The sequence below is a fragment of the Amblyomma mixtum genome, chromosome 5, assembly GCF_055824585.1.
Source record: "Amblyomma mixtum isolate Tamu chromosome 5, ASM5582458v1, whole genome shotgun sequence".
In the NCBI taxonomy this organism is placed as follows: Eukaryota; Metazoa; Arthropoda; class Arachnida; order Ixodida; family Ixodidae; genus Amblyomma; species Amblyomma mixtum.
In genome coordinates, this window is record NC_143016.1 from 100,489,659 (window position 1) to 100,561,747 (window position 72,089).

General features: G+C 45.9%; 2 protein-coding genes across 3 annotated transcripts; one reads left to right on the forward strand and one right to left on the reverse strand.

The window, feature by feature from the left end:
• The first annotated feature begins 12,393 nt into the window (after positions 1–12,393).
• On the forward strand, positions 12,394–26,133 carry LOC149343205 (endochitinase-like). Its single transcript, XM_089542326.1, has 10 exons — positions 12,394–12,540; positions 17,120–17,203; positions 17,383–17,571; positions 20,714–20,837; positions 21,722–21,860; positions 22,472–22,575; positions 23,189–23,312; positions 23,605–23,796; positions 23,915–24,037; positions 25,692–26,133. Exons 2-10 carry the CDS (start codon positions 17,137–17,139, stop codon positions 25,845–25,847), a joined length of 1,218 nt encoding a protein of 405 aa, XP_089398452.1. The 5' UTR covers positions 12,394–12,540; positions 17,120–17,136; the 3' UTR covers positions 25,848–26,133.
• Positions 26,134–32,468: 6,335 nt separating this feature from the next.
• LOC149343206 (excitatory amino acid transporter 2-like) lies at positions 32,469–59,151 on the reverse strand. 2 transcript variants are annotated; one of them, XM_089545747.1, is made up of 11 exons: positions 58,687–59,151; positions 58,426–58,516; positions 50,549–50,819; positions 49,615–49,825; positions 47,992–48,034; positions 44,997–45,099; positions 42,316–42,442; positions 38,902–39,135; positions 37,479–37,673; positions 37,018–37,152; positions 32,469–32,913 (listed from the first exon to the last, which is right to left on the reverse strand). In XM_089545747.1, exons 2-11 carry the CDS (start codon positions 58,486–58,488, stop codon positions 32,760–32,762), a joined length of 1,536 nt encoding a protein of 511 aa, XP_089401873.1. In that variant the 5' UTR covers positions 58,489–58,516; positions 58,687–59,151; the 3' UTR covers positions 32,469–32,759. The 2 variants fall into 2 exon arrangements, with proteins under 2 accessions (XP_089401873.1, XP_089401872.1); XM_089545746.1 differs by having other exon boundaries at positions 58,426–59,150.
• Between the last annotated feature and the right edge of the window lie 12,938 nt (positions 59,152–72,089).

The following is a 72,089-nucleotide window of genomic DNA, read 5'->3' on the forward strand; positions in this document are numbered from 1 at the left end:
CATGTTTTCTTTCTTTGCCGCTGTTAAACTCATCTTAGCAATTGTTCAAGAACAATGTATCCACTCCTGCTTTGACTGCCAAGAGGCAGTTGGCAGTATTTGATAAATAAATAATAAATAAATAAATGCGTAGTTATTCGGCTGCATAATAAATCAAAACTTGCCGAAACTTCTTGCCGCTCTGAGCCAGAAGGCTTCTCGGGTTGAAAGGCGGGTCGAAAGACGCCGCCTTTGGATTCAATGCTGCGTAGCTGATTTTAGAGCGACAGCTGTCCTTCACGACCAATGCTGCAAAATCCCGGCCATCACTGGAGCCTTGACTTTGACTTTGAATGAACGAATGAATGAGTGAATGAGTGAGTGAGTGAATGAATGAATGAGTGAATGAATGAATGAATGAATGAATGAATGAATGAATGAATGAATGAATGAATGAATGAATGAATGAATGAATGAATGAATGAATGATGTTGCGACTGGGATTCGAAATCCCGGCGGCGCGAACAGCAGAGCATCGCTGACCACTGTACAAGAGCACTATGCTACCGTCGCAGCCAATCACGCCTCGCGTTAAACTGCAACGCACTCTCGCGCTGGGCATTGGACATCGTCGTCTTCATCAGCTTTTTTCTGTGGCGAGAACAGATCAGATCAGCTTAACCTCGATCAGAGCTTAACCTGAGTCTAATATCGTCGCCAGACGTGCCGACGACCCAGCAAAGCAAAACCTTGAGCCAATCATGCTAAGCACATGCTTTCGGACGTCTACGCGTTTTAACTATGTTAATATACTACCATTTTTATTATTTCATGCTAGAGCGCGTCAATCGACTCGCTCAAAATCATAAATTAATGGACGTTATGATACAAACTTCTTTGCTCGCCATGTTTGCAATATTGAGCCGTAGTAAGATCCTCGCAGAAGAAGATCGTAAGAAGATCGTAGTAAGAGAGTACGAACATTTTTCACCACCCAGTAACCAAGAATTTTGTACGATATGACTGCTGTCTATTCTATTTTCTTGAACCACCCTTAGCTAAGTCAAACTGCGCGCGGACTCATGAAGAAAATTAATTGACAAGGCTGACCATATGAAAGCAAAATAGCAACAGGAAGAAATTTTAAAGTAAAGCCCCAAGTCCGCGGGGCCTGTCGTGGAAGAAGCTTGAGAGTCTGACCTGTCCCTGACTGTGGCACGTGTGATGAGCTATGATCCATACTGTACATTCAATTGAGCCGCACCGTATTACACATGACTGTATAGAGATAAAAGAAAATGCACTCAAATTACATGATAGGGCGCAATTGACAGCGCAGTGTCATACTCGCTACAGAGAGTCATTTTCGTTCAACGCCCCCAGATGTAGCCAGAATCTTGTAAATACTGAGCTAGCCATATAAAACTTATCTCCTCCTTTCTCCTCTTTAGCCGCGCCTCTCTCGCCTTGTGTGCACTTGTACCAGACAAGCACGAACTAATTCCCTTCCATGTGATCTCACAACCCCCCCGTACTCATCCGCCTGGCCACCCCCGCTGCCAACGCACACTCTGACAACACACATATCTTCTGGTCCTGAGCCCGCGTTAATCATGAAATCATTGAAATACTTTCCACGTAAACTCCTTCTCTCCTTCCCCCATTCCCCTCCCTCCTTCCACCCACGTCCTCTAATTCCGGGGAGAGCTCGGCTATCTAGGCCGTTCCACCTGCTGTACAAGACTAAATGCGCCACATCACCTATGTGCGTACACTGTGGTGTTGTGGGCGATGTGAACCATTTCGTTTTAGCGTGCCCGCGTTTTTGTGCCGAGCGTGAGGCACTCCGGGAAAAGCTGAGGAGGCGGAATGTTCCCATGGGCGGCGTCTCACACATCGTGTACCCTGAGGGCTCCCGAACTGGCGGCGATCAGTGTCGCAATCACCCTTGAAGTTTTTGGAGGGCACACTGGCCTTATGGAACAGTGGTAGCGACGCAATCACTTAAATCAGTGATTCAGGCGGAGAAATCGCGGGCAGGCCGCTGTAACGCTAATCCCGCCTGTACATTTACACCACCACAACCACCGCCACAGCACACAGCCGAACAATACGGTGGCTTCTGGTGACCCACTTCACCCACTTGGGTAAAAATCACTCGCACACTGCCGAACCCCACTCTCAACGTCACACGCCTGCACCAGAAGTTCGGCTCTCTCTTTGTCTCGTACACTTGCACTTGGTTGCCCCATGTTCGCCATGGTCGTTTGGTTGCGTCATGTAGTGCGGATCTAATCAGTCTGAAGGCCACTGTTACTACATCTAATTCTGGCGCTTGACCTTAAGGGAGCTTTTGACAATGTCTCACGCGAATCTATCCTCCGCGAATAAGACATTCTGGGATGTGGACAGAAGACCTTTGACGACATTAAAGCTTTTCTCACGAACCGCACCGCGATGATCGGAATCCGAAACATTAGATTCAACGCCATTCAAATGCCAAACAAGGGCACTCCGCGGGGCTCTATCGTCTCTCCCTTATTCAATATTGCAATGGTGGGACTGGCTTGTCGGCTGCAGGAATTACCCTATATAGGATTTACCCTGCATGCTGACGATATTATTATCTGGACAACTAAAGGACCCCTTGCATAAAAGGAAGAAGCCCTAGAGAAAGTGGCATTGACTGTTGAATCATTCGCCGCCAGTAGTGGCCTTCGCTGTGCTGCGGATAAGTCGGAAGTAATCAGGGTGCACGGTCCGAAGTACAGAAACCCCTGATCAATAGACCTGTTTGTAGAGGGCAAAGCAATTCGCAAGGTCTCTGCCAATCGAAAGCTTTTGATGGGGATTCGAAGCAGCCTCCACGCTGGACATACCTTGAGAACATTCCAAACTAATCACCAAACCACACTTATGATCCGTCGTATATCACGCCATATGAAAGGCTTGCGAGAGGAAGACACTCTCCGTCTTGTACAGAACCGAACGGCTAATGAAACTTGGAGTCCACAACACCTTCGAGGAGATCAGAGACGCGGTCTTAGAATCGCAGAAGGCCGAACTCTAACAGATTACCGACGGAAGTGTCATTCTTCAACGTATCATCCTACCGGGAGATATACGAGAGCTCCGAAGAAACACTTCCCTTCCTGCAGACATAACAGGACAGATCAGGGTGGTTCCGTTCCCCATTCATATGTATCCAAAATCCACAAAGGCAGAGGCGCGGCTAGGGTTGCCCATCTACGCCGGCGCCTAGCGTCAGATTACGAAGCAGTCTATATAAATGTGGCGGCATACACTGAACCCAGCAATTTCATCACGGTCGCGCTCGACCGCAGCTGCCAACAACTGACGAATGCTTCCTTCCTGGCTGAGGATCCTGCCGCGGTGAATGACTCGCCATCGCCCTCGCCGTAAGGCATTGCGATCTGATGGATTAATCAGCCCATATAATAATTGATTCGAAGCAAGCCTGTAAGTATTATACTACAAGACGAGTTACAAAAACAACGGCTGTCCTACTGATACCATCGGGTCTTTCGCCCACTCTACACCGCTCCAATGGCATTACGTGGACCCCGGGTCCCGGAGGGCTTGAAGGCAATGAAGCGGCGAACGACCTAGCTCGCCAGTTGACAAACCGAGCGGATTCTTACCCGTCCCTCAACCCTCCACCACGAAACTATGGTGAACGGCCAGGTTTCCTTTGACTGAACCGCAGGAAATCCCCCCACCCCCCATTTCATATTAAATTCACCACAGAAGAAGCTACAATCTGGAGGCGAATTAGGACTAACACTTTCCATAACCTATACTTGTGCAGCCTTATCCAGCATTCAGGTACCCCCAGGTGTGGGTACTTGAAGGCTGGATGGTGCAGCGGTAAGCCCACGTTATTCCACCTTTCGCGAAGTTGCGTGAGAAAACCATCCCACCTGAGACCATCACAGACATCGTATACGAGCAGTGGGAGGCAGCCCTGACCAGCAATGGACTTCAGGACCAACGTCAGTCCATCCGACGGGTCCAGACATAAGCGCAAGCCACAGGAGTCTTGAACTAAGGAGTTAGCCTATTTGACTTGCCCAAAATTTAGAATACCAACCAAGTTTGATCTCTCCTCTGTTTTTTTTTTTCGGGTTTTCTGTAAAAGTGTGCTTTGAGATGGAAACCGAAAAGGCTCGAAACTGAAATGATCGAAGCAAAAGAGAGAAGCATCGCGGGTTGTGGCGAGCTCGTATCCGGGCTCGTTGTTTCTTGAACTCTTTGCCGATCTCTTCGTTCAGGGAAATTCCGTGCCTGTAGCTAAACGTCTGGCTCGATTGGGTCTTCCCGTGCTTCCCGCGTCCGGCCTCGTATTATAGCAGCGATAGGAGCAACAGCCCACGTGCGTTCTGCTGCCGCATGCGAAATTCTTTTTTTTGCGGGCATGGGGAAAATGGACTCCAGCCAAGGCGGCAGCGGCATCCGCACGCGCAGCGTGTGCGCGCGGAAACGAGAGCCGCTTTCGGCGGGAATCACGTGATTCGAATCGATCACGTCCTCTCGCTATTCGCCGCTCCTCACACGTCGGTCGTGTGTCGCTCGCCTTCGTGATAATTGTGGGGGAGCGTGCGCGAAGCTGACGGCCGGACGGTGGAAGACGTCACCGACGGGTCAGGCAGTGCGTGTAGGAAATTCATATCGCATTCACGAGAAAGGGAAAATGACATCGCTGTTGAAGCATAAAAGTATTAAAGCACTAAACTGCTTTCCGTTAACCATTATCCAAGAAAAATGCTCATCGAAATTAATGAGTAGGAAGAGGAGTTGAGCAGGAAGCGTGGTTGGGAGAGTTGGTGCATTTTGATTTGAACGAGAATGTTAGCGCTATTCAGACACTCACAGGCCAGAGACGGCGGGAGTTGCGCAACTTCAGACGTTCTCGTTCAAAGAGGAAGATGAGCTGCGAAAAAAGAAGAGGCGCGGTAACTGTCTCACTTTTGGCGGACGCCTGAGCTACGCTGTGGTGGATAGGGTGAACGCGGTGAAGAAAATGAAAGAAAGAAAGAAAGTAGTACAGGTACACACGACGCATCGTCCACGGAGTGGATGAGCCTCATAGGTAGGAGGCACACGGGTCTTGTGCATCTGCTGTTTTCTCTTGTGTATCATTCTCCTTCTTGAAGCTACTACCGCTTGGGGTAAAGTATTGGCTTCCTGTACAACCAAGTAGAGGGCAAAGACAGTGAAGTGAAATCAAAGAATTATCGTGGTTACAGATGCAAAAATTCAAGAAAAAAGTTATTAAAAATTTCAAACATGTTTTGAAGCACATTGCTTGGCTGGAAACAGTGCGAAACAATAGGACAGAAAGAAGGCGCAGGCAGCTCTTTTGGCCGTTCTATCTGTATTGCTTATTTTGCGTACTTTCGCTCTTCCTACAAATGATTGGTTGGTTGGTTTATGGGGTTTAACGTCCCAAAGCGACTAAGGCTATGAGGGACGCCGTAGTGAAGGGCTCCGGAAATTTCGACCACTTGGGGTTCTTTAACGTGCACTGACATCGCACAGTACACAGGCCTCTAGAATTTCTCCTCCAAAGAAATTCAACCGCCGCGGCCGGGATCGAACCCGCCTGATCGCACGCAATAGCCCAGTAAATATGTTTGCCACGCTTTCTACAAACAGCGTTGAAGGCGGCAGGGGAATGCTCATGAGATGTGAGCAATGAACGCAGTGAGTGCCTGACCCTCAGCGCAGTTAATACAATGCATGATACACTGCCGAACGTCTCCACGGCTGCGATAATACCTGAGGTAAAGTTCCCCTTTTCTATTTATTGCTACTCTTGAACATAAACACCAGACCGTTCCCAGAAATGTCTGAAAAACTTTGACCTGCAATATGTCATAACCCTTCGCCGAAAAAAGAAAATCATCCTGGTTCTAGCAACAGCTCCAAAAGTGATTAAAGTTCGGGCTCGATATGTTGTTGAAAACCTTCCGTCTTCATCAAATTAATTCACGTTTAAACTTCCTCTGCTCTTATGGCGGCGCAGACTCGAGTCTGAAGCTTACTGGACGCGCGACAGTGGACACGAATTTAAACCCGCGTGCAGTGCACCCGAGGCAGAAGGATAGCGAAGCGTAGAGCGAGATAATGGGCTAACTCGAACGCCCAGTTTCGCGGGCAATCTATCCCTCGGGGGCTGGAGCACGCCCGCTCAGCTCAGCGATGGCTCGCAGACCCCGGGAATGACTCGACCGCACTTCACTCCGCTTAACTAGCACTGGGTCATAAAAACGGAGGAGGCTGGAAGTGTAGTCTCGGAGGAGGGTTTGGGCGCGGTGTCTAGCGAACCACGGCTGTGGGAGCCGCTGCTGCCGAATGTGATGAGACGGCACGGTTGGGACCGTCTACAAATTTCTCGCGTTAGCTTCTTCTTGATGAGACTGAAGTAGCTTGGACTGTAGCGACGCTCGTCGCTCTCAGGTACTAGTATTTGAGATTGCTTGCTGGGTTGGCGTCTAGTTCAGGTTTGTATCACGTGACGAACACCTCTCATGGTACTTATATTGTTTCGAGCATATAGTAACTCTATTTCGATAAATTTTATATAACTATTCGAACCGCGACAGAAGTTGCTGAATGATTTCTCCAGAACTCCTCAGGCGACTGCTTTGGCAGGCGCTGTGTATAAAACATATGGTGGTAAAAGAAAAAAAAAGGAACAATAGGAAGGTAGGCTTCCTTTGGCGTGCACGAAACAAAGCCAAACACAATGTCCCCCCCCCCCCCCCCCCCCTCCCCCCGCACAAATCAGAAATGTAAACAAAGGCAAAAACGTGCGCTTTACAGAAATCACAGAGAGCAAACAAAGAGGCCAAAACGACGTGGATAGAATTCGGAAAAAAATATAAGATAGAATTCTACTGGAAGCCTCTACGACTGGCAACCGTTGTGAACGAATGACATTGGCCTGAAGGCAAGCATGTACACGTGCCGCCAGAAGTAAATGGAAGGCAATATTAACGAAAAAATTTAACCATTGCCCCCCAATTCATGCATCCTTGAATACATATGTGCAGCCCAATTGTGATTGTGCGAATTGCACTGCACCAACAAACATGGACCATTACGCTTTAGATTTAAAGAAATTAAATTCTTTTGATAAAGTCACCATTCATTTACTTTTGACGATGAGCGTACGTGAGAGGATTTCGACAAACTCAGGCCCTACCCTCGGATAATTTTTATTTGGCGTTGGGTTGGCCACTTACTGTGAACCCAGGTCCTGTCCTCGGATAGCTTTTACTCTGCGTTAAGCTGGCCACTTACAGCTGTTATCCAACCTTTTAAAGACCTGCTGGCAGGGAACGATACTCACGAAAATAAACCAAGCCAGCGAAGCGGCGGCATGCGGGCGATATTGCACTCGTATTGAACCTCGTGGCTCGTGACGCATGGGAAACCCCGCTCGAGATCAAAATAAAGCGAGAGAAACTCTCACGCAGGAGAGTCAGTGACTGAACCGACGGAGGACACGATCGAACGCATTGTGCGTGGCCAGGAACCGGAAAATGTTAATGCGGGCCTTTACGCTTCTAGTCAGGCCGACGATACCGTGACAACGCATAGTGTGGCACTGTTCCTGATCAAGGTCTGGGTCACTGGGTGCTATGTGATTCATGTGAATGTGTTGACGGATGATCGCGTTTGAATTGCGCCCCGGAATAGAAACAAGACCGAAGCTTTCTATATAGTCGAATACAAATCAATAGCGAAGCGGCAAACGACTCTCAAGGAGGGCTCTCCTGCCAATGACGTCGTGATATCGCTATGACGTAGCGATCAACCGCCTTGCAGATGCTACCGTGCGCATGTGGCCGTACCACGTGCAAGGCGGTTGACCGCTACGTCAGGGTGATAGCGCTGGTAGGAGGGACCGTTCTTAAGGGAATCTTGCGCTTGGTTCTTAAGTTGTATGCGACTACCGCTTCGCCTGGAAAGTTTGTACAGCCGGCCAAATCTTTAGCTGGCGTGCGTGACAGCCGCTTTTTCTGTGCTCCTGCGCTTTGCTAAGAAGCAAACTTGCGGAAAGCTCAATATTAAGCACGAGTTTAGTGAGCCTGCGCTTAAATTTGATATTTTCGCAAGTTTGCTCCGTCATAAGCTACAGGAGCACGGAAAACGCGGCCGTCGCACACGCCAGCTTAAGATTTGGGCGGCTGTACACAATGTCCCAGAAGCAGACATCTAAGCATTGCGTTGGATGAAGAAAGTCTGTCCGGCAGCCAGGCGCCAGTGGTGGAGGAGGGTGGAGACGGTAACGCGAATTAATTGCTCAAAATAAAGTCAATACTTTTCTCTTTCTTAACTTTGTGCGTTAACTTTTTGCGTCCAGTGAGGTCCGTGCCATATTGCCGTGGATTCTCGCACGCATACCACGGTCCTGCAGAGCTCTGACAGGCTACACAAAGCCGCCGCAGCCCCATCACGCAAACGCATGACTAACTTGGTTTAGGTGCACGAGCTTGCAAAACAGAACAAAAGCCGCCGGAGCCGTCGTCCACAAAGGGCGTTAAGAATCATTATCGCCCCGTTCCTTTCTGGCCTACGCCGCCGTGACGGCACGCGGTCGAAATGAAGTGCCCTTTAGGAACATCATTTCCAGTTAGCGTCGCTACTCGACAAAGATCGGCCGACGGTGCCCTCTCGAGGGACACCTTATGCTGGCGCTGGGTAGCGGCTGGCGATGAAGCAAAATTCGAAAACGGAGAGAGCTGGCTTCTTGTGAGGGGCCGTTGTCTTCTTATCGCCCGTTACTTCTGTGGAAAGGGAGAGTCCCACCGTTGCCGCCTAATAAGTAACCCTAAAGCCAGGACAGCTATTTGCGTGTCGTGCGTGCGTGCCTTTTTATAGCGCGTTTTTTTTATGCTCCTTTGTTCTTTTGTATCCGGAGAGACTTTCACCCCTCTCCGCTCGAGCGGACCGCGACGCTGCCGCTGCTACTTTTTTTTTGTGTGTATGCATTACTATCTAGGTGGGGCGTAATTATACGGGACTGCGGCCGAGGGATCCTCATGTGGTGGCACGCACGATAACAGCGAGTCGTTCACCGGAGCTTTGTCTCTTCGGGCACTTCGAATCCCTTGATCTTGCTCTTTTAGCGTTCGTTTTGCTCTCCACCAGTTTTTATTTTTTCGCGGCCCTTTGGCAATATCAGCGTACGCTAAGCGGGTTGGAGAGACGCCAGTCCGTGCGAGCCTTAGCCGTTCACAGACGCACGTGTGTTGAAGTCTCGCCGGTCAAGCTACATACACACCAGTAGGAAGGCTGGATCGAAGGAACGGGCCGCGGCGGTCTCGACCCAAGGTCGTCGCCAGCAAATTGCGGCGGTCACTGGCAAAGCTGTGACAGTATCCGGCGGCGTTGTATTCATCTATTGTGAACAGTGGTTTAGTGACCTGCGCGAAAAAATAAAAAATAAAAAAAGACAACGAAAAAAAAATAATGAAGAAAAGCTGGCTTAGATTTTGATACTAAGGTGTGTCCGATCTTTCTACGCAGTGTAGTGACGTCGTAGAGATTTCTAAGCATTGTCTACGTCAAAGACTCACTGATTAGGCCAAACTGGCGGCACCACAGGGATGCAGCAGAAACTGGAAAATGGAACAAAATATTGGCTGCGCCGTAGGGCATTGACGTAGTTTTCAGGTGGTCGAAATTTCCGAAGCACTTCACTACGGCGTCCCTCATAGCCGGAGTCGCTTTGGGACGTTAAACCCCAATAAACCAACCAACCACATCATGTGCGGTGCGATGCCAGTGCACGTTAAAGATCCTCAGGTGGTCCAAATTTTCTCGTAGAACTCCACTATGACCCCTCTTTCTTCCTTTCTTCTTTCACTCCCTCCTTCCTCCCTTCCCTTACGGCGCGGTTCAGGTGTTCACTGAGATATGTGAGACAGATACTGCGCATTTCCTTTCCTCAAAAACCAATTTTCATTTCTTACACTTTGCTTTCCAAAGCCTGAAGCTCCAAATTGACGCTATGCAATATACATAGTGCTTTACAAGCAGCCGTTGTGCTTCGCAAAACGCGAATGCTAAAACAAAATCTGCATTGTGGTATAGGGTAGTATGCTCACGTGGTGAAATACTTGCGCGACGTGATGTCCTCCAAAACTTACCGCTGCATCATGAAGTTTGAGCTTTCACGTTAGCTTCACGATTCCTGATTGCAGGTTTGCTCATTGGGACCCAACTACTGTCGACAAGAGTGTTTTTATTTCCCGCTGACAGATTTAGTTTTTTGAAGGGAAGCATATTGTCGGGTGCAACGTTTATGACCTTCCCTGAAGCCATCAGTGAACTGTTCACAACAAGACGTGTGACAACAACAACAACAACGCAAAAATAGACCCAAATTGGTTTGGTTTGGTTTTATGGGGTTTAACGTCCTAAAGCGACTCAGGCTATGAGAGACGCCGTAGCGGAGGGCTCCGGAAATTTCGACTACTTGGGGTTCTTTAACGTGCACTGACATCGCACAGTACACGGGTCTCTAGAATTTCTCCTCCAAAGAAATTCAACCGCCGCGGCCGGGATCGAACCCGCGTCATTAGGGCCAGCAGCCGAGCACCATAACCACTGAGCCACCGCGGCGGCAAATTGATGAGGTGCATTTGTTACTCCTTGGGCAATGTTGAGGGTGTCCATGATGCTGGTAATAAAGGGAAGAAATTTTTAAAAAGTCTGTGTGCTCCGACGCAAACAACACCTTTTTCCAACACGAGTGCCTTCTATTCTGCAGAACGTCAAAGTGTAATGATGAAAAAAAAAAATGGATTTCTTTATGTAAAGACCAGAAGTTGCGCAACATGCGATGAGCGAATCGCCACCTAACGTTTAAGAACACAGCCTTTGGCTACGATGCCGTCAACGAACTAATATTGCGATGGTACCACCGGAAAATGAGTCTGTCGGGGATTTCGGCCTTGAAAAGAAAGAACGCGGATGACCGCTGTTAAAACCGGGCGGAGAAAACCGAATCAAGTGTCGAACGAAGCAGTTTTGTTTCTGCTGCTACTAAATAGCCCTTTGGGGCCCCGCTCAATTCAGTTCATCTTCAACAATGCGTTAGCAGTTAAAGATGATTTTTAACCCAAAGAAAACCCGCGCTGAAGGGTGCCCAGATAGCGGCCTAATTGGCTACTTATTTGGCGGGAAATTGTTTAAGACCATCCTAATGCTTCTGGAATGACTAGTGGCTTGATAATTGCTGTTAGCACTAATTTCGTCTTGTAGAAAAATGTTTATTGTCACCCACAAAGAATGCTTAGGCTCCATTTCTCAATCGCTTTTTGCCATGCAACGAGCTGCTGCCTGCCTCCATCCTGAGCGTGCCCACTACAGTGAGCTGATCACTAAGGATCTGTTAGGAAAAAGCCATAGCCTCTCGTGGCAAATTCTCGGCGAGCTACGCAAGGCTTCGTCTGGGGCATCCTCCCCTCTGTATTGTTTCGCATTAGCACCGGTGCCGTAGTCGTGGTATTGACAGCGTTTAGCACAGAAAACGACCGAACCCCAGCCATCGTTCACTGAGCGGATATGAGCTCATCTTCGAACACAACAACGCTAGTTAGCGTGCGTGGACACTTAGCCACATGGCTGAATAAAATACAAGACCTCTCCTGAACCCAGCAGCGAATAAATAAAAAGAATCGTTTAACGCGTTTTCTTTCCATGTGTGTTAATACAGCACTGGCGGGCTTTTCACGCCAATCAAGCCAGCTTGAAGGCTGCTCACAAAAAGAGAAAAACAAACGAAAACGAGGGGAGGAGCTGCAGAGCGATCCTCAGGTACATGTCTAAAATAATAAATGGAGAAGCAGGGTAGCCGGCTTGTTCATAAGGTTAAGAGTCGTCATTTTGATTCATACACGCACTTCTGACTCTCCTTCAAAAGCCAAGCGAACAGCTTTGCACTCAAACCGATAGACGGTCACTAAACGCGGTACGCAGCGCCACGCCTCACTAAACGTCCCACCTGTTGCTTCCAGGGCAAGGGTGGTTGAGAAACCCATTCTCGAGCAAAAGGAGCAACGGCATAGGAGAGTGGCGGTGTGTCGGCCTAATCGACACAGGAGCGGTGACCACAGTCTTGACCAGCACCGCCGAACCGGATTACCTGGGTGAGAGCGAGAAAGTTGCACAGGGGGGCACACACACATGGTGAGTGTGGGGGGCAAAGTGACGGGATGCGGTGTGTCGGGGCAAAGATGGGAGAGGAGGAAGGGGCTTGGGTTTCTGCACGGGCTTTCCCTCGCAAGAGTTGGTGGAAAGGAGGTGAGAGGAGAGAACCTTTATTAGTCAGCGCCCTTCGGCCGGGCTTCCCGAAAGCGTTTAGTCGAGCACCTGGAGCGGAGCGCCCCGACCGAACACCACCTTGGGGCCACTCGAACGCCGCTCGCTCGCATCGCCAGCAGTGCGAACGACGACGCCGAAGAACGGAGCTCCGTTCTCGATAGCAAGAAGGAGGCGAGAGTTGACGCCGTTGTCGACAAAACTGTGAGTGCGCGCGTGAAGGCTGCCCCTTTTTTCCCCGCTTGCAAATCAATGACCGGCGCAGAGAGAGTATTGGCACGTGTCCGCGCTGCTGTTAACGAGCTTATAGACGAAAGCAAAACCGTGACCAGCGAGAAAAGCATATCGTTTTTTTTTTTACTGCTCTGTTTTCATTTTCCTCTTATTTGCACTGAGACCTGTCAAGGTATTGCGTTCTCTTCAGTATTTACCTTATTCCTGGTTTATCCTTATCGCCTCTGTTATGCTGTCACAGACATCAAATAATAGCATATTGTTTTTGAAAGGTAAGGATCTCCGGCAGAGAAATTGTTTTTTTTCGCTCAAAAATATTGCGCAGTGATAATCAGCTTTTATGTTCATAGGAATCTTCGCGTTGCGTGCACGCACACAAGCACGCACTCACACACTCACGCACGCACACACACAAGCATGCACACGCACGCACGCACGCACACACACACACACACACACACACACACACACACACACACACACACACACACACACACACACACACACACACACACACACACACACACACACACACACACACACACACACACACACGCACACACACATGCGCGCACACACACACACACGCACACACACACACATGCTCGTGCGCTCCCACACACAGAAGGCACAGAGGGAAAGGAGAGACTAATTTGGTATTGAACATCCTTAGACGTCGTGAGATGGTACGCTTTATAGTACTGCATACAATTCCTTTCCCGTCAGTCATTCGCGTTATTAATTTTTCAAGCTCAAGCCACGTGCCTTGGTGGTATTCAGCGTGACATTTCCGCGCAAATGTCGCTCACGGCTAACGCACCGGTTTTGTTTACACAGTCCAGGCAGATTTATTTCATTATAGTTTCACCAGGCGTCCGGGCTCATCGCTATAAATTTTAGACTTACCTATTCCTCGAACTAACCACCGATATCGCAAAGCATGGCACCGAACTCGAGCCGACTCGTGGACAATGCTGGCGGAGTCCGCGTCATGACGTTTGGTTTGGGCGGACCTATAGCTCGCCAAGACGGCAGTTGTTCCCCACCCGAAGCTCTCCTCGGACAGCATATATACACACAGCGGAGAGTTGGCGAGTTGTGAGAGTTCCGGAATCAGGCAGGAAGTCGAGGCGTGGGCACAGGAAGCCGTACGTTTGGACGGCCCGCGAAGCTTGCGCAAACATTGCCCGAGGCACCGCAGGAGTCTGCATGCACGCACGAAGGCTCTTCTGCGAAAGAACTGCCTACACTATAGTGCCTCTTGCCCCATCTTATAACACTAGAACTACCGGCAGACGCGTGCCCTTTCACTCCACCCTGCGTTGTGCGCCGAGAAACAAAGCTAGTAAGGAACAAGGCCCTTATACCAAGAGCCCACAATGGCGTGCCTGCATGGCTGGTGCCCTGTGCAAATGTATCTGGGAGGCTTCCTTCTAACCCTCGGTCTGGGCGAAGCAGACACTGTGTAGTTGTGCCCGCCAGTACATGGTGCGGATACAGTTGGCCGCTTTGCAATGCGGTGATCCTTTAACGATTTCGTTGCTTCGTATCGTGACAGTGTCTAGTTTGCGCGAGTGCATTTCTTAAGGACTGTGTACTGACTCCAAACAAGTTGTATGGAAACGGATATCAGACAAGGCGAGCATTCCGAGACGCCGGAATATCAGTAAAGAACAACCGACCTCAATGTGTCGACAAAATGGCGTGAACATCTGAAGTTCGCATAGAGGAGCACATCTTCACAGAAATGAGACGAGGAAATGCTAACGAAGCGAACTTGACAGAGCTTTCTTTTGATATCGGAAGAACCGCCTTCTTTTAAAAAAGAAATGTCTGGCACGTTTCATTGCGCTTAAAACTTTGTACTTTCTCAGCCTGCGGGCTGTCGAAAAGAGCGACCTCTGCCGTTGTTTTCGTGAAGCAGCCAGCCTCAGAACCGTTCCATGTGTCCTCATTCCGCGGTCCAGCTTGCACAACGGCTAGAGAGCCTTAACGACGTATCGGCGCCTTGAACAAGCGCGCTGGACCAGAGAGCCGTTACAAAAGCAATGTGCATGCTCGTTGAGTGCGGGGAATGAGCGCAAAAGAACTAGCTCGCCGCTCGTTAATGGTTTCCGTGTGTTATCACGGCTGGCAAAAGAGAACATTTAGCGGCTTCCGACTAATCGCAGTGGCGAGAGATTTTTCTCCTGCGCCAAGGAAGTTCTTTGGCTCTTGTTGCTATCAATCAAAAGGAACTTAATGTAGCGTAGCGGTTCTGTCGTTCAGTGTTTCTCGAGGGAATGCGCCGCCCACTGAAGTGTTGTTTTCCTGATGAGAAGCGGCGGCGTAAGCGCGAGAGAAATGCATGCGCACCTCTATGGGAAGCTCACGTGGTCTCTGGGGATGCGCAAAACCAGAAAGCGTGCTTCTTTTGCGCACAAAGCTGGCGCATTTCTTTTCTTTTTCCCTTTTTTTCACTGCCAAAAAGAAGCACGCTGCTTCAGACGGTAGTGTGATGTTCTCTTGGCATTGCTGTGATACTTAAGCAGATATAATAGGGTCGACTTTGGGCAAACGTGCTCCAGCTGCATGGGCGTTGGGGATAACCACCAGTTTGCAAACTGGATCCGAGCCAGCGAGTGAATATTTCGTATGGATTTCTTACTTGTTCTATCACTAGATTTTTGACACCCCCAAATATTACGTGCTAATTAATTTGGTTTGATTTAAGGGGGTTTAACATTCCAAAGCGACTCAGGCTAAGAGGGACGCCGTAGTGAGGGGCTCCGGAAATTTCGACCACCTGGGGTTCTTCTTTAACGTGCCCTGACATCGCACAGTACACATGCCTCTACAATTTCGCTTCCATCGAAATTCAACCGCCGTGGCCGGGATCTAACCCGCGTCTTTCGCGTCAGCAGTCGAGCGCCTTGACCACTGAGTCACCGCGGCGGCCTATGTGCTAATCGAGTTTATATACTTGAATAACGCTCAGGTTTGGGATTAGGGCTTTAGAGAGATGGCAATCTGTATACAGGCAGACAAGAAGAGGGCCTAATGGCGACCGCGAGTCGAGACCCGTGCCACGCAAGAAAAGTAGAAGCGCCCGCACTGCATGGAGAAGCATCCATCTATCCGACCAAGCACTTGGTACAAGGTTTCCATGCAGCCCGCAGTGTCCTGAACCCACTGAAACGCGAATACGGTGGCCTTTATCTTGAGCAGTTGAAAGGAATTGAGCGGTGTCTACTGCCGTTCTGCTGGGTGGGGGTGGGGGTGAAAACATTTATTAAAAAGGGACAGGAGGTATGTTTGGATTAGTCCGTAAGGGACTGATGCTTACAACGTGGAGGGCGGCGGCCACCGCCACTGGGGTCCCGTACTAAGTACTGCTGGGTGCTTTGCCGTAAGAAACGTAACAGAATAGGGGGCACATGCTTAGAGTTAGAAAATACACACGATGCTTGAGGTTTCTCTCCAGAGATGAGTCTAATTGCTTCCCACAGTGCCACATACTCAGCAGCGGTTGATGTCACTATGTCGGCGAATCGTCTGCTGAGAGGGTATTGCAACAGCCACTGCTGACGCGTTTGACGACACAGATCCACCGGTGTACACGTGGACATAGTTCATATATTCTGCCGACATGTACGCCAGAGTAAGCTGTCCTCTCTCAGCGACTAGCGCTATCGATCTTCTTAGAATACAGGCAACACGCAAGCTTACCAGAGGTTAACCATCACCCACGGTGACGTGATGAGATGACATGGGAGAGTGAAACCTGAAGGTACATTGGACTGGTGGTGTCGGAAGCCTCTGGAAAGACTTCTGTTCGGCTGATCGTTTGAAGCAACGGCAGTAAAGAGGGGACGACGTCAGGTCAGCAGACGTAAAAACGCTCGGAGTGGTTTGTGCGATAAACAGACCAAAAATTGGCAGACGTTTAACGTAGTTAAACCGAGTACACGTGCGAAAGAAGGGGCTGATCCTTCAATTGGAAGTGGCACTTAAGCTCCGCCTTACGGGTATGACGTTATAACTTTAGTGGGTTAATGCTCAAATATGCAGAATTGATCATTCTCTATTTAACGTTAATAGATGGTGGCGAGTCCTCAAGGCACTACCAACGCACTGGCGCAGAGGTTAAGCGACGCACCACTGCACCGGCAGGTGGCTGTTTCTATCACAGCCACCGTTAGGGACTGTGCGACCTAGTCGCTATTTCCGTGCAATATCTCGCAGCAACTGGAACCAGTTAAATTTTTTTAGTATGTTATTGCAAGAATTTGTAAATACGTTCATGGGACTCCACACGAATTTTTCAGAACAATTGACAGGTGACCGATTCAGCAGTGATTTATGCTGATATCGACATGTAAGGAATACAGCGGAAGCAGTGATAAATTAAGCCTAAAAACACTTGCAGTTTTTAAGTTCTCGCCCTTGATATACTGCTCGAGTACGTTTGCTGACTGAGGACCATTCGAATTTGTGTCGAGGTGTCTTACTACTTTACGGTTAGCGCTGTTAAAAATACCAATTATAATTTTTATCTTATTTTATTCAGGTCCAGGAGAAAAGGCCATGAACAAGATGTGGCTACAAGCGTTGTTGACTCTATGCGCTTTCCAGGTACTCAGGGCGACATCAAGTGAGTCTCGGCATTCCTTCGGGAAATTTTACTGGTTTTAGTGCGGTTTATCGTCGCAAATTGTTTCAATTGTGTGCATACTTAATACAACTTCGGTGCTGTCAATTCTGATTGCTGCAAATGGGTGCTGGATGTGTTTTGGATGTGCTCTGGACGTGTCGTGCACGTGTTCTCTGCAGACGACGATGAGAAGAAGCCCGTGGTGTGCTACTACTACGGCGAGGCCATGTCGCGGCCAAGCCCGATGGACTACCGCGTCTCGGACATTCCGGGGCACATGTGCAGCCACGTAACGCTCGCCTTCGTCACCATAAACTCTGAGACGTTCGAGATGGAGTCCAGCATGTCTACATACGTCAACAATACAGGTACGGGATCAAGACCCCACCTCAATCTTCATCTTCTACTCTGTGTCGGTGCGCACCCTCTGCTACAATTACACGCATTCGTGCACTTTTACAAACATACTGTAGTAAGAACTACAAATAAAAAGAAAAGAAGCGGAAACCTATCATGGAAAATATCAGGCACGTCGTTTGGTGCATTGAACGTAGTCCACTGTTCTGAGTATTTAGTACAGCTTGTGTTGTGTACAGCTTGTGTTGTGTACAGCTTGTGTTGTGTACAGCTTGTGTTTCCACAAATGAAACAGAAATAACCAACTGGGCTTGCTGCTTCAGTTGAGCTGACATCGAGTGACGTCACTGCGACACACCGCATTCCTTCAAAGCCTGATAAGACACCAGGTGTCATCCTGTTCTTTGTCAGTTCGCTATGGATAATAGGCTTAAGTAATCTGAAGGATGAGCAATCGAAAGAGTACTTTCAAGAAAACTTAACAACGCAAACGCAGTCACGGCCCTTGGAGGCGAAGCACTGGGCCCGCGAACATAATGTATGCTTTGTTTGGTACAGTGGTGGAAAAGTGCTTGTGAGGCGCAAGGAGTGTCAGAAGGCAATCAATATAGGCCTATGAATCACTGGGCGGAAATTGATTAGCATTGCCACCAATTCAGTGCCTGAGGTTTGTATTCTTCTTTCTTTTCTGCTGACTTAAAGCAGCACCTGCAGGGGAAAATATTTATCACACCGAAACGAATTAATTGAAATGTGCAGTGGGCCAGATACAAGTGTACAGTCAGAAGGAATATTTAACCAGACTGGTCTTGATTTCAATCTCACTGTGCTCTCTGAAGCCCGGTATACTGATGATGGAGACATCGAATACCCGAATGCACTATCCACAGTTACTAACACCTAGATACAGTAAAAAGGAAAATGAAAACATACCTACGCAGGTCTGAGCAGACAAGGGTAAGGAAATATGGGCTCATTATGACATAGATATGAAGGAAGACAACAACCACTGAAACCATGGAGAGCGCAAGGGAATGTTTCTATCTTTTTTTGGTTTGGTGGTTTAGTTTGTGTAGGTTTAAAGTCCGAAAGTGACCCAGGCTATGAGACACGCCGTAGTGAAGGCCCTCGAATTTCGACCACCTGGGGTTGTTTAGCGTGCGCTGACATTGCACAGTACACGGGCCTCTAGAATTTCACCTCCATCGAAATTCGACCGCTGCTGCCGGGATCGACTCCCGCCTCTTTCGGGTCAGCAGCCGAGGGCCATAACTACTGAACCACCGAGGCGGTTGAATAATTTTTTTTTGTGCTATTAATGAAGTGGATATTAGTATTGTAATCTTTGGATGGCTTGAAGATAATTGATTGGAAAGTAGGACAACAAACGACCACATGCCGTCGGTGGGACCCGAACCCACGACCTCTGAATTTCGCTGCGGTGCTCTACCAACTGAACTGAGATACATCGGTTCGGATCCCATCGGGTGCATGTGGTTTTTTTTATGCGAAGCACATTGCTAGAGCTACACTACAGCCCGTCGAGCGCGGCGGTGGAGCTACCATTGACCTTTAGCGTGACCTCGTGACACCACGTGACAACATGACGTCACAGCAGAGGAGAGATGGGCTGCCGGCTCGCGCGGTCGGCCGCGGCGGTGGAGGCTCCACATCAGAGGCGCTGCAGCTGACCACGTGACGCTACAGCAGCGGTATAAAGCTGAGCTTGCCTCGCTCTCCTGGCACTTACGAGGCGGCCAGGTGTTGGGATGCCGCCTAGAAGCAGGGCTGATTTGAACGAGAAGCGAAAGCTTCAGCGTGCCACAGAGACCGATGAAGAGCGGGATGAACGTCTGGCTAAGCGGCGTGCTCAATATGCGGCTCGGCGACAACGTTCTACAACAACTGAAGAACAAAGCGAGGAACTTTACCAAGCCTAGCCATCAATATGCTTCGCATCTGACTAGGCTTAACCTTAGCTAAGCCTCAGCCATTTTTTGCTTTCTGATCAATTATCGTGCAGCTATAAAATAATTACATTTTTTATTTCCCATTGATAAACAACTCGATTAATAAAAACAGTCCCTTATGCTTTCCTTGGTTTCAGTGACTGTAGGCTTTTTTAGGTTTTAGAATAACAGCCTAAGAATACAGCTTTAAAGGCAGAAACCAGGAATAACATAACCCACCTATACAGTTCGGCTAATTTAGCCAGCATATACAAGCTTATGACCCAAAGACACACTGAATAATGGGTTGTACCTTTTAGCAGGGTAAATTACGGAAAACAAAGGCTATGCTATATAATCCCTGAACTGCTGAATATGTTTTACGAAAGAGATACCTGTACAGAACGTCCTACGTTTACAGAACTAAAGCGCTCTCCATGTAGTGTTTTATGTTTGCGTTATGTTTATCCAGTGTTACGGTTAGTGTTTTTTTTCTTCTAAAGTGTAGACCGCTTTCAGGTTGTACTTCGTTTCTTGCGTACTTTAAACATGCAATTTGATAACTGATATTTGCTATGGCATTGTTGCCGCGCTTTCATACAGTGCTCAGAATACTGCTGTTTTTCCGCAGATTTATATGTAATTTATTTCTTCCACGTGCAATTTTTGTTATTGTATTACTTTGCTGCAAAATTTGTTATGTTCTGAGAGAAGCACATGCCTTATAATGACTTCTTGAAATGTATTTTTCTTTATCCTTGTTTTTTTACTATCGCGATCTCCGTTTCTGTTGTTCTAAAGGAAAAATAGCCTTGTCATTGTGCTGGAACGCAGCTTCTCATGTTACCCCTGATGTTCCGAGTACATGAAGTCATTAGTGGGGCTAGAAAAGATGAAAGGAATCATTGGCGCTAGCCGAATCTGGCGCCTCTACTCAGACGAAGACGCACGCTTTTCAGACATGTTCTGTGGCGAAGATGAGACAGCAGAGTTGTTGAAGCATTGGCTGTGGATTCCCCGTTATCTGGAATCGCGGCCATCCCTGTCGTTGGCTTCCATTTCTCTGTTCTCGCCGACGTAACACAGAGTCATGTGACAGAGCTAAAAAAAAAAAAGTAGCATGGGCTCCAAGTTGAGCTTCTAGGTCCTGGCACTTAGCTCTAGAACTGCGTTCCCAGGAAATGATTTCCCGTCTCCCCCGCAGGCTTGTACCAAGAGTTCACGTCCATCAAGAAGCGATACTCGCACATCAAGACGCTCATTTCAGTCGGAGGTTGGGAGTACGGACACAGCGTTTTTTCGACGATGGTCCGCCGTTCCTCCAGCAGGTAAGTGACGTCCAGCTCGTGCAATAGATAGGATTTCAGGTTGGCTCCTGACATTGTACGGCTCGTAGATGGACACTTTTCGTTCTAAAAAACATAGGACAAGTGAAGGAAAACAAAGATTGATTCCTTGTCAGTTATACGGCATTGTATTAGTCAACAGGGTTGAGGACGTTTAGCACCTGTTTGGACGATAGGGTGCTGGTCATAACGTGTGACTAATTTGCGTGCTGAAAAGAATCGGCTGACGCTACTTTTTGGTTTATGCTGTACATACTAATTACCTATTATAATCATTATACAAATGTATTGTGCAAGATTCGACAATGTTGGTCAAGTGTGCATAATTTTATATCATCACTTTATATCACGCAGATGACTGTGGGCGCAACTATTTCTTGTCATACTACATGAGTCTTTTTTTTTTTCATCCCATTGTCAAGCCACATTCACAACTATGTAAGACTCATTCTTTCGAAAAAAAAAAAACGAAGTCGACGCTGCGCGGAGTTACTTGAGCTCCTAATTCAAAATAAATATTTCCATAAACCGGTGGCATCACACTCATTTTGAGCTTGAGAAAAAAACTTTTATGCCTACAAATGCGAATAAAACTGTGCTCCACATCGCTCAGTGAAGCGAAAGTCAACGCATACCGACACTTTTCTGAGTGCGTGCCCTGTACTGCCATATGCCCGTCACAAACAAGCAAACAAACAAAAAGCAAAAAAAACTAACGCAGGCTGAAGTAAACTACTTAGAAAAAACAAGGAAGGAAGCAAGTAAAGAAAAAAACAACCAAAAATAAGCAAAGGAACAAACGAACAAACAAGGTACCATGCAAACAACTAAACATCTTTTCTTTCTGCTCGGTGTCGTCAAAACAGGCGAAAGTTCGTGAAAAGTGCTGTTCGCTGGATGCGCCAGTACGGTTTCGACGGCTTGGACATATCGTGGCAGTATCCAGGCACAATGGTGCGAGGAGGAAGCCAAGGCGACAAGGAGAACTTCGTCCTCGTGATGAAGGTAAAAGAGCGCGAAACAACGACCGGGATTTAGGCGCAATATTATGAAGTGCACCGCCCTTGCGTTCTCCCGTTTTGCACACTGTTTTCAACCTCGTCGTTGATGGGAGCAGTTGTCATCCTGCTTAAAAAACAAACAAACAAACAAACAAACAAACAAACAAACAAACAAACAAACAAAAGAAATAATCTCCTAAGTTTGAATGCAATATGACTATGGTTAGTGCATTAGATGCTGTTAGGAGATTCCGGTGCCAGGCCTTGGACCACGTGACTTAACTCATTCTGATTGTTTGCAAGGTGTCTAAAATGTTTCGTCTGCAGCAGTTAGGTGATGATTACGTGATTCTGAAGTGGCGATGTCAACGAGTTGTCTGCTGAAGCAAACATTTCACTATGATGACGTCGGCGCCTTATGTGCTGATAACTGCATGTGGCCCAATTATACACTTAGAGAAAAAAAAAACGCATGCAGATGACTAGGCAAACAGCATAATGCTTGGAAGTGGTAAAATTAGTAAATGATTATGACTAAACTCTGCAAGATGTGGCGAGAATTGTAGCTGTCAAAAACTACACGAAAACCATGCTTGCAACCTCTCACAATTTCAGGAACTCCGGGCAGAGTTTGAGAAGTACGACTTCATGTTGACAACGACCATTCCCATTGATCCGATGCTTCTCAAGACTGGTTTCAACGTGGCTGCCTTGTCGCGGTGAGTGTTTATAGGCCTTTGATGGGCTTATAGGCCTGGGATGTGATACCAAAGAACTCTTAGTTTTGCGCCTTCCCTCAGGACGAAGACGTGACGTGGATTACAGTGCCGTGTAGTGCAAGTCCATGCAGCCTATAGCTGCAGGTGGCGTTAGTTCATTTCTGATGGCAATGATGATCAGTGACAGAATTTATCTTGGACGAAAGAAAGCGTTCCATGTTAGGGACATATCTCGTCCGTAGCGTAATAAAGGTAAAAGAGTCAGTAAAAGCTATTGGCTTGAAATTACACGAAATGAAAACTGAAGCAAATAGTGCAAGTCTAAGGCAGAAGTGAAGTGCATAAAACGATGCAAAAATACCAAAGTTTCCTTAAATGTAGTTCGCATGACCCGAGGTCTGTCGTGAGCAAATACGAAATCACACACTGTTGCTCTTTCACCTCACGAACTGCGCTATAAATAGCCTGCTTTGGAAGCTATAATATGTACAAACAATTCATGTTGCAACGTCCCAACCGTAGCAACATAACTCACAGTTTGCTAAGCGTTACTGCACGCCGCAAACTGAGTCGGACCGGTTATTTTGACGCCTTCTTCCGATGTCTGTCGCAGATACGTGGACTGGTTCAACGTGTTCACGCACGACCTGCGCGGTACGTGGACGGGCTACACTGACGTGCACAGCCCGCTCAGGAGACGATGCTTCGACAGAGGACAGTATGCGGCGCTTAACGTGGTACGTTGCATACTGCTTGCTCTTCACACAGTTCACGCTGACAGCCACAAAACACCTGTGTACATGCCGCACTGCTTCAGGACCCGTTTCTAACCATTTTTTTTAAGTTTTCAAAACCTTAAACAATATCTTCTACGAAATTCTTGAACCTCGTGATTTCCCTTGCACCTATAACTGGCGGGTCACCTTGTAACTTGTAACCTGTGGCCTGTAACCTGTAACCTGTGACTTGCAACTTGTAGCTGGTGCAGCGGATGCTTCGAGGACGTGCTAACCCTTTCCTCTTTCACAGGAGGACGGCCTCAACAGGCTAGTGAAGCTGGGCGCCCCCAAGAAGAAGCTGATGCTGGGCATCCCCTTCTACGGCCGCAGCTACACGCTGCAGGACCCCCGTCGCCACTCCTTGGCCGCCCCCACCCGCCGAGACGTGAACGCCGTGCCGGGGCCCTTCGTTATGTCCGACGAGATACTCGCCTACTACGAGGTACGTACGTTAACTGGGACAAACTTCCGTGCGTACACTGGCCTTCAACGACGTAAATGCCGCGTGCTATGCGAAGGGGCTGCTAACGTCCTTTCTCGTGCACCGTATCCCTGCGCAGATCTGCATGGACATCACCATGCTGTCGTGGAGGCGGGAGTTCGACGCGGTTGGCCAGTGCCCCTTCGCCTACCGCGGTGACCAGTGGGTCGGCTACGAGGATGAAGAAAGCGTCTCAGCCAAGGCATGTTTGCAGCAGCCTTTGTTGTTGAATCGGAAAAAAAAATCCAGTCACGTGCCTAAATGCAGTTATACAGCGCAGGAGGAATGAGGTAGTTCTAAAGATAAGAGGTATAACCTCTCGGTTTTGTTAGGGAGTGTCACCCTTCAGCGCAAATCCTAACAGAAATTCAAAGATACCTGCAGCACCATGAGGACATTATCACAAGGGGCAGGGGGGGGGGGGGGTACAACGAACTCATATATTGCAAATCTTATAGTTAAATTTGATATTCAGAAAACACGTGGTATAGCCATCGTACGCAAGGAAAACTCGCGCTTACGTTCGCGTACATAGAATAAGACTATGTTAACATAAAATCCGTTTATGAAAAAAATGCACGAAATTTCAGCAACAAGCTCCTTCTCTCTGTACTTGTGGTTGGTCAATCCATTTAATAACAATTAAGGAAGGGATCTTTGGTCACAGGACACGTTCACGGACGGATATCTTTGGACGCTCAGAATACTGTTTGTCGAATTGACAAGTTGGAAGAGAGCTTGTTTTTTTTTTGGTTTTCTTTTCAAAATTCATGTGAGCGCATTGCTCGAGAATTCTCAGGAGCTTCTCGCGTCCTCCGTGCTCTAAAACTAAAACGTTGTGGGATGGGAGTTTATACTCATTCGGGTGGTATTCAGGTACCGCGTTCAATATGAGCTGCAGCGCACAAGATTAGGTAGGAGCCCAGTATTCAAAGCAGTGGGAGTCAAGTGAGGCTAGAAATCGATGAAATTAAGGTTTGATGAAAATAACGAAGTATACTGAATGTTTGTCAAGTTGGATGCGCTATGCGAAGGCGCATTGATTTACTATAAAGAAGGAGCCTCAGTTGGTTCACATTACATGCTTAGCCAGTCATACTGTGCACAATGTACGTAGGTGTATTGTCCTGGCCACAGGACAGAAAAGCTACAGGACGGAGGCAAAGGCATGCATTCAAGTTAACATCTCTGTTGTGTATAAAATGTGGGGAATATCGAATAGTTACTGAGGAAAGGTGCTCGTTATCATTAGCGCTGAAACACTGCAACTGAAACACTATTGGGATCCGTTTGTGAAGGAGCAGTGATGTACGCTCTTGACGTGATGCATGATTGGCTTTGTACGTGCTTGGCGTAATGCGTGCGTCGACCAAACTGAAATGACATTCAAGTGCAGTTAGAATGACGCCATAGAGAGTGGGCGAGTTTTTGAGTGAGTGAAGAACTGAGTGGAAACAGCGCGAATCGAGGCTAGGACGAAGGAATATACACAAGGACGAGCGCTGTGTCTTTCTTCGTCCAAGTCGCAATACGCGCTATTCATACTCAATGAATTAACAACACGCTCCAACCCCTGTGAAAAACTTATTTACTCTCGAGAGTATTCGACGCCGAGTCCAGCGGGCAGGTCCCTTAATCCAGGGCTCCAGTACTTGTCCAGGTCTTCGCTGGGCAGCGCTGCCTCCCACTTCTCCGGTGTGGTCTAACAGCAGCATTAGACTAAGAGGCGGACACATGTTCATTGTTTGCATTGCAGCGTGGTCGCTTTGCGTCTAAAACGTAGCAAAGCGTAGTTTTTAACGCAAGCTCTGCAAATCAGTGTGTCACTCATGATTTTCCGTTTACTACTTCTATAGGTGGACTTTGTGCTGGAGAAGGACTACGGTGGTGTGATGGTTTTCAACGTGGACATGGATGACTTCAATGGTGCATGTGGTGTGAAGAATCCGCTGCTGAACGCCATCTGCCGGAAGTTCAACGAAGGACGCCTGATTGATCCGCGTATTGGGTAGGATGCAGCAATGCGCAGGTGCTAGCTCAGTCCGAACTTTATGGCCAAACTTGGCAGCGTAGCGTCCGCAAGTCAACAACTGCGCCTGCTCCGTGCCACATTTCACAGCCCGCCGCATCCTCTTAGGCACGCTGTAACCCATCCGTGATATTGTAAAGGTGTTGCTTCTAACGGTGACTGCGTCCAGTATGAACGATTGCAAATAGCAGTCGTGGCAAAGATGTGTTTTTGCGTTGTGATCACCTATCGACAACCTGTTGTTTCTCATTCATGGCCGGCAATAAAAAGCCTGCGACCAGTTTTCATTATTAGGACTGTGTGATTTTACTTTCTGGGGAATCCAAAAGGCCTGTAATGCTTGCCTCCGAGTGTCAAACGCTTAGCGTTCATGGCGTCCAGAGCGCATTCACTTCCGTCATGGACTGACAGTGTTCAGCTGGTAGCCTTACTGGACGTTGAAAACACTGCGCCAAAATTTTCGCGACCAGGTGACGCCAAAACAGGAAGCCTTCTCGGCCACAGTGGTTCTGGATATCGATTATGGCATGTATGATAGCACTTTTAACTATTCGCCTATAGACTAGCCACGGTGCCTCAGTGGTTATGGCATCCAGCTTCTGAACACGAGTTCGCCATTTAGATTCCGGCAGCAGCTGTTTCACCGGAGCACTCAACTATGGCATAGCGTATACAGAATTGTAGTAGCAGATAACATCCACTAACCACTCGCCGTTGTATGCGTCTGTAACTGTGCATGAGGGTGGGCTAAGCAGGCAGTCCTTGGCTTTTAAACGCACTGGGACGGCGGTATGCCTGATATTAATAATCCCAATAACAATGACAACATGAGCTACCTGGCGGTTCGGGGCTAAACCAACGTGTGCACTGCAAATGTCGCTTGAAAGCAACTCAGCCCTTTTCTTCCCAGCTGACTTCCTCCTACATTTAGGAGCAACGCACGTGGGGTCATAATATGTGGTTGCGTTCAGTGACAGCTTTATATTCATAATTGAAGAAGCTGAAACCGTGTTTTCAGTCTGTGGATGCGCCGTGGCACTTTCGTTTGCGGTAGCATTCCCTGATAAAACTGCTCAGTTGTACCGTGCCGCCAGTCGAGGGAGTCGTACTCAAATGCACGATACCACTGCCACGCGACGCATATATGCTAGTGTGTAGTATCGACGAGCGGGCAAGTGAAAACAATCGCCCGCAGCAGGCCCAGCCTATGCCTGCATGTTTATGGTTTATGGCGGTTTAACGTCCCAAAGCGACTAAGGCTATGGGGGACGTCGTAGTAAAAGGTTTCGGGAATTTCGATCAACTGAGGTTCTTTAACGTGCACTGACATCGCATTCTACACGGGCCCCTATCATTTTGCCTCCACCGAAATTCGACCGCCGCGGCCGGGATCGAACCCGCGTCTTTCGGCTCAGGAGCCGAGCGCCATAACCACTGAGCCACCACGGCATCTCTATGCCTGCACGTATAGTTTTACGCAAATAACCACAATTGTCTCAGCCTTAATTGTTCTTCGATGATTGCAAAGCTTATGCCATCTAACGCATCAGCTGAAGGTCAAACGTTTTATCCCGTTTGTGGGATTACTGTCAAAAAGCCTCCGCGCTCACTTCTAGAGGCTTCAGACATTTTCTGCAGACCATTACTTGCCTGTTGCAAGCTTGCTGTTTCACGGACTGTGCTGATAAAATAACACGCGCATCGATGAGGCTGAGGTCCTGGACTTACGGACACAGGGTGAACAAGGCGAATAAATAACCGAGTCAGGATGACGTGTAGAACAGCCGTTGGAAACAAATACAATTTTTTTTTCTGCCTAGACCTCCTAAATTTCGTTAAAATGTGATCTTTGATTGTGAGTTTTTGTTTGAAACCAAGCTTGACAAGGGTTTTTTTTTTTCATTTGCAATAAATAAACACGTCGTTGCCAACAGCGAGGACTACTGAAAAACGAAGAATTTTAATTTTGCTAGCAGATCACGATTGCGAAACTTCGTAAAAAATAACGACGAAACTTGCGCTTTAAGGAGAGCGCGCTAAGTTACTGGACACCTTGAGCTGCAAACATTGCGACTACGGTGTAAGTTGTCTAGGCATTTGGTTAAACCGCGAAGTGGGATATCACCCCCTTTCCTCCACCGCCTTGTTTTTTTCGGACTAACCGGTTAAGTACAACGACACTGAACTTGCCGTTGTACACTACGTAATTCGTATTCAAGAACGATACCATCCACTATATACACAGCACCACTCAGGTTTTGCGAACAAGAGACCACCCTAAAACATTTCCATTATTCTTACGTCCAGTACAGTGTAGCTGTAATAGATTGGCAACAGTGCTCTGAACACTTTGCTAGCTCCGTTTTGTTAATTAACCTCTTGTGCGCGTTAATGACCCACTCTCGAAGCGGGATGCCCTGTAATTCAGAGGTTGTGAGCGGGCAAGCAGACGTATTCACATGGGAGGCCGTCGTCTCCTCTCCCCTTTACTATGGTAGTCACTGTGCGCAGGATAGCAACTACTGTTCAATGCGGCCATTCGTTCCACGTAAACTAATTAAGGCCGAATTTGATTTTTAGCGCCAGGAGATGATTATTTCCTTTCTTTTTATTTATAGGGGAACACTTTTGATCGTTCTCGTTACCACAATCATCACCATTCGCTGCGCTTGATCCTGCTTTTGCGCCAGAGGGTCATTTGTGCAGACTTCGGTTTTCTAACTGTTCTTTGCCTGCATTCAACGCGTTTTTGAAAGAAACAAATGAATCCTCTAGTACTTTTTGTTTCTGGGCGATCATTATCGCCTCGCAAGTTGACTTCACTGGCGAGTTGCCCCAGCGTATAGTGCAAACGTCATTGCTTCTTTTTCGGCTTTCCGTTTCCCTACGTCTTCCCGCTGAAACTCCTGCTCCTTGGCGTCATTTTCGTACCACATGCTGACCCGTCTTAGGTCGCCCTGTCGAACTCGGTATCGTTCTGATGTATAGAGTGGTCGACCACTTTACGCTCGTCCTTTAACAACAACCCCTTGCGAAGAACATCTTTTGCGAAGCGTTATGCATCTGCCTGTTCTTGTTTTCAGTTCAACCTGGCGCCAACCCATAGATCACCCCTTATTCTCTGACGCATTTTGTATCAGGAGACGCTGAGGCGTTGTTTTCTTTTTCGTCTTTCACTTGGCTTTTTTTTTTTGCGTCATGAAAGACATCCTCCGCCCAGACCCTGTTGCGTTTGCATACGCTTAGTTTATGCGTTTAGACTCTGATAAACATACTAGCTCCCCGAAGCAGCGTCAGTGACGACCAAGAGTTTGCAACAAATCAGCAGCTTTACCGCACGGATGCCAGCTTAGTGGTCCACATGGCAGACAACGTGCTGACCTACAGGACGCTGAGTAACGTGTAGTGCGTCGAACTTGATCGGCCTGTGGCCGATGGATCGTGCACATTAATCATTTCCACTTTACAGCACACTTACATGAACTCTTTCCCTTACTTTTTACTGAGCGTTAGCCCACTTCCCGGCATTCCAGACGCTTTTTCGGGCCGATAACCAGGTCATGACCTTCGAAATCGAGACTTCGCAATGCCGATCTGACTGGTTTTATAAAACGCTATCGCGTTTGATGCCGCCGATCAATCGCATGACCTGGAATATTGGTCTAGAACATCAGCTGCCTTCTCCCCAAGACATACGTGACCAGACTGGCCATCGCAACCGGTGTGTCAGGGTTTACAGCGTCCATATACCGGCTGGTCAGGTTCACCGAAATCTATCCCTGCAATCGCCCGTCACGTTTGTTTAAAGTGAATGCCGTGCATACAGAACATTACGCGAGGTTGCATTATGCATTGATATAAAAAAATAAGTCTCGTTTGCATGGCCGAACATTTAGAGGCGTCGCTTGTGGTATTTTTGGCGCTCACTGCAATGCAACTGAGCAGCGTCTGCTCGGCACAAGGTCGGCGTCACCTCTTGCTCTTTTCAAAGGAAGCACAAGAAGGCGTGCATAAACAAAAATAGAAAAAATAAAGAAGCTACATTCAGACTAAAAGGTACCGGACAGATACCCTAGAAACAGTGGCTCACACAACGCCACCCTTTCTCTTTTTTTTGTTTTTTTTTTCAAGATCCTTCTTTCGAGAGGGATGCATTTCGAACCAAAAGCTAACGTGGGAGAAAACATGCGTTTTCAAAAGGCGTCATAGCGTACTATTCGAGGCCAGCTTTCCCATTCTAAAAGGTACGTACATCACACGGAGGAAGAATAAGCAGGAATAGAGACTAGAATGACTGGGAAGAACCTTGCCGGCTTCCTAACCTGCAAGAATGAAAGGTCCCCAAAGAAAATGAAAGCACAGACGAAGTGACGACAGAGTGTCTCAAGTTAGCTAAGAAAAACCGTCATTTTTGATCAAATATGCTAAAGGGGACTTGGACAAACCTGCATTCGCATTTGCTGCATTTATTTTCAAGGATACAGTGAAGAAAGGGTCACAGAAAAAAAAAATGGTAGGGTTTTAACGTAGTTACACCGAGTAGACGTGCGAAAGCGTGTGTTTAGCCTGGTTGGCTCATGGCTTTGTGTTAATGCGTCGTCTGCACCTCTGGCGACGATATTAGTTCGATAGTAGTACTACTTGAAGAAGACGACGACATTCAATGCACACTGCGCGAGTGCGTATATTAATGGGATAGTAGCATTAGTTGAAGAAGACGATGATGTGCAATGCATAGATTTTTATATGGTGAAGAAGAAGAAGAAGATTGGAGGTGTGTTGCCGTTCTCTATTTCAGTCGCCGATCTCACAGTATTTGTTTAGCTTATTTCAATTACACATCTGAGTTTTTTTTCATTTATTTCCTAATTGCTATTATTATCATTATTATTTTATTTTTCCCCATCATTATTTTCTTGTTTAACATTTTGTGCCCCTATCAGTTGCCGCCTGTGTCTTGGCCAATCCCCCGCAGTGGGTACGCGCCATTATCTAGAGGACAACAACAACAACAACAACAACAACAACAACAACAACAACAACAACAACAACAACAACAACAACAACAACAACAACAACAACAACAACAACAACAACAACAACAACAACAACAACAACAACAACAACAACAACAGTGTGACCGGCTGTCACGTTAGCATAGTGCTCCCGTGGAGTGGCCGGCGAAGCTCATCTGTTCGCGCCGCCGCGGGTTCGAATCCCAGTCGCGGCATTATTTATTTATTTATGGTTGACAAAGGTTATCCTTATGGTCAAGCCCCACACGAACTCCCGAAAATGAGCTGCACTGCACTTGAAAGCGTTCAATTTTCGTATACATTAATTACCCTGCACACAGTTAGCCGAATCTCTTTCTTTCATCTGACCAGCTCATCCTGTAGCTAATGCTTTTTTTCTTTTTTTTTTTTCGGGATAATTCGAAGACATTTGAGCTCTGTGGTGATATAGAATCTAACTTTTACGCAGCTCTTAAAAGTAAGAAAAAAATTGAAGCGACGCGTTAGGTTCAGGCTTGGCTAGTCACTGTAGGATGAATAGTTCAGTTTATTTGCTCCACCTACATACCTGAATCTTATTAATTTATAGTAATTCAGAGCTTTGTTGAGTACATTGCCTAGGTGGCTACTTTCCACAGCATTAAAACAGCTCTAAGGGGGATACATGGACATAGAACTTGAAATTAGACGGCGTTATAGTGGGCTTCTATACAGGGGATGGACAGACAAGAGAAGGGAAAAGAGGGGCTTGTTATGGCATGCTTGAAGGAAGCCACCATTAATCGAAACAAAGAATTGTACGGGATGTTTCCTTTTTTTTTAATTTGTGGTGTTGGTCACTGGGAGATTAATAGTGTAATTATTTTATCACTTGAAGGTAATTGGTTAGAAAGCACAAGAAAGACAACCACTTTCCACTCGCGGAATACGAACTCACGACCTCAGAGTTTCGCGTCCGGTGCTTTACCAACTGAGCTACGGCGTCGGCTGTCCAGTCTTCTGCTCTAGGGGGTACTTATATGGAGCGTAACCTAAACTTGAGAGTGTTAACTAGAGCCACCGTTGTCCACAGCGGCGGACGTAGTACAGAGGGCAAAACACATGCCTAGAACAACCAAACTGCGTGTTCCGGAGCTCCCAAAGCCGCTGCGACCAAGAAGGCAAAAAATGACGATGAAATTCTATGAGTTTCACTGCACATGTTTACATCCAGACCATTTCTAACCAAATCTTATCTCTAGTTATCGCGTGTTACGCCCGAAACACGCTCAGAGCGTGTTCTAGACATGCGTTTTGCCCTCTGTACGTCCTGTATTACTGCGAGGGTCACGTGAAACGTGGTCGAATGGTGAGGGCGGAATCTGCGCGAAAATCCTCTTATGCTCCCTATAAAGATAGTGATTTTTTGAACCGGGAAAATTGTCTTGATTACGTTCAACCTCCAGACGGACGCCATAAAACGCCAACTCTGCCCCGCAAAAGAGGTCACTGCAGCATTACTTCAAACTAGTCATACGCCTGTGCAAATATATTTCCGCTTCGATCAATTCACTTCAGATACATCAAATAAGTTGCTTAGAAAAAACTGATTCAAGTGCCATTTTCTCGTTTTTAATACAATATCTATTCAGCCGAAAATTTCCGAGGGCATGACATGAAAAAAAAAAAAAAGAGAAACGAGGTTGCACTGTGCTCGTAGGACCTTGAACTATCGCTACGCAGGACCAGGACGAGCTCACTGGAATCACAGGGAGTGAGATGGTCTGCAGAGCAGGAGATCGTCACTGGCGTACAACACTGAGGCTGTTCTCCCTGGCGCCAGCCTAGCGCCCAGTCAGTACTGCGGGTCGGTCTCTGTCGCCGCTAGTTTTCTCTGTTTCTCACACTGCCGAGTCCTGCAGTTTTTCCGTGGCTTCATCGTCCACCACAATCACTTCGCTGAGCTCGGAACCATTCTTCCCGAAGCAGATGTGGTCGACCAACGCGCTGGTGAAGCAGTCACCCAAGCAGTTGTTCACTGTCCTCGCGCGGTCTCTGCAAACAGAAAAGAAAAAAAAAAGACGAGCCCATTTTGATCAGATAAGAGTGTCACTAATTCGAATTATGCGTCTAGCCTAAAAGCTTCTCAAGTTTGCTACGATAGCTCCAGGGTAAATTACATCGTCGTTGGCGTCGAATGTCGTACGCAAAAACTTCAGTGTTTAAATACTGGCATCTAAAAATGTTAAACGTTGGCCGCAGAAAAGCGCTATCGAAAATGAATCCCGCATGTTTGTGTCGTGAAGATGGCTGTTATCGATACGTGGGTCTTGTAGCGCGCGTACTCAAAGGGATCAGGGGGAGGGATTGACTATTAGTGCCTCATTCTGATATTTATTTTTTTAGTAACTAATATTCACAGAAGGAAATATTGTTTTTTTTTATCATAGACAAGTAAATTAGAGGGGCCTCTGATGTATTGGCATTGCGTAACGGCTTGTTCCAAATCGTCGTTTCGCTCCATCTATATTTTTTAATTTAATTTAATTTATTTATTTCTATAAACGATTCGGGGAAGTGAGGCAGAAAGCTGCGGCAGCAGCCTGACAAGTCTTCGTCCCATTCAAGGCAGCAGCAGTGCACGTCGTACTACCCGACACACATTAATTCGAAAAAATAGTGTGTACAAAAAAATAAAATAGGATGTACAACTTGTACAGTACAAAATAATACACAAACTATTCACCTCCGATTCTCAGAAGTTGCGGAAATTGCAGTGGTTAATCTTGTTCTTTTTATTTTATATTCTTCTGCTCGCACTCTACCTGGAATTTTATCGTTTTGCGCAATAAAAAGCACCCACATGGTCTCACTCTGGTTTATTTATTTAATTTTTTTTGAAGGGGATGAACCTCAGAAGCGCTATTTGTTTATCTTTTTTAGAGACAAAGCAGTAACTTCAAGCGCGGTGAAGAGATATGGCTGGTACTACAAAAGAAGCTCACAAGTTATCAGTCGACTAGCCTAGTATCTTCAATGAAATTAATATAGACTGTAAAATTTACTTTAGCCCAGACATGCGAAAGTCGGGCTAATTTGTCTTACACGGTTCGACAGACAAAGAAACTCGACGAAAACCGACGCGGACACAAGAACTTATGCACACGCAGCGTCAAATTCAAACTTTTTTTAATTCTAGAAAGCCAACTGCCCCTGCACGCAGTGATTCAGAAGTGAAAGAAAAAGTAAAAGTTCATTAATTCGAAAAGTAGAGACAGTAGTACGATTCGGTTTTCGCGAAAATCCACAGAAAAACGTCGGAAATTGTTTTAAGAATGAATTTTTTTTTGCAAGCATGAGGGCAGTTGACACTGAAAGGTAGCGGTGGTTAAGACTTTCATTTGTGACAGCAATTGGTATACAGTGCGCTACAGCGCCGCCTTTCCAGTGACAAATGGGGCAATAAAAGTTTTCGCAGAAAACAAATTCAGTTTTTCTGTGAAGCTCTGAGAAAACCGCATCGCGCTATTGTCTCTACTTTGTAATTATTGAATTTCTCCATTTTTTTTTACTTTTGGATCACCTTGCATATTAAGCTCGACTCAAGAGAGAGGATCGAGCAAGGTGTGATAACAGCATGGCGCGATGCACAGATAAAACGGTGGGTGATAAACATGAGTAGGCAACGAAATCTTGACAAAATAATCTTGACAAAATTTATCTACTTCAAAAGAAAGCGATAAGGTGCATATTCCAGTTTAGTTTCAACCAGCATACTAACCAGTACTTTGACGATGCATGTATTATGAAAATTTTTGACATCTACAGTTTTCAACTGCTTTCGAGGTATAAGAAGGAGCTACTTCGTCATATTGATTATCTGGGGACATTGGCCTGCCTAACGCCGAGCGAGAAGCTGTATAACACATGACAATACTCCCCGTGGCAGACTAAAATTCCAAGAACAAACTACGGATTACAAATGATTGCCTTCCAGCTGCCTAAACACCTAAACACGTTACATCATAAAAATATTGACATAATTAGTACACCGATCCGTGACCTTTCTAAGCATTTCCTGTGTTTCAACAATTAGTCTGGTTTTATAATCTTTTCATTTTTCCTTTTTATTCAATGTTTGCATCAAAAGTTTGTAGTACTATTTTTGTTATTGTGATACTGTTGCACAATATGTATTCTTTGTTCCCCTGATGCCTTTGTATATGTAGGGGCCGAGGGCTCGTCAAGCCTTGCTGGCTTTTTTCCTCGGCCCTTTTCATCGTTGTTATGAATAAATCTCTATTATTATTATTATTATTGAATTGAATTGAATTGAATTGGCTTTTTATTTGCAGGAAACAATACAGATGAATCCCTGCGGGTGGCGTAAGGCTAAAGGCTTGGAAGCCTGACGAGGCCTTAGCCCCCTCACATCAGTTACAGCCTGCAGCAGCAGACACACATTTTCTGAATTTAAGCATGTACGCGGTTGCAATAGGATAACATGTTCACGCTTTTCAGTTACAACACAATGAATACGAGAAATACACAGTACAATGCAGCAATATAACTAAAGTGCAGTTCAAGAGTTTTGAGCAGGAATGACGGTACATAGGCATCAATGTACACATGAAAAGAAACTAAGCCATAACTTGCGTACGTTGCGTACAAACTGCAAGTTTCTAATAACACAATTGAACACAATAACACAATTATTATTATTATTATTATTATTATTATTATTATTATTATTATTATTATTATTATTATTATTATTATTATTATTAAATACAAAACACTAAGTAAAAAAAAGCAAAATGCGCAGCCAACACGAGGATTTCACATCGTCGAAAAAGAGCATGAAATCTTTAATTTTTTTTATTGGCATTACATCGAAGCATCTGATACATCTCTTGGTTTCCGCTTGTTTCGCTGCGTTCTCATTTTTAATTATCTGCCCCTCCTCCGAGCCGGCTACATGTTTTGTGCATGGGGCCTATAATAGCGGACTGTAAGTTTATCATTCTTGACTGTTATATTAGCGTACTGTGGCCTTGTGGTAGAGCATCCGCCTCGCATTCGGGAGGTGCTGGGTTCGATCCCCAGTGCCGCCGGGTACCCACCGGTTTCTTTAATGGGTACAAGATTTCCCCTGGCCTGGTGCTCGGCTCTTCTAGGGTGAAATGCTTGGGAAAAGGGTCTTAGACGATGAACGATGGCGTGAACGATGTATCCCTTTACCATCGTTTGCCGTATTTCTTGCTACACGCTGTATATATGGTTATCGTTATGGTGATTAAGCTTCCTTATTTCTCTGTCTGGATCTGTGGCCGGGCCATGCTCCTGCGGTGCCTGCGGCCGAGGGTGTTGGGGCGCACACCTTCTCTGTCGGACATTTAATGTTTGTTCTTTCTCTCTCTACTGCAGTGTGCACTCTTCATCTGAGATCGTCGATCGTGTTTCGCGGTTTGTTTTTCTCTTTTCTTTTCGCTCTGTGCCGTGCATCTCTCCGTTCACTCCCGCATATCATCCTTTGCTTTTGCTGCGTACCACGACTTCTTCAATCCTCGCTCTCGCGTTGTGCTATATATTGTGTGTTTCAGCGAGCCGTTTCTAAAATTATTAACTACAGGAAGTTCAAAACAGAGATAAAATCTTTCGTGGAACACATTGTGAAACAAACTGCCAGCCGCGGCTGATGTCAGTTGCTATAGAAATCATCCTGACATGATTGATAATAGGCTTAAATACAGAAGCTGGCTATTCAATTAACGCAGCGTGGTGATATGTTCCAATGGGGAGTTTAAAGCCATGGACAAGACGGTCCGATATCATTTTTTGAAGTGAAGGAAAAGTCAGCTTTTATAGCTCTGCATCGCGAGAAAATATGGCGCTTTTTTCCACACAATATCGAAACTGAGCATCTGAGGTGCGCAGGAAGTTCCTTGGTCAACAACAACTACGAAGGATACCCTTTTACGCTTTTCCCTCCTTCCTCTTGCGCGACATAACGTCATAAGACTTATCATTGGCACAACCATCGCTGACAACAGCAGCTGCACGTTTTCGATGTCTTACAGGCCGTTAACTTCCTCCTAACGCGCAACACCGGCCGGGGTGAGTGCCTCGCTCCGCGACAGATAGGCGCTGTGTACTCACAGGAGCCACTCGACCGTGAAGAGGAGACTGATGTCGCTGACCGGCGCCCCGATCACCGACAGGGCCATCACCATGAGGAAAAGCGCCGAGCTGGGCACAGATGAGGTCGCCACACTGACAGCCGTCGCCGTGATTCTGCACCAGAAAAATCGGGAAGGGGAACCGCTGTAAAGCTTTTGCCCTCACTTCACCTCAGGGAAGGAAGAAAGGTTGCTGGTTCATTTTTTAATGGAACGTTACCATTGCCTCATCGCCGAGCTGACTTCTCAATAGCACCTCTTCATTGTGTTTATTGTCCCTCATTACTGCAATGCTTAAACCGGCTCAGTATCAGGAAGATGATCATGAAGCCATTATAAGGCCGTCAAGACTCATTGCGTGAAAAGCTATAGCCTGGTCACACAGAGATAGACGGAACATGTCGCATGGGCGAGGCTGTTACATAGACCGGGAGTACTCACATGACCGCGAAGTACTCTCCCGACGTCAGGGCGATGTCGTTGAGCTGCGCGATGAAGATGCTGCACACAGTGATGAAGAGTGCCGTGCCGTTCATGTTTACCGTGACTCCGACGGGCACCACAAACCGCGTCACCCGCTTGTCCAGGCCGCAGTTCTCCTCGAGGCACTTGAACGTCAAGGGCATCACGGGAGCACTGCACGCGCACGGGAAGGCGATGACGTGAGAACAAACGCCGACGTCCCTTAGTGTCCCAGAGAACGTTGTAAGTAGTGAACAAGAAACGTTTGAGGTTCTTGTTGTGTAAGTATAGGCGAACGCCATTATGCTACGTTAACAAGTGTGATGGGGGTGCTGATGCCCGGAGGGAGGGGGATCGGGGTGTAACCATAGACTTTCTCAATATTACCTGGAGGCGCCATTATAGCAATATTAAGGGCGCTTGAGGCAATTCAGATAAGTGGCGCTTCGATAGTTCTTACACGATGCATGGAGAGGCGCAGTAATGTCAGGAAGACGAGGTTACGTGCTTGATTCGGCTATTTTTGGGCCTAAAACTCGGATTCAGCCGTGACGATGCGATTTTTCTCGAGGAAAATCTCGACGAAATGGTATGAAAGTTTTCACGTCAGCCTAACACCGAACATTCAGTTGCATTAAATTTACTGAAGAAGTGAAAAACGCACTAATAAAGTAATTTATTCAGCGCACATGTGGAGGGCATCGCGGCGCAGCTTCGAGGCTAAATCAACGTTTTCAGCTCAACGCAAGCCAAGCCAAGGCAAGCCAAATGAAGCCTTATTTTGCCGGCATTCCCGCGGTGATTGAACTGCTATCTATGAAATCCGCAAAGCCGGTTGCGACATTTTTCTCTTTAGGAAATTTGAGGAGCCCGTTCGGGGCATACCGAACTCGGAAAATGCGACTAGCAGTGTTACTGCACTAATAAATGTTGTATTTTATTAATAGGCTCTTCTAATCACAAAGAGACCACTCACACCGGGAACGGAGCTTTTATAAGCTACAAAAGACCAAAAACAAAATACAGGTGTCGCCATCACCGGCCAATTTCGCAAGTAAAACGACCTCGTCGACACGGAATTTTTGTGCGGATCTCTGAGGCTACGCTGCTCCTCCCTTCACTTCCAAACGCTGGCAATCCGTCCTTTTCCGTTAGGACGTCACGAGTTTGAATCGACCAAGGGGAAATTTGTGAAATCATTTTTTTTTCTCTGCAATAAATGCGTTTTTTTTTGTAGCCGGACAAACTTCAACACAGCCAGAAACAGCCAGATAATCAATTTTCACTTTCAACAATAACTGGATGCAACTGTCCTAAATGCCATTTTAAAATGCACTTCATTGCCCTCGATTTAGCTACGTTCTCTCCGTAGACTGGACTTTATGAACAGAATGCCACGCACCTGGCGGCCGTGACGAAAGCGCAGAGTCCCACGTATGCCAGCTCTCCGAGGAAGCGGAAAGGGTTCTTGCGCGTCACCGCGAAGTACAGCACGCACTCGACCACAAAGAGCTCGACGGCCAGACCGGAAAGCATGGTAACGACGAGCAGGGCCATCTGCTGGAACAGCGTCACGATGCTCCCAACGGACAGGATGCGTTCGCAGAGAAGGCTCATCACTCCTATGGGCGTCATCCTGCGTGTAAAGAAGGTAAGAATTAATTAAACATCTACACTCTAAACACGAACACGACTATATAGGGGTAAAAAAGAAGTAAGCTTTGTCTAGCGCTTTCTATTTGCTTATTCCCTTTTTACTCTTTTATGCTTATAGTATAGGGCTGGATTAACGTATTTTCCTGATTCGTTGGCACCTAGATGGTCTTCTCTTCTTTCACAGGGTCGAACTGGTTGCGCACCTGGCTCAGGCGAGTCACGAACAGTCGTAAGAGCCGAAATCTAGGCTACATAAAGAGAGAGGATGGGTAGACACAGACCAGTGCTGCCAACCTCCAGAGCCGCTTCTCCCCAAATTTGCAACAAAAAATTCTCTAGATTTCCCTAGATACGAAAAATAGTGTTCAGTTGTATATTGTAAAATTGTATATTTATCATGCAGCTACCCTATTACCAGACGTTGGTAAACAAATTAGCTGTAAATTTGAAATGAAGGATGTAAAATGAAGAACTTCTAAATGAAGCTACAAGATAAACCGTAGCGCTCTTTGGAAATTACAAATTAAAAGCTCTCTATCGTGCATGTCTTTTTTTTTTTTCACTGTACGCAAGATATTAGTAAACATGCACCGGCATGTGGAATTAGTAACACGTTCTGCTGGGCGAGTTGGTTCATCTTGGTAAAGTAAAAGCTTTTAGCGCAAAACGACTAAGAAAGGACGGGGACAGAACAGCGCTCCTTTGTGTCTGTGTTCTGTCCCCGTCCTTTCTTAGTCGTTTAGCGCTAAAAGCTTTTACTTTACCATGTGGAATTAACTGAATTTTTTTCCCTCATGTCGTGTCGGTTTAGACTTCAGCCGAAGGATACCATGTACAAAATGCCTGGAGGTCGCTTGAGGAGTGTACGGAAACTGGGATATAAAAGCTGCTTGTTCATTTGCTGCGATTGCTCTAGAGGGTGGCTGACATAACAGTTTGAGTCAATTAAAACAATGAAGCAGTGTATGTCTCTTGTGACCTCAACTCACTTTGTTCGTCGTGATGGAACTGGAAATTATGGTTTATGATTTTGTACGGTCTAACGTCCCAAAGCGACCCAGGCTAGCGAGATGAAATAGTGAAGGGCTCCGGAAATTTCGACCACCTGGGGTTCTTTAACATGCACTCACATTTCGCAGTACACGGGCCTCTAGAATTTCGCCTCCATCGAAATTCGACCGCCGTGGCCGGGATCGGAGCCTCGTCTTTCGGGTCAGCAGCCGCGCGCCATAACCACTGAGCAACCGCGGTGGGTGAACTGGGAATTTTTCCCTTACTTAGACTTGCTCAGATTTCCAACACGGCGCTCCTTTATAAAAAAAAGGAAAATGGCGCCCTTGTTCTTTCCTAGTTATCAAAACAAACATGCAGATATGCTTACTAAATAGGAATTTCACGTCGTGCAGCGAGCTCCAAATACAGCGTGAGGAAGTGGTGCGCGTGTTAGACGGTGGCGCGCCATATCACATCAGCGGGTGCCACTGGCCACGTCAGGGACCATACATGTCCGACTACGTCCGTGTAAAGGCTGGTTCACATGCGTGCAAGCGACTGAAAATTGAGCAGCGCAACGCTGCGAAACATTTGTAACTTTTTGGAACATCGCCGGTCTGACTGCTGGAGCCGCCGCGATGGCACTAAACAGCTGTTGCGCTGCCGCAACAAAGCGTTTTCACCTCCATATGAAACAGGCTTTACTCGAGCGCGCGGCGGTGTTGTGCGGGCCTCCATCAGTTGTAGAGAAAAAACAACGAAAAGCTTGTACTGTCTTCACAATTTGAGGTACAAAAAAATAAATCTTCGAGCAAATGAATTTCCCTAGATTAGTAGTAGTAGGAGACCTTTATTCGCCCATAATTTACAGGCCGAGCATGTCGACCGCCTGGGCGACCAGAAGTCGCTGTTCTTCCTCCCCTTCAGCGCCAAGCCTTACAAAAAATCCCTTTTCCGCTAAACGACGTCCAAATTCCTTAGATCTAGGGAAAAATCCCTAGGGTTGGCAGCACTGACACAGACTAATATGAGCTATCGATGAACAAGCAAGGTGTGGGGTCCTTGATTTCGGTGCAAAAGTTTCGACAAGAATTTTGTCAAATCAAGGAAGATTGTCTTAGACGAAGTCATGTGCGTAACAGAGTCCTCCAAATTAGCTTGACTGCTTAACTTTTGCGCGAAAAAGATCTTACGAACTGAAGTTGTATACGAAGCAGAAGAGCGTGAAAGCTGAAATTAATTGATTTCGAGGGAACAGAAAAAAAACATGCAAATGCAACCTTAATTAAGTGACATCTCATGCATGAGATCTCATTTTCTCCTTGCATTCGTAAGGTTGTCACATGAATTTTTTTTTTTACTTTTTTAATCGCGGCGTTAAGCAGCAGTGTCCACATCAGCAAACTAAAGAAAGCAAGCAGAAGAAACTATTCTGCGGTCTTCTGTCGGTGCACCATATATTTTTATTTTAATTATCTTTTGTAGTTTTGAAATCACGTCTGCGAGCCAAGGCTTCCTAAGCCACAGTGCCACAAAAGACGCAGAAACTGTTCTTTTTTTTAATCTTAAGGACTGTGCGCTTGCTTACTAAAGGGAGATGGAAGATTGTACAGCAACTCGTCAGTCCCCATGTCCAACATCCTCGTACAAAAATTTTGAAAACTGAAAAATTGTAAGATAGCGTTATAAAAATATTGATGGTAATGGCCCATTCTTTTGGTATGTAGCAAAAATCATTCTTTTAAAGTGTTTCCTTCGCTCTCATCGAGCAGTTAAGACTGCCATAGAAAGTCAATGGGGAACGCTTTTGATGACAGCAAAAACGTTAATAGGAAAAAAATGGAAGACTGCCATTGGGGGATCTGCGGATATTTTGATTATTAGAGTGAAATATTACGTTATATGAAAAAAATTGAGTTCATAAACGCTTTCCGGCTCAAAAATGCTTTTGTCCAGAATTGTTGGGTATGTTCCGGTCGTCGGCAGACAGACTTGTTTTTGCAGCCAGTTTCATTCTTCCCTACAGGATCTCATTCATCCCTTGTTGAGAGGACTGATATTTATTTACCGAAATAGGCTAGAATTTATTCAAATATATTTCTAAAACAATGCAAAAGCGCCCTGATTCGCTTCTACGTGGTCCAGATAAGCAAGACATGCCACGTACCACATGACTAGGAAGACAATTTTCATAACGGCGACGTCTAGCCCCGAGAAAAACTGCTTCAGGACTTCGACAGGCTTGCCAAGTGTTCCCAACGCTCCACCGAACACGATGCAGAATACGATCAAGCCTGGAAAAGTAGAAAAAGAAAAAAATCCTTCTCAGCTAAGCTGTGGTTACGAGAGAGGCGCGATTACATGCTCTGCTGAATGCTTTGTATGATCAGTTCAGTGACCTCACAGTAAAGAATACTCGTTAATACCGGTCAGGAAATCTGGTTCAGTTCACCGCAGTACAGATACTTTCACTGAGAACCACGTGTCTAAATGCTCGAAAAAATGTTGGTGTAGTGAGCAACTGGCGAAAGTCAAGGCATGTTCCGATGTTAAATTATTTATCGAAAAACACAGACTTTACCATAAGCTACCCTGTGGTCTGTGTTTGAGCAGAAATTGACCAGTGGTTTGAGCAGGAGGAACGCAAAGGCGTCCGACTCACTTCTGCTTGGTCCAGATAAGCAAGACATGCAACGTACCACATGACTAGGAAGACAATTTTCATAACGGCGACGTTCAGCCCCGTACAACCCGGAGAGATAAATGCGGAAGGCCTTTAGACGCCGGTGGGGCTTTTGAGAATGAGGTTGCTTCCCCTCCACGCAATGCTAGCAGGAATAGCTCCCCCAAGTCTCATTTTTGCATAGATAGTTCTTTGGGAGGCTCTATATATTGCACGTAGGCATGATGTCCGAGTAATTTTCTCAGACAATTTCATTTTTGCTGAGTCAATCGTCGTTTAGCGTCTCCCCCTGCTCTCCTACAAGTGAAGAGGCGGAGGGGGTGAAGGAACGGTTGCCAGGCGGATGGTGGAGAGAAGGAAATCCCTTTAAACACCACCTAGAATGTTTGGCATGTGGAGGCGTCACGCCGCCGACGTCGACACCGTGAAGTTTTCGCCTTCATGGTGTCTGTAGTGCTATCGCAGTAAAATATTATGAGGGCAGTAAATTATTGTTATGCGAGGACTATGCGCAAGCATTAGTTCTTTTTGCTTTTAACTGCTTCTCTTATACTTCCTATCTTCTTTTCATATTTTCCCCACTTTGCCACCTGCCAATCGTGGTAGGTGGCTCTTCCATGTATCAACCGTGCCAGGTGGCAACTGTACACAGCACTATGCCGAGCGCTGGCGGCCATCTTTCTTTCACGATGAGGTCAACCACATTCCAGACACTTGTTCCTCTTACCTACAAGTGGAGAGAGAGGGACTGCTCTTTCCTCAGCTTGCTACTTGCTCACCGTGGCAGGTGGTAGGAGGCAAGTGTATCCAACGCTAAACCTCCGGACCACCTTCACGGTACAGCTTGTAATGCGAACACATTTAAAAAAATGGTAGCCAGTAACTATCTACACTCGAATCTCGTTATAACGAAACGGTTTATAACGAAATAATGAATATAACGAAGGATTGACGATTTCCCCTGGAAGTTGGTGAATACGGGCTATAACGAAGCTATGGCTATAACGAAGTAATCGCCGGGCCCCTTAAACTTTCTTATAACGAGGTTCAACCTTAGTGGGATAGCTAGCAGGATTCAATAGAAGTTCTGAACATTTAAAGACAAAAAATATGTGTGACAATTTTCGTAACTGTTATTGGTGACCAGAGGGGATATATACACCGAGACATGCAAGACTGTCGATTACTTAAATATAGTTCTTATTTTTTTACAAACTTAACCAAAGTATTCGCAATTTTATGAAGTTTCTTTTATGCGAAGCATATTACTAGAGCTACACTACAGCCCGTCGAGCGCGGCGTTGGAGCTACCATTGACCTTTAGCGTGACCTCGTGACACCACGTGACAACATGACGTCACAGCAGAGGAGAGATGGGCTGCCGGCTCGCGCGGTCGGCCGCGGCGGTGGAGGCTCCACATCAGAGGCGCGGCGGCTGACCACGTGACAACATGCCGTCACAGCAGAGGAGAGATGGGCTGCCGGCTCGCGCGGTCGGCCGCGGCGGTGGAGGCTCCACATCAGAGGCGCTGCAGCTGACCACGTGACGCTACAGCAGCGGTATAAAGCTGAGCTTGCCTCGCTCTCCGGGCACTTACGAGGCGGCCAGGTGTTGGGATGCCGCCTAGAAGCAGGGCTGATTTGAACGAGAAGCGAAAGCTGTTGTAGCCGGTGCTGGGCAGCGGTTGTACACTCTGCATTGAATTCACCGATGATCCCGTATATAGCTGCCACGGCAATCCTTGCTACACTTCTAGTGGTTGTATTAAAATGACCAAGTATTCAACCAAGGAAAGCCATGTATTACCAAGCCTAGCCATCAATATGCTTCGCATCTGACTAGGCTTAACCTTAGCTAAGCCGCAGCCAATTTTATGCATGGGCACCACAGGGATCCCCTGTTAATGCGATGTACCAAGCCCACTGGGCTGCCCTTGTGGGTCCCGCCCGATGCCAAGTTGCAAACCCCGCACATATCCCACGTCTGGTCCCCATGGGCGGGGGGCCCGCAATTCTGAGCCCGATTTCCGCTACTGGGGCTGATTCCACAACGCCTGCATGACAGCTTAGCTTAGGTTTCCACTGAGTGAAATTTTTGCTCGTAATCAACAAAAGCTATAGATAGGGGTCACTTTTTCCTCTCTAAGCAGCACGTGCTGACTTACCTAACGAGTTTGTGCCTGTCCTTCGTGACCAGTTTCTCTTCAAGATTTCTTTCGGAGGCTCGCCGCTGATGGAGAGGTTTTTCTTCTCGTACGATGTATACCCCTACAGCGAATGGAAAATGCTTATTAATAGATGAAATTTAGTACGAACTGCATTTTTGCGATTTAATTAGGAGTAAAAATAAATAAAAGTAAATAAATATGACAAATAGAAGAGAAGAAAAAAGGATGTGTTAAACGACCCTCCTCTTTTATAAGAAGGCAATGAAAGATTCGAGTGGTAATGAAAGAGTGGCAATGAAAGATTCGAGTGGCAGATGACAGATATACTGCAACCTATGGAGACAGAAACTCATTGTCAACAAATAATAATTGCTTTAAATTTTTGGCTCTTTACGTGGTGAGAGCGTAATGCCTTTCTACAGAGCGCGATGCACAATATCAATCGTAAATAATACCCGATAAGATTGCAGTTACTGCCACATTTTTATGAGAAATTCAGCTATCATACGAATCTTTATTTTTCGTTGGTTGTTATTGTAAAGCGATATAAAGGGCAAACATTTTATTCATAGATCTTGGTAACACGCGTGACGATACAAATGAATACTAACGCCAGTTTCTTATTTTAAATGAGAGGTTCTGAGGAAAATAAAATATTTCCATTTCATTGGAACTAGCGTGGTAGAGTTACCATCTCACGAGAAAAACAAAATGCGCTTCTCGGTCCACATGGCTACGGCAGTTCGTGCACACTTTCACGTGTCTTCGCATACCCCGAGTGCAACTCGTGCGTAGTGGTCATTTTCATTTGGTTTGCCGGAACCAAAAAATTTACAACGTCTAAGATACTGCTTAAGACGCAATATTCAGAAAAAAGCGCTCACTCCGGTGCAGTTCGTGCTGCTCTTAGACATCTTGAGCGGGTATTTATCCGTTAGCAGACGTTTAGCATGCAGCGACTCCTCACATGTTGCGCCATCTGGCGGCAACGTTCGGAGTGATCGAAACCTTCCGCCTCACGCGTGGCTGGATTTTTTCATTAGCAACCGATCCCATCCGCACTTCTACATCGCAGCTGAACGATTGTCCAAGATAAACGCAGCTCATCGCAGCTGGGCTTCCTATTACAGCTTTTGCTATAAGCGCATGCGTGAATAAAGACCCCGCTTTGTTGCTGGTTCCCGTATCAAACCGCGTATGAAGCATGAAATAGTTTTAGCTTCCATTCTAGGCAAATTAAAGCGAAGATCACCCGAATTTGAAGCCGTACAAGAAGACACACATGAAGACAAAAACGAGAGCGCACTTAACCGATTAATACGAAACTTTCTGGTGCGAATGGCATCCAGCAGAAGAAAACTTTAGTCTCTAGCGGGATAGAATCAGTGCCGGCGTAAACAGCCACGACGGCCACGTTTAGATGCAGGCGGAACGCAAAAGTTGCCTGTGTGCTGTACAATGTCGGTGCCTGTTAAATAACCCTAGGTGGACAGCAATAGCTATAACTCCATAGTTTACAGCGCCGTAACGCAGCGCCGCAGCTGGTGCTCAGCGGTCTCGCACAATTATTATACGGATCAGAAGAATGGCCTGAGGGGCCTTCTTTATTATACGGATGTTTACACGAGTACCAAATATTCGTTGAATATTCGTTGGTTCATTTTCGATTCGGATCTACTACTGTTCGGTTTGGATTCGTTTGGTTTTTAGCTTCGTTACTCGTATTCGGTCAGGTTTGAAAAAGTACTGTTTGCACAGCCCTATTGTTTTGCCGTTACTGTTTTTTTTCTGCATGAATATATTTTCTAGTATACATCCAGCGTCTTTGGCCGCCGGTATACGTTAAAGACCGTTTGTGCAGTTATGAGAGAAGCCAACAGTAGTAATTTGTAACTAATATCACGCCATATAACACACAATTCTGCTAGAAAAAATGAAAATCGTTCACATTTTTACACTCTGTATCACAGATGATACGCAAAGCATTAGACCGTAATGGCGCACGGGCAGTTGACAAAAAAGTGCCTTAGACAACGTTAACTCTCTTGGTCGGGACAACGTGGAGTCAAGGACCGATTTTATCCTGTGGTCTAAGTTTCTTTCATGTCTTCCTATTTTCATTTGCGCTGCAATTTTTCGTGATGAATTAACGTCTACCCCAGACGGAGATATTAATTGACCCATTTTACCAGACATTTCACCAAAGAGAAGCCGATAAGAAGTTGAGAGGAAAGCGTGTACCGCTGAAAAATCGGTGGGCACCCGGAGACAACCGAGATTAAAAAAAAAAGAAGAGTACGCAGAGTATGCCGTGTTTCTGAGAAATAAAGTCAGGATTATCCCACAGTGTCTCTTGTCTCTGCTATCCTATTTTCGCTGTTGCTTGTAACGTTATCAGCACTTCACCGCTCTCACATAAAATTGTTTGTGCAGCTTATTATTCAAATCACAAATCAAAATTTAACTAACTGCATCTGCTGTTATTTTTTCAAATCTACTTTATTTTTCCCCTCATCGCATTAAGTGCCTGAAACATTAAAATGCTTGTCTTTCGTCGGATATTTTTATAGAGGGCCCCGTTATATTACTTTAACGACGTTGGTGTAACCAAGAGATAGAAAACTGTACCCGAATGTTTCTTATTACCAGACGCACTAAAAAAATGCCGAGGAAAGATGGAAGATGCGTTCCACCTTTTAGCATCACTGATTTTTATTCCACTGTTGTTATTTTGGATCTCATTACTATTTTTATTTAAGGATTCGTGCATCTCTAATAAAAAGAGGCGAAACAAAATCATTTCCCCGACTCCCGCTTCAGTGACACTAGACGTAGTGTTCACTTTCGTCAATAAACAACGTCAGCTCATTGCCGATACTGATGTGTCTTCAAGAAAATCTTGCGGCCATGTAGTACCACAGTAACACTTACATTTGTTGTTACAGTCACCTATGATCGCAACATACATACTGTTGAGAAGACAAATACTCACGGATTCAACACAGGCTTCCACCAGATTCTCTGGAAATGCATTCCTGAAAAAGAACAACAAAAAGAGCAAGAAAACTTAAAGTCAGCGTCGGTCGGTGAATATTCACTTAGACATCGAAAAAATATCTCGACGTCACTCCGACATTCGTTTCCATCCATAGCTCGTTCGAAAAATAAAACGATGGCCTTGTATCAAAGCTACGAGCAGACGCAGCTTCTACCGCCAACTAGCTTTTGTGGTGGGACAGCGAGGCAGTTTGCAGCACGCATTCCTGAACATGCATTAATGTTTATCAGCCGCTTCCCGCCTGCCTGTGAATAAGTCTGCAAGATGTCATTACATCTACTTGGTCCAAAGAACTTCGGGACTTAGAATGTGAAGGGCGAGGGTGCGATGGTTTTATAGTGGCAGCGGTGCGGTAACAAGCCCAAGCCAGGATGGGAGTTCACAATGTAATGATAAACCTGGAATTTAGTAGGCACCTTAACAGACGTAAACGAGCAAATGCATCGCGGCTGTGGAGGGTTTACAGCCCTGCTTTAACGCGGTGCACTGAACCGGCCGTCAATTATGAGGGGCTTTAACCAGGCAGTGAATCTCCTGAAGACTTGCGGTGGCCGCGTTGTGGCAAGCCGCAGTAAAAATTCTGTTCCCCGAGAGGAGTAATGACAACCGGGAAGGCCAGATTTTTATAAGGAATGATTGGATGGCGTCTGCTAGAGAGTGCCTTGAGTTTGTTATAATAATTAGGCTTTTCCGGCCGGCTGGACGCCTCTTCTCTAAGTCTTATCATAGTGTTGTTGACTCACTGCAACAGGATAAAACGGTGCCCAGTTTTGTTTTTTTTTGTTTTTATTGCCTTGTAAAACACCTGTATCAAGATGCAGCACATTTTGCAGTAGCGACCTCATGTTCCATAAAGTTGAAGAGAGCTAGTGCATGAAAATGTGCAACTAAATTTCTCAAAAAGATTTCGCTCATCATGGCGACTGTTTGTGACCTCAACGCATCTGTTGTTCAAACATATTTGAGTAATTACTTAAAAGTGATAAAATGAATAAAACGTATGTAACCCCTCCATAGTATGGCTTTAAAAATTAAATAGGCGGCATTGAACAGACTGGTTTCGACTACTGTAAGGTTGAAAGCCCTAGCTAGCTGTGAGCTTCCTGTAATGTGAGTTCTTCGAATGTTCTGAAGTAGGTCAATTGTTTCCATCTTGCGTCTAAACTTAGTTCGGAAAAATTCTAGATAAGATAAAATAAGATGGAAGATTGAATTTCTTTTTATTTTATCTCGTTGCGCGTTTTACACATCTCCGCTTTCTATTAGTTTAGGTAAAGTTTCTGAGGTAAGCGTATGTATCTGAAAGCAGAGTCAAGACTACAGTTTTTAAGGTAAACTTAGGAAGTACGATACCTTTGTTGCTACACATGACTTTGCATGGCAAGCAAGAACCACTTTGTTTTGCCCTTAGTCCTGACGGCTTCAGCGACATTATGTGAGGGGTTTCAATGTCTGCGTCCAGTGGGCATGCCAAATGCATGAAATATACTGTTCACCCCAACTTGACACTCAAGATAGAAATGCGCTGGAAAGAGATGGTATGCGTCCCAGAGTCACCTGATAAGGTCCAAGAAAGTGTCCATAAGCTGCGGGTTGGCCTTGACTTCGTCCTGAATGTCGAGCCCTGACTTGAGCTCGGGGCTGCCCGGATGGATGGTGGTCACGAAGCACAGACCAATCAACGCCGACACAAAGCTGGTGCTAATGAAGATGGAAAACGTCAGCAGAGCCATCTTGCCCTTGGCCTTGCCGCTCAGGTTAGCGCTTCCTGAGTAATGACAAAGGAGAGAACGAAAGCTTACCCTGCACAGTAGTCACAGCAGCGGCAGCAAAACAAAAGAAAGCATTTTTTTTTTCACGCAAATGATCTTATTTGGCGCTTAAAGCGCGGACTAACATGTGCAGAGCTATCGCAAAGCGAGTTGGACCAGAGCGCCTTCGATAAAACAACAAAATAACAGGTTTTCGCTGGTCAGACTGATATATGTCGTATCTGGAGTTGATTCTCGCTTCTCGTGCGGCTACTAATCTCATTACTTCGCTCGAAATGTCATGTAAGCACAGAGACTCTATAGGTATGGCCGTCGTGTCTGTTGATTCTTAAACAATTCCTCGAGCCCACCCTTCCCTCCACAGCCTGTCTTCATTCTCATCGTGGCAGGCACTGCTCTAAAACATGAGCAAAAATATGTTTGATGTCGCTAGTCTAGGTAAGTTCAGCAATTATAAAAATGGGTAGTTTGAGTACTCCGGAGTAGACTGCAGTGACCAGAACTTTATCCTGCAAAGATAAGACGCTCAGTTAGTTTTAAACCTAAGTAAACTTCAGCCGCATTGTCGCAGACGGCAATGCAAGTGCCGATTGCAGAGTGAAACTGCTGTCCACTTCTGTTGAAAATGTTGCACAGTGCTCACCCTCCATGTGACATGTATGTGGTCACTAGTCACAAGCGACTTCGCCACTACGTTCCCTACTTCGCCTCTGCTTTACCTGTAACGATGCTGGCGATCATCATCGGCAGAACGAGCATGCGCAGGCATCGCATGAACACGTCGCCGGGCATGCCGAGGAGCACGATGGTCTCCTGGCTCGGGTTCGCCTGGCGCAGGCCCAAACCCAGCACCACACCGGCGATGACACCGCCTAGCGTCAAGAGCAGGAAGAATTGCTTTCTGGCGAACTTTCGCAGCTTGACACCAAATGGCACTTTCTTGAGGTCTTCGCAGCACTCTTCCAGCTGCCTGATTGCTTCTTTCTGCGTCTGCCAAGTAGAGATAGAGAAGATGGCGTCATAGAGTGAGTACAACCACCTGATCACGACCAGGCAATGTTCATAACTATGATTAGTGTAATTCAAACAATCTGGATTGAGAGAAACAGAACATGCACAGCTGTACGTATGAAGGAATCTTTCCACACGAGCAAGAAGTCGAAGGAGACGCAGTTATTGCTACGTGAAAAGCCAAGGGATTCGTATCTTCCTCCGATGAAATAAACATCTGCACTGTGAGAAAATTGAGATCTCCTAACATTTCTCCTTCCTCCGGAGCAAAAAAAAAAGAAAAAAGCGATAATCTCGCTGCAAGCTGTGCCCCTTCCTTCCCTGGAACTCGAACACACAGGGCCATATGGGCCAGGCCTGCCTGGGTCGAACATGAGCAGATAATATGAAAACAACAATAACAACAACAAAAAACAACGCTCACTGCCCATCTCCGACTACATGCTTTTAGGTTTTGTTCCTAGATGAAGTCACAATGTTTTTCATTTCTTACATGGAGCGGCATTCAAGGCAGTGGCGTAGCCAGAAATTTTGTTCGGGCGGGGGGGGGGGGGCTCATGTTACATTGCGGCCTCCTCATAAAATTTGTGGAGGGATCAAAGGCAGGAATAATAACTACATTGCCATTGACAATACCATTGTGTATTAGATAACGCTGCGCACTATCTAGACAAGTGAAATATGCATTTTTTAAATAAAAGAAAGTATTCATATGTCTTAAAAATCTTGGCAGACATAGCTGGTACCAATGCTTCAATGTTTTTGCGTATTTAATAAGTAAACAAAATATCACACAAAGTCTAGAACTATATCAGTCTTAAACCAGCAAAGCAGTGCATGCCGCTGATATGAAAAACGTAAAGGCCATGAAATTAGAGGACAAATATTTTAATGAATCTTTGTCCTTTAAGAACCTTTACTTTTTTAAACATATGCAACGGCCGGGAAAAAATTTCAACGCCGGTGTCCTTGGTTCCAGTGTACTGCGCAGCAGCAGCTGTCACCGGTCATGTGTTGCGAGTAATTGCACCGAAATTTTAGTGGCTATAACGAGCACGTGTATAAACAAGGAGTTCTGCAAATATGCGTTAGAAGTGCGAAGATAAAATGGAGTCTTAGAAATGCGAAGATACAACTTGATAAAGGACAAAAAAGTGTCAATGGAAACAAAGTCACTGTATGTATGCAGAAAACCTTGCAACACGATATTGTATGTCTTCATTAAATCAATGTATCTAAGCAAAAGTCACTCTATATAATGCGTCAAACAAGGCGAAAAAACATCTTGCGCAATCCAGATAGTGAGCTTTACACACGGAAAGAAAGACGATCCAGGCAAAAACTGAACTATGATAGCAGAAGTCGCGATATGTACTTAGGCCATGATGCGGTCGCGACAGCACCATATGGTTAGAATAATAGAGGAACAATGCAGAAATAAATACGAAAGTACGTAATTTTTAACCGTCTGCACGGCCAAAAATTATTTTGCACCCATAATTACAAAGAAAAAGTAAAAGCAGTTAGCTAAAAAGGAAAGAGAAGGACAAACGAATGCCACGAATGATGCCGCAAGTTGAAATAACCAATATCCGAGTGTGTATGTTGGGAAACGCCACGTGGGCAGGGCTTTCAATAAGCAAGGTCAATCAAGATCGGTTATTGATGTCCTCATAATATTCGTATTCGCATGGTAATTTTGATCATGATGCTAACTGGTGCTTGCGTTACGTGACTCCATGTGCATGGGCGTCGCCACGAAATCCAGCCCGAATTAGCAATGTTCGCGCCAAAATGTCTTTTCTAGTCTGAAAAAGACATTGTAAGTGACAAAATCCAGAATTACTGCTGGCGCCGGTGGTTGTTTTGGTCAGCGGTGCGTGACAGTTCGAAAAAATAAGCCTGCATATGAAAAAATGCATATATAAAAAAAATGCATATGAAAAAATGTTGCACCTTATTTTTGTTGCTGCTCAACTAGAGGTGCATACTCATTCGCTCTGAAGCATCACCTAAAGATCGCACGAGATCGCGCAACGGGCAGCTATGCTGAGCGATGCTCTACCTCTCAAGAACAAAAAGTAAAAGAGCGACTACCTGGCCGTCCTGCGCAGATTGGTTAGCCGGAACCGGCGGTGCACATGGGCTACTCCATAGACAGAGGCTCTGGGAAATACTTGAGATTGTTATCAAATCCAATTTTTTTTGCTGGAATGTTGTGTCCCCTTGCCAAAAGGTCACACTGCGTTTTTCAGTTACTTCGTAAACATGTTATGCTACGCCGGCATTTTTACGCATTCATCTAAAGCTGCGTTGTTGCGCGTTATTCCAGGTTGCTCCCAGAGTTGGCAACAGGTCGAGAAAAGACTCTGCCCTACATATATGAGCATAGGATAAGCTTTCGGGCTAGACGGGGTTGCATCGTTTATAGCAGCGCGTAGCAGCACGAGGACAGAGCACAGAGAGACGCGAAGACAAACAAGCGCGCGCACGTGTGGTTTTGTGCTTGCGTGTGCGTGTGTTTGCGTGCGGCTGTGTGCGTGCGTGAGTGAGTATGTGTGTTTCTGTGCTCTGTGGCAGTGATGCTACGCGAGCTGTGTGTAAGTCTTTCCTCCCTGTCTCCTCTCTCTCTCTCTCTAGCACGCGCGCGCGTGCGCGCACGCACGCACGCACGCACGCACACACACACACACACACACACACACACACACACGCGCGCACACACACACACACACACACACACACACACACACACACACACACACACACACACACACACACACACACACACACACACACACACACACACACACACACACACACACACACACAAGCGCGCGCGCGCGCGCGCACGCACACACACATGAGTTAAAGCTCATGGCACATGCCCTCAACTCGAAAAGCACAATGATCCAAAAGCACAAATGTAAGCTTAAAAACTATATGAAAAAAACGGAAATCTGGCAAAGGACGTAATGAAACTGTGAAAAGCAAGTGATTCTTTTTTACGTGTTTCTGAAACAAGCATGCACGCTTTCCATATAAAATCACTGCGAAGCATTTGAGGTAAATTTATAATTTAGTTATCTGATACTTTTCAATAACACATCGGTTGGGGCTAGTTGGTGCGTGATATCATTAAGCTGAAGGATGAGCGCAAACGCAAGACAATCTATAATGAGGAGACAGGGACCAGTTGTGCTCACTTTTCTTTTAAGAATACTAATACTTTTCCGTTCACCGTCTTGTGCCTACTGGGCTCATGATAATGTTTTTCCAGTCCATCACTACAAAGATGTACCCTAGTCAGCTCAGCTGTTATAAATAGTGCCTGCAGTTTGTTCTGCCGCTCCGCGCACGTGCGCGTTTGTATTTGTATGAGAGTGAGAGCCAATCAAAGTGATTCACTTTGGAAAACACAGTCAGGTGTAAGGGTGATTATTAGCTCTGACTCGTCTGCAGATCCCTTGTACAACAAATTACACTCATAAAAATGAAGACACAGCAGCAAAAAGAAATACAGAGAGAGGAATTTTGTCGAGACAAGTTCTACGTAGGCGCAATCGTCTTATCTCGAGTCAACAAACTCTTACCAACAGCAATGAAGTAAATGCCGTAGGGGCAACGCCTGTTTAGGCCCATCACTTTTAGGAAGAGCAGAGGCACGCGAGAGCACGCCGTTGTATCAGCGGGACAGTGCAACGGGTTTATTGTCTCGAGTGCACGGTGTCACTGCGCTGTCAACAGTGTCACTTCAGTAACAAAATGCGGTCTCTTAGCAGAATGGATTAAGCGTTTCTCCCGGGCAGATGAATGGAACAACGTTTCGCACTTGCATCATTGATTCGGAGGTTAGAAGAGATAACTGCACAAAAAAGAAGAAAAAAGAAAGAAAGAAAGAACATGCATAGTGTTACGGGATTGGAGAAACGCAGGAAGGGCAAGGCCGAGAACAAAAGAAGAAGAAGTTGAGAGTGGTGTGCCCCGTTGGACGCTGATTCCCGCTCGCTGATCCAACCTCTCGCCGCTGGCCTGTTGAACCACCTAGAGCACCCCGGCTGTGAAGATTATAGCCGTAACAATAAGGAAAAAAAAAACAGTAGATGCGCTTAATTGCCGTAATTCAGTGACAATGATTTAGCTTAAGTCTTGTCCTTGCTTTGAATGTCTTCTCTTCTACTTCTCACCTTCTCTTCATTTTTTTTAAATGTAATTTGACACCTATTTCGTTGCTCATTAAAGGTTCTTTGCTCAACTTTTCCATGCTCTTTGCTGAGTCATTGGAAGTCATTTTCATCTTTGTTGAGTCATTCATGGTGATTGTTATAAGGTACCAATTTTACAAACTGATTTTCTTTTGTTTTTACCATGGCAGCCACCTTCCGGCCTCTCTCGTTTCTCCCCTACAAGTGGAGAGGGGTATTTCTCCGCTCCACTTTGCCGCCTGCCAACCGTGCCAAAGTTAGGAATAGAGCAGAATAAAAGGAAGATAAGGGAGTCGGGCTGGGAAATGGTCGCGAAGAAAAGGTGTGCAGCTGGTGCGCATTCAAAATTAAGTTTTTAAAAGGTACGTGCCTTCGAATATGCCCTTACGCTGTGCCTTCAGCCTAGTAGAGGATACTAACCTCTGCAGGTGAATATCTGCAATGTCCTCATGCAAGGTGTTGCGTTGCATGAATTTGCGTACTCGTTTAGAAAAGGCATTTTTGGTAGATCGGTTAACCACTGGTCCTTAGTGAACAAAAGGTTCGTGTAGTATGTCACAGGCTCACAATCAGAAGCGTGAAAAACCAAAGCTGTTCGGTCACTGGGTGTCTCCAACTTTGCATACATGACGTGCGAGCATAAGTGACACGTGCTTCTTGCAAAGCTCTGTCACGACGTAAAAAAATGTTTGCTTGACACGTGGTATTTAGATTCCTGTCTTTAGGTCTTTTTGTTAGGCATTGACCGGTTAAAGTGGCCAGTCTCTCCTGTTTGTGAAAAGCAATGAATTATACATTACTAATGACTTGTAATGCTGTAACCATTTTCGGGTTTGATTACGGGGGGCCCGAATGCTCGGTCGGGCTTCCTGGCTGGTGCAAATGGTGGCCACGAAGGATCACAAACCTCTCAAAGGCCAGCGTCTGGGAGGAGCCGTAAGAGGCAGCTTAATCTCTGACGTCGATACAACTCTGAAGTCTACGTCTGAAGGTACTTACTGCGCACCTATGCGTCCTATGCGTAGTCCTCAAAAGAAGTTTGATTAACTTGTTTGCTGCGTTTGCGTATGGTTTGGTTTGGTTTAATGGGGTTTAACGTCCCAAAGCAACTGAGGCTATGAGGGACGTCGTAGTGAAGGGCTCCGGAAATTTTGACCACCTGGGGTTCTTTAACGTGCACTGACATCGCACAGCACACGGGCCTCTAGAATTTCGCCTTCATCGAAATTCAGCCGCCGCGGCCGGGATCGAACCCGCGTCTTTCGGGCCAGCAGCCCAGTGCCGTAGCCACTGAGCCACCGCGGCGTGTTTGCGTATGGTATTTAGCTACAGGTTTTTGAGTACGGAGTGAAATCAAACCACAGAAATATCTCGGCAGAGAAATTTTGTGTCCATCCCGTATTTCACTGCAGCGCAGACGAGTGTTTCAAGAATGAGAACGGTTTTAACTTAGCACTGCTTTCACCTTAAGGAGAGAATTTTTTTTTTGTAATAGTACAGATCAAGCACTCAGTGAATTTTGCGCCAGGGTGACTAAGGGGTCCTCGTTACTAAACCGTGCCGAAGGCACCCAGGTACTTTAGGAGGAACATGGAGGAAACACTGCCTAAAACATTTTATTTTCTTCTATCTTGTCCGCCCTTCTGCTCCTTTTTTTTCCTTATGAGACGGACGCCACCTTCTGTACGCGGGAATATTTTTTTAAGTCTCTTACAACTGAAAAAAAGAAAACAAACAAGAACTCATTATCTATCACTGAAAGGGAATAATTAAGTGCCGTTGGCGGCCTTGTACTTTTAAAACACACACACACCTATAAATTCCAGACAAGAGCATTTATTTTTAAAGTGAAGTTGCTTAGGAAGTTGCATATCGTAAGTCTACACCTCAGCAATAAACATATTCAGTGATCCCTCTTCTGGATGCTTGTAGTTTTCTTTTAATCTATTGTTAAAAACGTACCCCACTAATTTTGGTTTTGTTTGCTTTATTGGGGTCTAACGTCCCAAGGCAACTCAGGCTATGAGGGACGCTGTAGTGAAGGGCTCCGGAAATTTTGACCACCTGTGGTTCTTTAACGTGCACTGACATCGCGCAACTAAACGGGCCTCTAGAATTTCGCCTCCATCGAAATTCAGCCGCCGCGGCCGGGATCGAACCCGCGTCTTTCGGGTCAGCAGCTGAGCGCCGTAACCACTGAGCCATCGCGGCGGGGCCCCTTTAATTCTACATATCAGTTCTAACTACCCGCTATGAGCACAGGACAAACCTTAAAAGCAAAATTTTACTACACATCGCAGGGTACGATAATTTTAATCAAGTGTTCCCAACAGTAAATGACAGTGTTCCACACTTGCATCGAAATTAAAAGCGACGTCCGAGAAAGCTGGACTTGATTGTGCAGGAACTGGTCATAGGATCCGAGCTGAACGCGCCGACCCAAAATCCTGGCTTCCTTACCGAGTACGTCTTGAAATGAGACGAGAATTTACTTGGTCCTGTTGCTGGTAGTCACGGAGACAGAATTTTTCGCTGTTGAGAGAGCCGCCTCTACTTTCGTGCCGACAGCAGGTTGTAGTATTAACACAGTATTGCGAACATCGGTTAAGTAACGTAGTATAAATTACGTAGCACTGAAGAAATTCCTGTCAGCTCCTGCGTGCGTTTAAGAATGACAGGTTTTCATTAGTGTCCTCATTTATTAGCGAACAGAAATATTTCTATGTGTTTCAATCAATCTGTCAAAATTGTACGCCAATACGAGTTTGGCTCTGCGTTTCTGCACTGCTGCAAGAATGGAAATTGCTCGTTAGAAAGTATATTCATGCGTGAGTTTCCCGCCGGTTGCAAAAGAACCCTTTCTCCTGCCAAATGGCAGAGACAGCAGCGGTGCCATCCTAAAAAGACGCCAAGAAAAGTGCTTCCGGGTGTGCGTACAGCCAACTCGACGAACAGCTATCGTTTACTGCGGCGTACTATCTTGACACACCAACAAGTGCAATAGAGAAAATGTTATGTCTTTCGACATATTTAACAGCGCTTAAAATACTTCAAATCAAATATAACCGAAGCCTCCAACAACCGTTCAAAAATTTTAAATTCTGGAAAGACTCTTGAATTTTAAAGCCGCTTTTCTTTTATCTGAGATTGTATTATTAAGCGTTGACAGTGCGCCGTGCGAATCTTCACTTTCGCATCGGGTCAGTATGACCAGTGCTGACTAGTGTCGTGCTTTTGCTATCTTTCAAGCGTCACGAAGTGTATCGCATAAAAGACGACGTTTCTTTAGAATGGAACAGTCGTACTCAGCGTATACAGATAAGCAAATCCAATGAAGGATAACGAAGGGGAGAGAGCGTATATAAACATGCCAAACTTACGCTATCAGGTTGCCTGGATGGGCCGCCTGCCGACTCGGCACTTGTAGCCACTGCGGGCGCCATGTCTCAGGTGATCGAAAGGACGTCTTCTCTGCAAAAAGCAGATCGGAATCCCGCACTCAGTCTTCCAAAGTGCGGACGCAATACTGGGGCACACGGGGCGAAAGTGTCGACCCTATGAAATCTAAGTGTCACACTATGTGTCACACAACCCTAAGTGTAACACTATGAAATCGATCCGATGACGTCCACGACACACACCACGACGGTGGCAGTCCTTGCCTGTTTCTTCTTCTCCTTGCCGACCGTCTCGACGCTTAGTGCTGGAGTGGTTCTCGAAGGCGTCCGACTTCACAGTCCTTTCCCCTCTACCGTCTCTTCTACGTTTCTTCTTTTTTTAGTCCCTCCCACACAATTCCATGCGTGGAGGTCGCCGAAACAAGACGACGTAAACACAAGCTTATGCGCTGTCGAGTGATTGTCCAACCCGCTTCCTACAGAGATACGCCGCTGTTTGTAGCTTTGGGCAGCTACAGCCAGGTGTCCAGATAAGGGGTCGGCTGTGTAAAGGTCTTCCTCGGGTGTATAGTCTAAACGCTTCGCTGCTGTCCGGGAGGTAAGGCGGCGACGACGCAGGATTTGACGATGGTCCACCGTGTTACTTCTGCCGCGACAAGAGCGCACGGCTTGGGACGAACGAAAACGGCTACCTTTTCGATGCTCTCTTAAGCAGCTTGGTGAACGGCGGTGCTGTGCGCTTCCCGGAACAGTGGAGCGTATTTGCGAGCGACGAAGCAAAGTACAAAAGAAAAAAGAGAAGCAAGACGAACTCCGCTTCAAACGTCTCGAAAGAAGACATCGATTTCGCAACCACCATTGAGTCCGGGGGAGGACGAGCTCGCTGAGAATCCTGAGAAACTTTCGGTCGAAGCCATTGCTCACTCGTTTAGGAGACAGCCCGTACGAGCGACGCTTGTGGAGTAACAAGAATGAAAATGTTGTGCAAAACGCCCGAGACGTTGTGGGTAGACCGCGCGGCTCTAGAGAGACAATTAGCGCAGGTCGACTAGAAGAACTCCGGCGCCGCCAAGGTGATTGATCGCCGAACGCCCATTGTCAGGAACTCTCTAGCTGAGGAAGAGTCGCCACGTCGCCCGCTTGGCCCGAGCGCGAATATCGCGTATGTGAGTCGATGTACTAGCTTGTCTTTTTTTTTTTTTTGCCTAGACGGTACTTGTTCATTCACTCAAATGTCTGGCTGTCCCTTGCAGTGGTGATAGATGAGCTTACTCGCGAAGAAGGTGTGGGTACAGTCTCACACTGCCAGGAAAGATAAAAGAAATTGCGGCACAAACGTAGACTAAACGCCTTACGTATCGCCGAGAAGGTGAGGGCATGGGCGGACAACATTATTGTGCATGCCAGTTAGGTACGTGAACATTGCGAGCGCAAAGGACCCGTTACCTTCACCTCAATAGTGACCCGCGCGTATAGCGACCACGTGCCACATGTCACAGGGTCAAATGGGAATCAGTGGGAGAGGGTTTTATACTGCAGTGCGCGTTTTTGTAGTTGGGTTGATTATCAGATGATAATGATGATGATATATTACGGCCGACGAGAGGACATTCTCCTCGCTTTTCTGACTAGTGACTCTTATACTTGGATGCCATGAAGTTGTGTGACGCACTTTGCCTGATTCTGGGAACAATTAGGAACGAGCTGCTGCACTGCGACTGTTTTTCTTTTTGGCCCTGCTTTCCAGGAGTTGTTAATTAGTCGCGAGCAGCCACGTGATGCTGCCTCCCGATGCGGGAGATGGAGTGACATAGAATGCAGAGTGACCTGGCACGTTGGCAGTGCAAGACAGAAACCATTTTTTTTTTATTCGTGCACGCTTCAGGTTTTCGCGCCTCCTGTGTACCCTTTCCAAGATTTTCTTGCAAGTGTAACAAAAACTGCGGTCTTGTCCGCACTAGCGAGTTTCCGAGCAATAAAACGCGGCACATTCGCGTTGAAAGCACCTAAATGTCGTGAATTTGGTTGATTAGTTCTCAATCAACCAGTAAGTGGCGTTTATTTGATTTCGAGTCAGTAAAAGGCATTGTAATCTGGCTCATTACAACCACTCTTTACGCGCGCACTAAAAACAAAAAAACACTATACATAGCAAGCTTACAACTGCTGCCGGTCGTTTTCGACTGGTTTCAATATCGAGTACCACGTCCCGAAATGACCACAAAACAATACACCAGTTCCCACCATGAAGCGCACAAACCAACCGCCCTAGATAACTAGGGCTTTATCTGCCATTAGCAGCCAATCCGCTTCTACATGTCCGCAAAAGTAAAAGAAAGAATTGTAGACGACAGTACAATGCAAGGGGAAGTAAGCAGAGCGTTCTGGAGATACGATTACTAGTTTGCGATAACACGCCTTGCTTTAAGGATGTCACTGGGACCATATATACAAGTTCTGTCTCTTCGAAACTGGGGGCTACAGATAGTGACAGCAGAAAAAAAGCCTAACGTAAGGTGGCCTCAAATCAAACGGAGCCCACGGCGCCCATTGTCGCTTTGAGTGGTCTGGAAATAGTGAGACGCACAGCGATAAATTGGACAGCGTATTTATCCGCGAATGGCCTGAGATAAGGGGTCGGCCAACGACCTCACTTGTTGTTTCCCTTCCTCGTGCTCAATACTGGACTCGTATCGCCTTGCCTAGTTCTCATTTTCCGTAATCGGAGGTGTTATTTGATAGGTATTCATATTCCAGATTTGGCAGCTGCAGCATGTGACGTGAGGGCTGACAGCCATCAGTGTCATTACACGGCATTGGTTCCAAAGCCAGGGATGACAAATCTCAGGCAGGTAAAAGCACGAGTGGTGATATATTTGAAGAATATGGGCTCAGTTCTTCGTTCTTTTAAAGGCAGTTTATGTTCACCGAGCTCACTCTGCATCGTGAACAGCTTATTTATCAATACGTGGATGAATGAGTGAACGTCTTTATATGCATGGAACGAATGAAATGATGCATTTTTATGGTTTAAGAACAGTAGGTGTGATGTGGAGAGGCGTCAGGAGTTATGTTGTATTGACTTTATTTATTTATTTACAAGTACTGCTCTTTAACACAGGACACAAACTCTCTCCTCACTGTAATATCTTTGGTGCTGTGGTTTTTGAGCAAACAAACAAAAAAAACAAACAAACAAACAAGCAAACAATACCTCTCGCCGAAGCGGCATTTCGACCATTGCACACACTGTTTGGCGCGGACGGCTGGTGTTGGCACGGGTTGTCTATTCTGATGACGTTGAAATCGTTGTCTTTCTTTTGCGTTGATATATATATATATATATATATATATATATATATATATATATATATATATATATATATATATATATATATATATATATATATATATATATATATATATATATATATATATATCCCGCAATAAATACTCAGTTGAAAGTTAGCGCTTGTCCGTGTCTTCTCGTTCGTCCTGTATTCTTCTGTACGCTTTCTACAAAATAGAGAAGACCGTAAAGCTGGAATGTATAGTGTTGTTCGACGCCGTAAGCGAAAGTTTCCTTACTTAACTCAAAATTCCCTATTTCTGGTCTTTTTTTCCTGCAGCAGCATGAAAACACCATTTATTATGAAAAATTGAGGCAATGTAGGCTCTTAAAATTCCGAGAAACACCATAAGAAATTCATTTTCACCCGATCACACACCTAAAATTTCCCGAAAAATGAAAAGTTTCCCAAATAGAATGCTACGGAATGTATACGACAGTACTTATTCGACTTGACCCATTCTCAAAATTTGTAATGCACGAGCTTATTTAGTGCTCTCAGTGCTAAGCGGAGCTCGTACACTCTGCACGTTTCAGAAAAAACAAATAAACAAAAAAACTTTGTCTTAGCCATAAATATTATCTTTGATACATCGTGGAACCAGTTTTCAGGGCATTCCTGTTTGCGACGCAAACATTACCTACATTCTACGGATTCATTGCAAAAAATTTCTTCCCTCTTTAAAACAACCCTTCACCACTGCGTGGAAAGCTCTTGGGCTAATAATTCCTTCTTCAAAAAGGCAGCCATTGAGAAACATTCCTCGTGAAAAGTGATCCTGCATAAATGTGATTAGGCAACCATGGACTTCGGATACGGTGGCAACGCACGATTTAAAATCCTGGAAGAGCATCATCTGATGACCGCCTCGAATAAGCAAAATAAAGTCAGACGGGCTTGCCTTCAACTTTATCAAGATTGGGTTATCGTTACCGTGAGTTTCCTGCCTAAAATTAGTCTTGAAATGTGTTTAACTGAATTCAATATATATTTGATGCGATTATCTCGTGGCATGTGCTTACTGCCTATTTTCTAGAAAACACTTAAATATACGTGTCTTCATATTCGTTAAACGGACTTCACGATTAATGCAAGCTAGTAAGAGTTTCTTAATGCATTTTTCCAATCTAATGACGGTCGCTAAACTATACGCCGTGTTTTAACCTCGGCTCTTCAAAATGTCACGTTTGCACGCATAAGAGTCGCGCAGTGGCCGCTATTTTGGAGGTGGGGAAAAAGGAAAATATGGTTCTTGCGTGATGAAACAACCGGAAAAATCGTAAAAATCCTACAGATAAAGGGAATGAAGGTCACTGTTGGCATGGGCGGAAGGACGGTAGAGTCGTGGTAGTGGGTTAAGCACTGACGTGGTCCTGAAGGATACTGAAGGCACTGAAAAGGACGAACAAAAAACGCAACAAGATTGTTTCTTGGGCTTGCCGGTAGCTCATATTGACGAAAACGTAAGCACACAAAAAGACATTAATGTGCGGGAGATAAGATACAGCGCTGTGGCCTGTCTCTGGATCATTCTCATCTATCTGTGCGGTTATGCTTTCGTCAATAAAAAAAAAGTACATGCATTAGCTGACACATTTGGATTTCTTTGACCCATATAACTCAAAAACGCTCAGAAGGATATCAGTGTCGGCAAGTTTCCACCAACAGTGCGTAGTGTGATCTAGAGGCATTTAGTGGTCGTGTTGCATCGATGGTGACTAGCATATTGATAGGTGAGCGCGAATAAGCCTGTCGACGGAAGGGAGCGTGCCCAATTAGGACATGTCTCGCCCATTGGTTAAAAAAAAGATGAAAAAGAAAATAAATAAAACAGAAGTCAATTCGTAATGAAATATTTAAGAATGGGAAATGGTGTACAACTAAAAGTAGGAAAATCACAGACGAGCACACAGTGTCCCACTGTGTTGAAAGACTAGTGGCATAGAAATCCGTTTTGGTTCTGAAGCTCATGTATGAGGCACCCGACAGATCAAATGTAAGAGGCAAATGGACGGAGGGCTCGCGCGATGCCGCATTTTTTGTGTCTTGCTTAACCTCTTCGGTCAGTATCTGTTCGCGAAATATTTTTAACGGTGCTTACAACATCACGGGGGAAAATGAAATGAAACACAAACACGTAATCCTGAACACAATCTGACTAAGCCCAACTTAAACTAATTTATCGAAACCAGGAACCGGTTGATGCAATAACGAAAACAAGTTTAGACATCTTCTCCCTCACTACAAGAAATGGTTGTCAACCAAGGACTGATAAGACATTGAATATTCCTGTCCCTGTATGCAGGACAGGCAATCTGGTTGCGACACTTTGCAAACAAGGTACATAGAGAGAACTACCAGCCGAAGCCGGTGAAATGATGTTATATGCAGCGTGTTCAGCTACAACGAGTTTGATGTCTTGGCTCATTTCAGAGAGAATTATATGCCTCTTGAAGTCTAGCCAAATCAAATAACTGTAACTGAAACTCGACGTGAGGCCAACAGGCCTTTCGTTTTAGTCACGAATGTTAATTGCTTCGTACAGCCAAGCACCTGTTTCTAACAGCGCTTCTTTGCTCACCTCGCCTTACTGCTTTATATATTTCTAAGGCTTGCGTCAACAGAATGTTTCGAAAGTTTAAGCGAAATTGAGCGCTCAGAGAGACCAAGCTCATCATTGTTTTCATCACGCCGTTGTTGCCACAAAAACTACAGGCTCTCTGTAGTGAAAGTGGAAGGGAAACTGGTTGAACTAGCTATTTTTTTTTTACTCTGACCAGCACGGCTTTCTTGCTGAGTTTTCTTGCCACGGTCGGTAAACTCATTAAATCCACGACCTGCCATATGCGTTATATCAGGGTAGCTCTGCTGAATATGTATTCCTGGATTTAAAAAAAAAACAACAAAAAACATTTCACGTTAATGTACAATGCCTAACCTTCAAAATTGGAAGCCCCCTGCCTATGTAATTAATTGGTTAAAAGACTAGTTTAATAAAAGTGAACAATTTACAGTGGTCAGCGGATGTTGCACATCATCTGTAACATTCACTACACCACTGTGGTACGCTTTAAGACCGTAATTATTTATTTTTATCAACAGTATAGCTGAAGATATTCAATAGAAACTTCGATTATGCGCAGATGCCTACTTAATTTGTCACTCAGTAATTCATCCTAGCTATCTAAATAAAATTCCCGAATGATGCGCTCCCTGGTACATGACCATAAAAAAAGTCAGAATTTAACCCCGTGTACTTTTCTAGAAAAAAAAAAAAAGCGACCCATTCTTACGTTCTAAAAACATGTCTCTTGCAGCTGTAGCAGAGCTTAAGTTTTCAGGCGTTTATTTTACTAGTTATTTCATTTTGTAGGACCGCCAAGAATATCGTCAACGCAAACGGTACACCAATGTCTCCGTCTCCAGCTCGAAACTTTCCCCCATGGCGTCCAAGGACGCGCTGGACGTGATGCAGCAATGTAAAGAGAAAGGTGTAAAAAGGAACTAAGCTGTGCTCTAGCGCACTTCGTTTCATAAAAGGTGTTCGCTAAAGGGCATTTTACTCCCTTCTTACTCCCATTTAAGCGTATTCGGGTTTAGAGTGCGGAGGCCATGGCCGACCGCTATAGTATACGGACAGTATACGGCGCTATAGTATACGTATAGTATACGGCACACAGTCCCGCCGTCGGCGGGACTGTGTGCACTGCTCCTGGAGATTTCAGGACCGGATGAGAGTCAGTGGTGGCACACCTGCCTCCTTCTTTTACTTGTTCCTTTTTTTTTGACGCTGCGGTTGTCGGGCGTGTGCCCGGAAAACGAGGGAGCGCGCGCATGTTCCGTAGATGGGCCGCATGCGTGGCTTATAAGCGTGCACCCACCAACAAGTGTAGCTCTAAGAATGGCACGCGGTTGGACTCGTTGGAACGGTTGGAACATATTAAGCTCTGATGACGACACTTGAAATCAAATCGTATCAAATCAGATTTTATTTTCGTGCTTACCAGGGACATTAAAACAATAAGCTGGTGTTTTAAGCAACTTCCGCCATTCAGTACAAGGACAGGAGTGATCGGCGTCAAATCAAATGCGAACCACGTGGGAACAGCGGAGCGCTTGACCAAAGGTCCAGATTACTGTCTGCCATTCGCTACCAGAGATCGGCGTGCTCGTCCTGCTTGCAGTAGATTTGCTTCTTTTTTCTTTGAAAGTCATTTTCTGGCTTCGCCTCTGGAGCGCCACATTCACACTTTCTATAGATCTCAACTTGCTCAGGGCGGTTTCGCTAGCGGCACTGGCTGTGCGTGGCTCGCTTGGGGGAAGCGAGCGCTCTTATCTCCGTCGCATGCAGCGATTTGATTTCGCTTCCATCATCGTCGTGTTGTCGCTCCCGGTTGCGATGCGAGCAGTGAAAAAGACAGATCGGGTTGCGGTCGGTGTGCAACGCGACATTTCCTGAATCGCTCATTTAAGGTAGCGAGCACAACTTCAACGCCGTCGGAAAAGCTCAAGTGCCCTGGAACCCAACATTCACCGGTCAGCGTGCGGCCCGGAAAGAGTGCGAATGATTTGCCTTTACCGTCACGGTGTGCAGCAAAGCGTCATTGGAAAGGGAACAGGCTGCACACTTTCTACAATTACTAAAATTTTCCACGCATTCTGTGGGGAGGGATGTCTCGGAAACTTACCCCGTGGAAACAGACAGCGGGTTACCAGCAAGGAACAAGACCTACTTATCGTGACCGCTGCAGCAGACACAACCAACATTACGGCTCGTGAGGTAAAGGGCACTTTTCATTTGTGTGCCAGCAAGTCAATCATTAGATGTCGTCTACACGAGGCTGCTCCGTGAAGCCGTATACCGTCGCAGAATCCAGCGGTCTCAGAAGCAAATACAAAAGCAAAACTTGTGTTTGCACAAGAACATGCATCATGGACTACGGAGAACTGGCACTGCGTGATGTCCACTAACGAGTCAACGTTTACAACTGATTGGGACCAGCGTCAGCGAGCCTGGAGAGCCGAGAACACCAAGTGTGCCTTTCCTGCCATACGTGCATGTCGACCTGCCATGTTTCAGGTAGGATTGCTTTAAGTATTGCGACGCGAACGTAACCCCTCGTTGCTTTCTTAGTTAACGCAATCGGTCGACCTTTATTGTAAAGGTAGACCTTATACTCTATATGGTATAATAAGGCCAACCTTATTATATTACAAGGCTCAGGATGTAAGCAAAATCGAAGTGCTGCACCCAAGTGGTCCACAGGTGTGGCCGCCAGCAATAGCGTGGTGCGAAAGCTGTGATCAGTGGAAAGAATGTACGGGCATTCCAGTGGCAAAGCAAGAAAACGAACGTCAAAGAAAACAGAAGCAAAACTACCGATCGCGTGCCGGAATGGAACGGCTCTCTCTGATGAAGCGACAATCAGACTGCGTAGAATGAACCTTTGGCCACGCTTTGCGCTTTTGCCATTTCATTTGACTCTAATAGTTCATATCGTAAAATAGTATGCACTGTACACAAAAATAATGTTCGAATCATGAAGTAAATTTTCATGCTTCCACGTGCGCGTACATCATGATCTTCACACAAAACTGCTGAAGACTGCTAAATAGCTTTGCTTGTTTCACTTAAAAACAACTTAGTTGTTAGAAAGCGCTGTTGTTTGTCGGCGCCTCCGCATTGCGTTCCGTCTTTCGCTCTTGATAGGATTTTGAGGTTCGTCAGGCCATGATCTTTCCACAGTGAATACTTCGCCGCACAAATTGTGTCCCTGCCTGTAGCCTTTGATGGCGCCTCTACTTCGTTGTTCTCAGGCGGCACGCTTTGTAGGCCGACTTGCACGCTTCCGTTGCTTGCGTCGCGCCGCCGTAATTTCGCTCGAGACGGGCCGTTGATAACGCCTCCGATCACCGCCTATGTCTCGATTGTTGACGCGCACGTGGGCTGCACTAATGGAGAGCGGATGTCTGGAGGGCGTACCAATCGCTAGCATTCTCAGGGCGGTGTGATTGCTTTATGGGGGCGTTCCGTGTAGCTGCTTCTCCTTATAAAAATGGTCTATAGACTTCCTATAAACTTCTTATAGACTCTATTGCATTCCCTTCCTATAGATATTCCCTGTTGTCTTTTTGTAGTCCATAGACTGTCTGTAGAAAAAGTCTATTGAAAGTGTATGTCTATAAATCTGTAGATTGTCTACAGATTTATAGGATGTGCATTGGCCATAGAACAGTCTATAGAAACTTCGTAACGTTTCAGCGAAATCGTCGACGATAGCATCCTCGATTCTAACACTTCCTTTATGTAATTGGCATTGATGAGATGGCGGTTCGGAGTAGAAGTTCAAGCCGGGATAGAGAACTACGAGCCGTCATTGCTGGACCTGGTGAAACTCTGGTGGACCCAGCAGCTTCGCGTAAATACAATACCGCGGAGTGCATTTCTTGGATTGATTGATTGCCTCTTCGCCTCTCCTGAAAAAATCTCTCATTTAAAACAAATAAACAAGCAAGCAGAAACTGTTACTGGTGGCTTTAGTACTGCTTCAGACAAGCGCATCTCTGTTAAATGGGTGCATGCAGACACTACGTTTCGAAAGCAAACAAACGATATGATTTGTTTCATATGCGTAAGGAGATGCTTTCAAGCAAGTTTCACTTGAAGGCGTTGAGTGCAACGCAGTTTGCTGTGATTTTGAATCTTGTTCGAGGAGCCGCTCGGTAATTCCACCTGCAGAGAGTGAGGTTAATGTGCACTTGCTCCAACAGCACTGGCAGTTCACAGGAGCAGCCAGTGCTTGCTTGACGTCAAGCCCTGACCGTGACGTCAAAGTTCACTTCAGCGCTACCGCCAACCGAGAGCGAAACTGCTGGTACATATTCCTTTGTAATTAATTACCCACGCTGCGCACTCGTTTTTCGAGCTCATTTTTGTTAATACTAGGCGAATAGGCCTCTTTCAAGGCAACAATACGGAAACCGAAAAACTGTACCCCTTTGTGCTTAAGTTGCTTGTAATAGGAGGACCATGGCGTATAGCTAGAGCATTTGCATCACGTGAAACAAGACCGAGGTTCAAATCCCAGTGATGTGCCGCGTTAAATCCACCGCATTAAAAAAAAAAACTCCGCTTGTCGATGGAATTGCATAACCAGGCCTGAGGTGCGGCCTGATCTCGGTGACCCCAACCGACAACACACTCCCTCACCACAACATGATTTGTCCAGGTTGGGGTAGTACGTAGCTACAACCTCATATATGACCAAACTAATTAAACCTTGGCCCTCAGCCCCCAACGGCTACGGGATAACTGACCAAAGTGGCGGTTGGAACTGTAACGCAGCGGATGGTGCTAAGAATCACTGGCTCGTGTAACGCACCAACCGAATCCAGTGAGACTAGTCTAGCAGTGCTGTTCCTGGAACTAGCGGGTATAAAATGGGGTGCCATAGGGCTTAGTGAGGTTTGGAGGACGGATGAGGCATATACAGTGTTAAAGGAAGGACACGTGTTATGCTATCGTCGATTAGCGGGCAGACGAGCTATGGGTTTCCTCATCATTCGGGATATAGCTGGCAACATAGAGGAATTCTGTACTATTACGAGTATGGCAGTTATCGTAATTAAGTTTGATAAGAGGTATAAACTGAAGGTGATACAGGTTTATACACGTACATCCAGCCATGACGATAAAATTGCCGAAAGCTTCTTGAAGACGTGGAATCGGCAATGAGCAAAGTAACAACACAGTACACTGTATTGATGGGCGACTTCAAAGCCATGGTAAGAGTGAAGCAGGCTGGAAACCAGGCGGTAGGCGACTATTCCATGGGCTCAAGGAATGGCAGGGAAGAGTTAGTAACAGTGCTCGCAGAGAGGAATAATTTACGAATCATGAACACCTTCTTCCGGAAACGAAAGGAAAGCAAGTGGACGGGGAAAATGCTCAACGGTGAGACTAAAAATATGAATAAACTTCATACTATGCGCTCATTTTGGCATCATGCAGGGTATGGAGGTCCTCGGAAAGGTGCGTTGCAGAGAGAAATATGAGAAGAAAAATGATAACCATAAAGTTATGGGGCCAGAAGAGGGCAGGGTGGGTGAGGGAACGTATGCGGGTTAATGACATCCTGGTTGAAATCAAGAGGAAGAAATGGGCTTGGGCAGGGCTTGTGATGCGAAGGCAAGATAACCGTTGGTCCTTAACGGAGTGGATTCTAAGATAAAGCAAGCATAGCAGTAGACGGCAGAAACTTAGATGGCGGATGAGATTAAGAAGTTTGCGGGGATACGATGCGGGGACAGAGGGACAGAGAGGCCTTTGCCCTATAGTGGACGTAGTCAGTGGGATGATGATGATGATGAAATTAGCTGGTCCGCTGATTTTGTTGCTAGAACCCGTCACATGGGCCCGAATGTAGAGAGGTCAGGGACGTTCCCTAACGTAGCAGAAAATACCCTCAATAAGACTCCGAAATCCTATTTCGGGCCTTTTTGTCCTTATCAGGAAAACTTGGAAACTTAGAGCGCATACAGAACAGAGCAACGTGCTTAATCACGATCAACTATTCAAGACGTAGCATCGCTATTAAAACGAAAACAAACATAAAAAGTTCCTAATATTTCTGGGAGAATTCCCGTATTGGTAGGTCACAGTATTCCTGCAGCCATATTATGCTACATACCGTACCGCAGTGAACATAGGTTAAAAATAAGGTTAGTGAAGGCGATAACTAACCTGTTTAAATATTTTCTTCTTCCTAAGACGACGAATGAATGGTAGGCGCCGCCTGAGGGCACAGCCTCTATAACATATCAAACTGAAAGTTTTACAGTAAACCGCTAGGCGTATCATAAGCTTGTGTATCCACCTGTAACCATGCATATTCTGCTTATTAATGCGAAAGCATTTCTAGGCCATGTCGGTGGGGTTGTGTCACCAAAAGGTGTCTTTAAAACGTGTCCTGAAAACGTGTCCTGAAAACGTGTCCACAAAACATGTCCGCAGCAGTTGTGACGTTCTCAGAAGAGGTAGCATCAAACGAGTGGTTGTAATCGAAAGAGGATGATGTGAAGATGCAGCGCAAAAAAAAATGTCGAAAAAAGACGTCGAAATAGCGCGGACGTCGACATAGTGGCAAAAAAGCCGTGGACGGCAAAATAGTGAAAAAATAGGCAGAGGAGTGAAAATGAAGTTCGAATTATCCGAACAAAAAGCTTCATTGACATAGATTAATTATTTAATTAATTAGAGTAAAAACCATTGGACGATTGTACCGGCTGGACGGGGATTTTAGTAAGTGGACAGAAAAGCAACAACGGCGCCAAATTTGAAAAATCAAAATGGTTGATTGAGCTAAAAGAAGGTATAATCAGAGTAAATAAATCGATTTTTCTTTAATTAAAGCATAAAATAATTACGATAATTCCGTAGATAAATTATCAAAGAAAAATAAAATGATAAATAGAGGCAAAGAGAGGCGACGAGTGCCGAGGAGGCGTCAGTGCTTTCGCATAGTCCCAATGCGGGTCGCCGCAGTGATCTCTATTTTTCTCCCTCTTTCCACTTTTTGGGCGGTATTTTTTTCTGGCATCGATAATAAAGAAAACATTGCTAAATAAATAAATAAATAAATAAATAAATAAATGAAAACCGGTAGTCTTTGCAGGGTAATGTACTTGGAAAGCTACTGCAAATGAACATTGGATAAAACGCGCGCGCGCGCACACACACACACACACACACACACACACACACACACACACACACACACACACACACACACACACACACACACACACACGCACACGCACACGCGCACACACACACACACACACACACACACACACACACACACACACACACACACACACACACACACACACACACACACACACACACACACACACACACACACACACACACACACACACACACACACACACACAGGCGCGGCTGGCCGGCTAAATTCTCTGTTTTTCATTAAAGAGCCTCTCTCTCTCTCTCTCTCTCTCTCTCTCACAGGCGCGGTAATTTTGTTGCTGTGTCTGTGTGAGGGAGCTCCCGAGGTGGTCTTTCGTAGTAAAGATTACACAGTGCGGAATGGTGAAGACAGAAGAGAGGGACATGGGACGAACACCCTCGTTCACATAAAGTCACACATGAGCACGTCGGCTAAGAGGCACGACAAATAGCAGAACCGCCTCTACGTGCTCGTCACTGTAGGCTCAGTGGACCAGAAAAATAAACACCTGCAAAGGAGGGGCGGCTAGCGAACGCGAGCAAAACTG

What these genes read in the sequence shown, in the direction of transcription:
- LOC149343205 (XM_089542326.1), top strand. Translation starts at nt 17,137, where the DNA reads ATGAACAAGATGTGGCTACAAGCGTTGTTGACTCTATGCGCTTTCCAG. An exon ending in GGTACTCAGGGCGACATCAA is followed by an intron (nt 17,204 to 17,382) that starts GTGAGTCTCGGC and finishes TGTTCTCTGCAG; the next exon opens with ACGACGATGAGAAGAAGCCC. An exon ending in AGATACTCGCCTACTACGAG is followed by an intron (nt 23,797 to 23,914) that starts GTACGTACGTTA and finishes ATCCCTGCGCAG; the next exon opens with ATCTGCATGGACATCACCAT.
- LOC149343206 (XM_089545747.1), bottom strand. Translation starts at nt 58,488, where the DNA reads ATGGCGCCCGCAGTGGCTACAAGTGCCGAGTCGGCAGGCGGCCCATCC. An exon ending in CATCCAGGCAACCTGATAGC is followed by an intron (nt 50,820 to 58,425) that starts GTAAGTTTGGCA and finishes TCTACTTGGCAG; the next exon opens with ACGCAGAAAGAAGCAATCAG. An exon ending in TTCACGGTCGAGTGGCTCCT is followed by an intron (nt 32,914 to 37,017) that starts GTGAGTACACAG and finishes TTCTGTTTGCAG; the next exon opens with AGACCGCGCGAGGACAGTGA.